Consider the following 69,822-nt stretch of genomic DNA (forward strand, 5'->3'; position numbering starts at 1 on the left):
TAAAAACTTTAGCAAATGTTTCTTTTATTTTCTCTCTCCGTGCTTTAGCTTCGTGATACCTGCCTATTGCCGTTGATATGCTATGACGACGTCCACATTCGCATTTCGTAGGCCGCAAATCGGATATATATATATATATATATATACACACAAAGCAACATATTTTACTACGAAATTTGATTGATTTATTGATTTGTTTTATTTTACTTCGCTTTTCTACCAGTTTTGGCTAATCGCAAAGACAAGGATGAGTGAAGATATAATGATATTGATTTACTTTACTTCACTTTCCTCCCACTTTTGGCTAATCGCGAAGATTAGGATGCATGATGATATAATAAAATTGATGAAGGGGCAGTCACAAAGAACACCCATGCCAGGCCGGAATTCGAACCCGGCACCCCTGGCATCGTAGCGCGCTGTGAATCACGGGGGCCGGATTTGCTACGATATGTTGTACATCTTGACTCGCTCAATCATTGATAGCTTTCCAAATGTTGATTGCTGTGTGGTAACGCGTTACGAAGCCAGAGATCCCAGGTCTGTATCCTGGGAAAGGCGTAGATGTAACAGTGTGTTTTTCGCATTATCCATTTCCTTAGGTCATCATTCATCCTCACAATTCCGATTAACACAAGAGGTAGAAGAGCGACGTAAAATAATCGAAAGAGGATGGAGATATTGTGTGCGTACGTGATATATGTTGGTTTCGAACTGAACTTGAAGAAACGTTCCTGCTGGGTACAAGGGAGGGGTGCGGAGGGGGTTGGTAGTTGTCATAACCGCCAATTTGGATCAGCATTTTGAAAGAAAAGAGAAAAAGAATTGATAATTTAAAAATACATCAACTACTCTCTGCTGACGGTCAAAACCAGCCCCTCCATCATTTACTTTGTATTTATCTTATTTTACATCGTTTTTATGTCTCTGCAGGCTAATAGTGGCGACGAGTTTGTTGAGTTTTTGCTTTAAGTCCACTTTATGCAGAGAAAGACTAATCGGGACTGGTCCTACAGTTCAAAATTGGATCCGAACCACTAGGTGACTCCACTGGGTATCGATCCCGGGACCCCTTGATTACAAGGCGACGACGTTATAACTTCGCCATCAAAGAGGCCCGATAGTGGATGAATCGATGGGATGGGGCGAGATAGTGCCTGCCAGAAATGTGAGAAACACAGACTTCAAGGGTCACACACATACGCAAATCCGCGGTTACAATCGAAATATCTTCCGTGATTCGTACTTTGCAGTATAGCAGATCGGAAAAATTTCTTTCTCATTCCATTTAAAATGTATTGCAAATGCGTTGTGACAATAAATGAGTTGGCAATATTTCCCCTCTCCTATCTCTGCAATTATGATTAAATGAAATTGATGTGAAGTACTCACGAACACCCACGAACAGGACAGGACTCGAACCTTTGGGCGCGACATTGTTCACTACACACATACAATGCCCTCGTTCATTGTCTGCGCAAAGGTACAAAAAATTCTTGATGTATCCTACACGTGCAGGAGAGATGCTGAAGGCCCAGAAGTGAAAAGGACCATTAAAGACTATTAAAATTCCTTAGTATTTTGATAATAGCAAAATAAAACATGTCCCGTCATTGTACTTACTTATTTCATGAAAGAAGGTAGAAGGGAGGAATTTCTACATCTTAACATCTACATTTACATCTTATATCATAACCCTCTTTTCAGTACTGTATTTTAATGAGAGTGCAAGTCTGTATGGTAGACTGCAAGGGAAGCCGCACGAGGTCATGTAACAATGCTCGAATAGAAACAATATTGTTCCTAGAAGAAACGAATATTAACATTTTGAATGCCATCAATTGAAAATCAAGTGGAGGGATATTTGCGGTTGAAATCATGAAGTGAAGTACCATGGTAACAAAACTGTTCTTCTTCTTCTTCTTATTATTATTATTAATAATAATAATAATAGTAATAATATATTTATTTAAGTGATGAGCACGATTTGAGAACCTGGTACATCACAAATGTCAAAACAAGTGATACAAGATTACAAAATTGAATATACAGTATAATTATAAAATAATACAATGGATGATAGAATCTTATTCATCATCATTAGTTCATATTGTAGCTTTCCACGAGTTCAGCTTTTTGGGACATGTTAGAATTGAGATATTCAAATAACAACAACAATAACAATAATAATAATAACAACAACAATGTCGGCAGGGGCCAAAACAAAGAATAGACTAGGGGGTCCAAATTTTATAAATCCCCCACTGTGCACGTGCGTTCGATCACAAGACCTTTTGATGCTAAGGTTACGTCTTGGAGTCAAATAAGCAGTCCGAAGCTGCAAAACGCAAAGCCGTTACTTGCTTGCTCACTGTCAGCGAGCAAGCGTAACAGACGTAGCTATTGGAAATTCTGTGTTGTGAAATATAGTGCTGACAGGGTCGGTTTCGTATCTGGAATCTTCAGCTTTTGAAACACGTGCGGCGACTGTGCTCCGGAGGTAGACGCGGTTGGCACCACGCCGCCCACTCGGGGCATGTTTCAATCATTTAGTCCAAATAATTAGGGAAGATTTTCCAGAGTGCCGGGCGCGATAAGCCGGTAATGAGATATCCCAAAGGGACGACATCCGAGCCGGGACAGGATCCCGGGCCTGACGCGCTGAGGTTGGTCCGGAGAGGGGGCTGGAGGAGGAGCACAAGGAAAAAGTCCAACCAATCAGAGTTTCGGCTTCAACCCTAAGTGTGTCGGTCAGTGTTTGTGTGTAAGTGCGTATGCAAACACGAGAAACTAACAAGTGAAACATCTTGTAGCTCGCTAAGCTGGACAGGGCCGACCGAGATAAGTGCTCTTCCATTATCTCCTCGGCAGGAAACTGTGAGCAAGGGGTGAGGCGGGGAAGACAAAATCTGTCTCAGTTGCGGCAAATCCGATGGCAGCTCAGTGTGCGGAGCCTCCTTTCTTCCAGGTAAGTGGCCTTTGGGACATGCTTCTGGAAATGATTTCCATCTTAAAATAAGGATATCAAAATATATACGATAGATTGTCTCCAATTGAATATTTTCTTCTCCAAATTTGTCAACATTTTTTAAACTTCTTTCCAGTATAGAAACTTTGCTTTGAGAATAGATCCATGGAACAAAATCATTTTGGACACTCTTTCTCCCCAAAGTTTTGAATGGGATTTAAGCTTTAACCATTTGCCATGCACCGGGTAGCCCTCTAATATATCAAAATTCCGATATATTTGAACCACTTTGTAAAATATCTTAAGCTCTTTAGTCAGTCTTGAAGTAATTTAAAATAAAATAAGTATATAAGTTCTATTATTATTATTATTATTATTATTACATTATAAAGAATATTATTTTAGCACTCTTATTTTTATTGTGACCGATTCTATTATTTATTCCCGTTACACCTTCTTGATAATGTAGCAGTTAACGATATCGCCTTGTAATCAAGGGTGACAGGAGGATTCCCTGTGGGGGCACATTTTAGTATTTGGGATATATTAAACTGTATATCAAATTCCAGTTATTCGATCTGCATCAAAACAACAAAAAGGAATATTTCGCCATTAACCATTAATTTTATTGGGAATCCAAAACAAAATGAGAGAGGTCAACCAGAATACTTAGGAAAGTGAGAGATGGAAGTTGAGGCACTGACTACATGCCGAATACAAATAGCAACTACAGTGCCCAATAGCCGTCAAAGTAGTGGAATTTAGCTGTTGGTATTATCGAAGGCAAAGCCTTAGCCTGTGCATTTCACCGTGACATGAAAACACATAGAGAGATGTGTGGAAATTGAGTCCATACATTCTTGATCTCGACAATACTCTTGCCGTATTGTTACAGTGGGATTCACTAGTATTGCTCGGCAAATTGTCCATGACTATTTCCTTGAATTTTTCTCTTACATCCTATGTGTTTTTAAGCGATGGATTTTTATGTATGCTGGTGCAGAAGTTGTCAACAGCTTGTTTTGAGATTTCTTTTAATTCTTGAAGCTCTTATTGGGTCAAATAAAGTGGACGAACATGGTGATGGACAATTTGAACGGTAATACTCATGGATCCCACTTTACCCGCTGATTAGAGGATGAGCGAGTCCTGGAGCCGCTCTGTGCAAGAACATTGTCGTAAAATTTTCCCACCTGAGATCATTCAGCCTGGAAATCGAACCCGGGTCTCCTGCGTGGCAGTCAGACTCCTTATCGATTGGGCCACCTCATCTATCGTTGTATTTACAATTGGACCGAGGTTGAATTTCTACACAAACTTATTAATTTTGCAAATTCTATAGAATGTGGATAGTCTCAATATTTGTTTTTAAAAACTTGCAACGCCAGTGTGAGATTTGCGTCATGTGACAACTCCGATTCAGAACCTTACGTTGATGATCACACTATCTAGATTTGGCAGCCTTCACACCCGTTATACGTCTTTTTGACAAGTTACCACCAAAGGTTCTTAAAATATAATGAATGTCTTCACTTCCGGAATTTCGTCTTTGTACCCGTATGGCATTAGGATAAATTTTTAGGCAGTGAAAACATTTTCCGTGTAAGTATTTATAATAAGTGAAAAAAGTTAGGAGAAATAAAAATAACACAAAAGATATGATGTTTACAATAATTCGTAACAACTATTTCTCTCTAATATATGCTAATGTATTATAAATATAATAAAAGCGACAAGTGCCGTAGTGGTAACGTCGTCGCCTTGTATTCATGGAGTCTTGAGTTAGATACCTGGTGGAGGCACAGTGGCACATGAAGGCACTGTAGGTCTAATCCCGATTAGCTGAAATGTGCATAAAATTGACTTTAAACCAAAACTCAAACTCAATAAAAACATGAAGAAATTTTATGGGTGTGCATTTAATAATTATAGCATCGAATCCCAACCTGTCCATCTTGACAGGTTGCCATTCGATATTGTTTGCTCCTCTTTGCCAAGGCTGCACTATGAAGCAAATGTTGGAGGCACATGGCACAGTGCTTCGGATCCCACTTTAAAATGTAGGTTCAGTCCCGATTAGCCTTCCTGTGCAAAAAGTGGACTTAAAAACAACAAATAAATCTTTCAATCATGAAGCAAATGTTTAGTATATTATTATTGTTTCATTATTGGTAAAATATTTCAATTTCATGAGCAAGATCTAGTCACTTATTTAAATTTGCTCCTAAATTGCGTACCAAAACTATAAGTCTGGTTGTCAAATTAAGTATACGTACCTGAACAATTTCATTTTATTCAGAAACATGAATATATCATTGTTCACTAAACAAAGCACGAAGGGTTTTACACAGTACTATTAGTTCCTGTTTCCACACTTGACAAAACTTTGAACATGACATTTTTCTAAATGTAGTGTGGCTGCTCACAGGCTAGTCTTTTTTTCTGGAGAGTCAAAGTTCATAGAGTCTCATGCACAAATTATATATTTACCCATATGCCAATTGGGAAATCCCAAAATATGAAAATTGAAAATGGGCGGGAAATTGGTTGCTAAGTCGGGAGGTCCAGACCAGTGGCGACCCGTGGCTTTTTTGGAGTGTAGGAAGAAGTTATGGTAAACTGAGGAAGGTTTCAAAAATGCGTTCAATTACAGTCGCATAAATCGCTCGTACTATTCATTGCATTTAGAATGTTACCTGCAGGCCCACACACAATGTAGGGTAACCATGATTTTTTTTAATGTGAACCTATAAAATCCAACGAAAATAGTATTGACGATATTTCAGATTTTGCAAGAATTTCGACTTTGTCCCCTCTCCCTGTCGTGTGGATTGAGGATAATAAAAAGTGCTGCTTAAACTCTGAAATTATGCTAAATGCTTCTAAATTGTGCTAGGATTTATTATTAATTACTTTTTTCGGATAACTGCAGTTTTAAGATAAATTATGCATACACTTTTCGAGTTTTGAACTTGCGTTACTTATTATTTATTCACTACACAAAATTGTGTAGAATAGCTCAACAAACGAAATGGGTTCAGCATAGAACTTGAAACGGTTTGAGAAAATGGTTTGTTTACCCCCAACCATCTATCGAATTACTGCCGCAAAATCTCCTCAGGAACAAAATCGACAGGATAAAGAAAATGTAGAGGGTGGATCGTCGCATGGTTGTAGAAAAAAGCGTGTCGCTGTGTATGCATGCTCCCTTTTATTTGAAAGAAGTCCGCTGGTGAAGTATAAATAAGATTTGGACGTAATTTTATTTCTATTTCCTGAAAACGTATTCCTTTGAATTCGATTTCCCTCTTCCAGGGAATCACGTTTGCTGATTATGCTAGATTTGACCATTATGCCAAAAGCAGGATGCCAACGAAGATCAAACTGTGCTACGTTTAGTACCATTTTGTTGGGGTTGGCACCACTGATTGTAGGAACCCCTCGATGGTTCCTCGCTGTCCCTTTAAAAACCGCAATCTTTCCCCCCCTCCTGCCCTTTTTCCACTCCTCACCCATCTGTCTGTAGGATGAACACCGATGTTTCTCGAGCGGCAGTCAAGCCTGTGTGTCCATCGTCTATCGTCTGCGGCTGGGAGGAACGGCACCAGTCAACTCTTGACAGTAGCTAACCTAGTCAATTGTACGTACATTGCGCTCATAATATTAAATTATTAAACTTGTAAAAAGTAGAGAACTGGAAGCAAATATACTGTAGGAAGTTCCTCACTTCCTACATGGAGGAATGGCCCCTTGTCCAGCCCCTGGGCCCTGTGGTAGTTACGCCTAAGTAGCTGGTTCAAGTGCAGTCTCAATACTAACTACAAATAAAATATGAGAAATTTAAATTAAAGTAAACTGTTACTACAGTGCCCAAAACTAAAACAAAAAGAGCTTTTCTTTTTTCTTATCTACGACCAGCAGGGTCATTATAATCCTTGTGGATAACTTCGTGGGCGACCGGCCACGCTTCGTTCACTAGAAGTGGCCACATGTGGCTGCTAGCGGTCAGATAGGAACTGTGTTACAAATAACGGAAGTTAACAAGATAAGGACAGAAGTGGTTGCTTTCGACACCCTATTTTCCTTGGTTATTGCTTTTGAATGGTGCGGTTGCAAGTGGTAGGGAAGCTGGCGGGGTGTGCAAAGGGGGAGAAAGCATACCCGTACTAAACGTTTGGTGCATCGCTCCTTGCATGCCATATCTTGCTTGTTCTTCCTGTTTACCAGTCAAGATCGGTACGATTCGGGTAGAAAACCAGTGCTCGAAATTAGCGGTCACAAGTCGTAAAATGCGGCTAGATATTTAGTTTAGCACCTAAATGAATTCCAGGTGGCCATTTTGGCGGCTATGAAATTCTGATTCTTATAAGAAACGTGGAAAGTTGGACTTGCACCTTCAATCTTTATAATTTATTTTGTTTCTACATCTTGGCTTAATCGCGACAATGAGGATGAATAATTAAGCGATGAGATCGAACCCGGGACGTCTGACTTTGCAGCACGTTACTCGTATATCCGCCACGGATGGTGATTTGAATGTTTTTAATGCTGGAGTATGGAATATTTGATGTTTTCAATTAATTGGGTAGTTACTCCGGCCAATAAATTTTATAATTCGCTAGATTAATTACAACTATGGATGTAAGTGAGAACATGATGCAATTCAAAAGATAACAATCACAACTAATGCTTTATCCTGGATTCGTTTCCAAGATCTCTAGCTTCGCAGAACCATCAAACACTGTCGAAGATTGTCCTGGCCAAAATATTTCATTTCGCAAAAAAATATTTCAGTGCGCGGGAAAAACTTAAAATTTTAAGTAAATTCAGATTGCATTAATTTTATTCCTTATTGTGTGTTCAAAAATATTAGCTGAAATGCAAGTTTTTCATTTACATTATTGTTTACATAAAACGTTTTGCTATTGAATCGCATTTGGCTTTCGTGCCTAAATGTTATGTATTAATCGCCAAACGGCGCCTAACTACCGAAGTTTAGTTTCGAATCCTGGAAGAAAGTATAAGATGAGGTGATACATTCTTGCCAGATGAAAAAGCAGGCATTTAGGCACGAAGAATTGTCGGCTGTATTATTTTGTACTTTATTTTACTTCTTGTAGCAAAAGCATTAATTTCCCAAACAAGAAATTAGCAGAAGTTTTTATAGCAAAACTAATTAAGCAAACCTCGACAAGCACGATATAGACACTGTAAATTCTGCGTTCCTGTTAACGGTTTTGTGTATAACTCTTTAGCAACTTAATCTAATCTGTATTTATTTTCATCGACGTGATTAACATATAAAACAACCAAAATGCAGAAACGCAAATAAACTGAAGGAAACAAACGTTTTTCTTATCCTATCACAAACCTTTGTTATTGTTTCGATTGGATTAATGTGTAGCCGAATGGTTTGCCTCTCGCCTTCGGTGCAAGATATTCCGGATTGGATCCCCGTGGGGCCCCAAAATATCGACTTAACAGTGTCAAAACTGAGAGAATCCCGGGTAAACCGTAATGATTGCTTACCCTACTATAATAGGATATGAAGTACACGAATGTACAGTGCTCAAAGTGGAAATTCTTAGCTGAAGAGATGCTTGAACTAGTTTGGGGATAGATTGGGAAATGCTTGCTTGCATGGACCAACATGGAGACAACGCAGTATGCTTTATGAAAATTTTCTTAACATGAGGGATAGCATCCCCTGTTCTCCCCACTTCGAGATAGGCCCGTATAGCGAGGGGTAGGCTAGGGGGGCTGAAGCATAGGGCGCCATTAAAACACACACACACACACACACGACAAAATCAGAATGGCTATGCAACGGATAAATCTACACTTGACAGGAGAACGAAAACAAACAAGGTGTTACTCGACCCTTTTCTTTTCTTCTTACACTTGTAGCACAGTAACACGCTGCTGGGATTTTCTGTTTCCCATAGTAGTAATAATAGTACTTTTTGAAGATGTTCTTCAGACATTAAGACATAACTGAAATATTTTTAAATATGTCATTTTTTTAAAATCAGAACTGCAAACTACGAATCTTTAAATATAACCTATATTACTGTATGTTTCATGAGTTTTCTTTGTTTCCTCATTTCAAAATTCGTAGGATGTAAATATCACAAACCATGGCATAGGAAGAAAATATCGAAGGACACACATGAAATGTCGGTGCTTGGTAGCGAACGGGGGGCGCCAAACCACAACCCTGCCTGGGGCGCCAAAATATCTAGCTGTGGGGGCAGCTTCGAACGCTGAGAAATTAACTAACATTTACAATTTCATGAGTAAGAAATCCCCACGAAGATTGAAATGTATTGTATTTTGGTTATTTAACGTCGCTTCCTATTTCTTTCGGTTATCTCATCGATGATAATGAAAGGTCATTCGATAAAATGTGGTAGAACCAGCACAATAGAATACTAGGCTCCCACCATGAGAAACTGTTATGATTCCTTGCCTTGCCAGGTTGGTTTGGTTTGAATATTTCAGTTACTATTACAGTTATAAATACTGAAAAAGTTACTACAAAGGAAACCTTAAGTTACTTTCACAGTTACTTGTTACTGTATAATTATTTATAAGTGAAACCGAAAGTGGGACTGTATATTTCTATGAAGACCAAAATCTTGCGATCCACTGTTCTATTCTAATTAAACACACAGTTTATGTAAAGGCAACTGCGACAATATGATCATGAACAATAGGAACAATATGAATATTAGGAATTATTGTTTAAACCAGAAAATTTAGAGTATTCATAGCCTTTTAATCAAGGGATCCAGAGTCCGATGCCTGGTGGAGGGAGGCACATAGTGGTTTGGATCCCACTTTAAACTGTAGGTCCAGTCCCGATTAAGCTATCTGTGCATAAAGTAAACTTCAAACCAACTTCAATCAATCAAAAAACAACATTAATTAAAGCAACATGTTAAAGGAATGCTGAAATATGCTTTTCCTACGATATTTTAATGTTGATGGACAACTTTACTCTTAACTCTTTAGTGATATCCCTCGCTGTAACATTTCATGTTACACACAAAGCCTGAATGGATTGCTGGTCACGCGTAGCACCGAGTAGCTGAATGGTTGGAGGTAGCGTTTTGAATTCCTTCACGTATGTAATACATTCATTCTGTGAATACGATTGTGTAAAGTATAACACAGACACAGAGTATAACAAGTCATCTACTAGCTCCAATACCATTTATTTACTTTGAATCCCTCTTTCTATTTTTGTATTATGTATTTCTCTTTTTTAGGGTAAATAAAAAAAAGTGAATTGTAATGAGAATTTAATTTCAGACCAGTAGTTCCATAAATTATATTAATATAGCGATGACACAGTTCTGGCCTTCTGAAATTTCACCAGCATATAACATTTCAGCTTTCTATGTTCAAATTTTAGAAAATAACATTTCAATAACGTACTTAAGATTATCTAAAATTTCGCCAGCTGGTTCTATTGAAATCAACGTAGGCAACTCGATTTCCAATTATTAGCCTTAAAAATAATAAAAACATGGCAACAATATACATTTCCAGTTTTCTAAAAATTTTCTAATAATATCATCTCTTTATCCCTCTGCTTAGCGTCAACTCCTTCTAATCAAGGGGTCCCGGGATCGATACCCTTTGGAGGCACGTAGTGGTTCGAATCCCACTTTAAGCTGTAGGTCCAGTCTCAATTAGCCTAACTCTGCATAAAGTGGACTTAAAACACCAAATCAACCCCATCCAATCCTTCTGCTTAGCTTCATAAAATAGCTATCTGTACAAATGTTAGTGGTTCTAACTAGGAACAAGTTTGATAATGACTGTATATCTTCATTTCACACCATGTTTTTATCTGTCATGCAATGCTAATAATAATAATAATAAATAATAATAATATACGTACTCCTCATAATAAAAGTTTAATATTATTAGCGTGAAAGGACCCTTCTTGAAATATATTTCTACATACATGCTGGCAACCTGAATTAGTCCGCAAATTCACATAGTCTGAAGACGTTCTATGCTTTTGTTTCTATGCTGCTGCGTTTCCTATCAGAATGTGTTGGTCCTCATTACAGCTTGAAGCTCTATCAGCTGCTTCGTGATGAAGGCAACTCTTATCAATTGCTTCACTCGCAGCGTGTAGTTTGCTTGCGACAACCCGTCACTCCACATATGAAAAATAACATTTTATTTCCAATTGTGGTTGGTCTGTAGCTTGTGTCCAGTGATATTTCTATATACGTGCACCCCATTTGGAGAACTACATATCACATAAAGGTAAGAATTTAGAAATATCTTTGACAATCGTCAGGGAGATGCAAACACTACAGGAGAAAAGTGAATGCATGAAAGGAACACAAGAAATTGCATTAAACTGTGGACTTAATAAACGTTAAAATGCATAATATACAATATATCCTTAATATATTAGGCCTATTACGTGGTTCAGTGAAATGATTTTTGAAGATATTACAAAATTTTGTTAATGCAAGAAAATAAATAAATCGTAATGCCATATTCTTCAGAGTGTAACATATACTTTCTGTATTACATTTTGCGCTTAAGGTTGGTAAATTTTGACTAGACTTGTTATCACAATACTTTAGTAAACTTAGCAAAAAATGAAATAGTAAGGGCTTCTAACGAAAGCTAGAAGTGTTAATGATTTGCTCAAATTAATGATGCAGAGTATATCGCATTCGCGAGAAGAAGCATTATAGTACATTAGGAAGTGAAACAGAAGAAACGCACTTGCTGTAGTGAAAATGCATCGAAAGAACAATTACATGCATGCTTGTGTGAGCTGATGCATTTAAATCGAGCAATATATATATATTTCATACATTTCTCGGTGTGTATATATACATATTTCCTGTACAGCAACAACGGTGTCGTTTTTTAATTTCACTGCATACACATTTATCATGTAGGCTAATTGAAGTACATTTTTAAATTTAATCAATGAAGGCATACGCAGTATGAATACGCATTGGGCTGTCATATTATAATTGAGCTGTAAGAAGTGAGGAACAGCTGTTGAAAGATGAAGTGCAGATCAAAAGAGTCTCTCGTCTTGAATTAAGTGTGGCAGGATAACTCAAGCATGAAGAGGCAAAGGGCAGAAAAAAACAGTACACTTTTTCTACTACAAGCAACACTAGACCACCAGGCAAGAAAACCCATTTTGTCGGGCTGAGTTCAACGTGTTAAAATTATATAAAAATAATAAATTATTGCAGAGTTTTGTAAATTTACAAGCACCTTGAAGAAAGGTAGATTACTTCAATAAAAGAGCTCTTACTCCAATACATAATGTGATAGGCTAATCGGGGCAGGACTTACAGTTTAAAGTGGGATCCGAACGACTATGCATTGTTTCTTACCCGAGGCCCGTTGATAATAAGGTGACGGCGTTGCAACTTCTACGTTAGTTACATTAGATTCAGATGTTTAGAACAACCGGAAGGCCCAGGGCCATTAACTTCAGCACATGATGTTAGTGTCAGGAGATGGCCATGTCCCCACCTCGAACTATGAAATATTATGTGAACCAATAAAAACCTACGAAATTAGGATTGATGATTTTCCAGACATTGCAAGAATTTCGCTTTCATCCTTGCATAAATGGACGGAGTCAGGCTCCAGAAATCTGCAATCTGCATATAACCATTGCAAGACTACCATACGTCCCGATGTAGTCCATTCATTTTAATCCCTGTCCCGATTTTGTTCGAACTGCAGTCGTGTTACGAAAATGTCACTTTTTGGTTAACTCACATTTAGGCATGTTATTTATTTTATTTGTAGTGATTTGCTATATTTTACTTCGCTTCTTGTGCCACTTCTGGCTAATTGGCGAAGATGGGAATGAGTGATGACATGATGAAATTGATGAATGGACACTCACAAACATCCATGCCCAGGCCGGGATTCGAACCCGAGACCCCTGGTGTCGTAGCGCGATGTGCTAAACCCTCCGCCACGGGGGCCGGCTTTTTTAATTTTAATAATCACTGCTAATACTTATTTAATGCATAAATATATTATTTTCAACTAAGAATTATCGTGGCTGTTCAATGGCGCTGGTGCAAGAAATTTAAAGGGAATTTGAAAAAAAATGTTAATTTGGGGAACAACACAGTACTTCTGAGAATTGAATGTACACAATAAACACCAAGCTGTACGCCGTGTGACAGCCTTTGTCTGTAAGCCACTGTTTTGCTGATTTTTTTTTATTATTATTTTAATTTGATTTATTTTACTTCGCTTATTGTGCCACTTTTGGCTAATTTGCGAAGATGGGGATGAGTGATGATATGATGAAATTGATGAATGGACACTCACAAATATCCATGCCCAGGCCTGGATTCGAACCCGGGACCCCTGGCGTCGTAGCGCGGTGTGCTAACCACTGTTTTGATCATTATCTGGTAGAGGAGGGTGGGGGGGGATCAGAGAGTTAAATTTTTCCTTTAATTTGGACCATAATATTGCAACTCTACAATTATACGTTTAACTCTATACTGCTGTCATTTTCAAACTGCGCTTCAAGGTCACGGCATCGTCTCCCCAAGCAGACGCCTGTTTCCCTCCAACGATCATAAGTTGCTGCCTTCTGCCTGTTCATTGGGTGCTGCACGGGGAATGCATAGGAGTGGGGGTGAGGAAGAGGGAAGCGCGGAGCTGGGTGGATGTCCTTGAACGGCACATTCGAACTGAAAAAAATATAGCTGCAATACTAGCATAGCATTTTAGATTGGATTGTAGATTTGATTTGGTGTTTTAAGTCCACTTTATGCACAGTAAGGCTAATCAGGACTTGGCCTACAGTTTAAAGTGGGATCCGAACCACACTGTGCCTCCTCCGGGTACCGAACCGGGACCCCTTGATTACAAGGCGACGACGCTACCACTGCGCCATCGGGGAGGCCCATAGCATTTTGAGATACATGTAATACTCAAACAGCATTTTGCCAACCACCATGGCGGAATTGTTAGCACAGCATGCTACGACGCCAGGGATCATTGGTTCGAATGCCGGCTTGGCCATGGGTGTTCTTTGTGAATGTTTCATCATATCACCTCATCCTCATCGTCGCGATTAACCAAATGTGGAAGAAACGTGACGAACTCAATGAATCCAACATCATTTCGGATCTTCTCTTTGTTTCACATTGTTGGATCTGCCTCCTCTCCCTAAAAAATCCTGGGTACGTGCCTGGTTAGTGTAAAACCCATTGTGAACTTTCGACACGGAGAAATGTTGTTTCAGTTTGTGTAAAGTATACATCTACAAGCCTGAGCTCTAAGGACGGTGAAGGTGCATACGTGGACAACTCGCTTGCATTTGTTGAGGCCACACGAGCGGTCCGTGCGGTGCGTGCTTCCCGTCTGCACACTGCAGCAGAGCAGGAGTGGGGGAGCCGCGTGTGTTAAGAAGGAAAACATAATGGAGAAGAAGCTCCTTTTCATGCAACAACCTTCTGTTTCTTCTCCCTGATTAGAATGCCACATTGCACTGTTATGGTTGAAGACCTGATTCGAACACCAGTTTGGTATCTTTGACATAGTTCGAGAGGAAGCCGACCGGACGAGTATCTGGTTTCGAGCTAGCACCTGTTTTTCTGAGAAGCGCTGTTGTCACATTTACCTGCAGTGTTCAGACATCCAACACGAACTGCGACGACTTTACACTACCAAGGTCTCCACATGTATATAAAACACAGCACAACACAATAACACAACCTAGCAAAGATAACCGTAGCCTCACGTTATGAAATCTCTAAAGAAACTGAATTGGCAACGTCTCATTTACTCCACGTGGACTTGACAAGTACTGTCAGTTCCCAAAACGGACGCTATTGGTGGGAAAGGTTGGATATAATGGGCTCCGTGTGGACTTGACAAACGGTTGTCAGAGGGAAACTGATCTTTTGGAACTTTCTTCGAAGTAAAGTGGCGTTCGAATCAGGAATTCAACCTAACTCACGAATCGGACAACAATAGGTTCCCACTGCACGAACTTCCTCGTTCATTCCCTCCTTTCCCCCGTCTTACAACGCTACAGCGACAGTACTGCTGCTCTCTCTGCAGTCCAGACGTGCATAAATAAGACAGCTCTCGTACATCCAAGTTGATCAGGCCTTTACTGTAAGAATTTATAATAATATATTCCAAAATTAAAACCACGAAAGCTGGTAAAACCGTAACTGCGCAATCATCTTACGTGCTTCCTCAGTAGTGTTGCTCACGGGACGGGACATGTCCCGTCTCGTCTCGTGTCTCGTCTCGTTTTCGAGACGAGACACGAGACGGGACAAGCCTTTTGAAATTCGAGACGGGACGAGACGGAATGCCTTTCTCGTCTCGTTTTCGAGACGAGACACGAGACGGGACGGGACGGCTTTTGAAAAGTCTCATTTCGTCTCGAATGTCTCGAAAAAATAAAAGCAAAATTTTTAATCAGTTGCAAATACTTGTTTGCTTGGAAAAAGGTATTTGAATTAGAAACGTTGAAGCGCGTGTTAAGTCAAAAGAAGACTATTCTAGAGAGAGTAATGAATGAATACCTAAACTTATTTTCTATACTCTTTCGAAACACAGGGTTACTCCCCATTTTTATTTTTCAATTCATTCTAGGTTAATAATTTTATGTTACGATAGTACTCCAGATACTAATACAATTCTGAATAACATCAAGTAAAAGGGCAGGTAGAGAAGGTGGAAGGAGGGGCCAAAAGATCGTGGAGTATCTGAGTCCGAGATTTATCTTGTAAACATAGTCTCAGCTCTATAGGTTGGAAAGATAAACGGACCGACGGATAGGGTTTATTATTATTATTTAATTCTTACATCAAAGGGTGTACAGAAGTGAATGTTATTAGGAAGTAGGAAAAACATTGTGGGAAACTTGGCAGTACAAATTGATAAGGAGTTGTTGGGAAAGTTATTAAGGAGTCCAAGATATTAGCAAGACTAAGAGAAGGAGTTAAGTCGGGACAAATAATCTTGCATTATCCCACTCCGAACAGCTGAGAGCTAAAGAGGAGGAGAATATACGGGTATTATGGAAAGAAGTAATTTGGTGATTTTAGTGTTTACAGGGAACCATGACACGTGATTATTTTCACGGGTTGCGAAATTTTTAGAATGTTATGGAAATTTCGGAAATGTCTTTGTTGAGAAAATTCTTGTTGTTTCCCTCAGACATTCTACAGGTGGTTGGATTCGATTTTTTTACGTCCGTTTGAAGATTATTTCCAATGCTTTTTTTATTTATTTATTTCTTATTTAAGGAGAATACTATTCCTTGGATTGTAATAACGAAATACTGAGCCTGATATAGATTAGATTTCAAATGAAGGAAGTGCACTAAGTTCTGTATAATCGTCGTAGAAGGAAACGTTGTTCTATGGGGACTCCCCGATGGTACAGTGGTAGCGTCGTCACCTTGTAATCAAGGGGTGCCGGGTTCGATACCCGGTGAAGGAACATAGTGATTTGAATCCCACTTTAAAGTGTGGGTCCAGTCCCGATTAGCCTTTCTGTAAATCAGATGAAGGAATGTTGTAGCTGTTCTTTTTATTCTGTGAATTTAGCCTTCAAGTTTATGAGCAAAATACATGTAGTATCTACTGTCTACATTTTCAATCGTTACTAAACAAATTTCACAAAGTAGTTTTATCAAACTTCAGAGGGAAGCTGATACCAATGTCAGGGTGGCGGGAGCCTGTTTACGGCCAGGGTGTATTCCGAGACTATTTTTCGCCGTTCCTCACTGACAGAGGTTTCGCTTTGAACAATGGACACAGTTGCTTCAGGGGGTAAACACCAAACATAGGGGCGAGGTTGACCTGCAGTAGCGGGTAAGTGCCATAAATCCAGGCCTAAAGTAGCAATGAAGGTTGATGCAAGGGAGGGGCAATAAAAATTCTGTAATTTGCTTTGCTTGCTAACAGGAAGTTTTGCAGGAAAAGCTGAAAAGGAAAACGGCAGACTTTGAATGAAAGAGGGACAGTGAACACAAGTGGTTTGTATTATTCGCCGACACACAAGCTTCCAGTTCGAAGGTGAGGCTATCAGCAGCGAAGTTATTAGAGGGTTGGAAGTAGTGACGACGCCAGAGGAGGCAGGGGGACGCCCCATGTCAGACACTTCGCCCTCCCCCCGGGCCCTCCAACTGAAGTTAAATAAATATCGAATAATAAGAGAGTTCATTTATAAGAGTATGGCGATTTTCTCCTTTTCAAAGCGTTGTATTCTGCATGATATCACTTTCTTGCTTATAATACCAACTTGATTAACAAATATTAATTTGTTTAGTGTATATATAGCTATGTGTATGTGACTTTCGTTCAAGATTCGAGCGCCGACCTGGGCATAGGTGATTTCTCATTCATTTATGTCCTGTAATAGCCGAGATTAACCAAAGTTTTAACCAGTCTTAAGAACTGGGAAAGTGTTGAATGTGGATGGTTTTAAAACATCACGAATATTTTCAGGACCACAAGACATCATCTGTAGTACGCGCAAATTATTCTAATCGTGGTCGTTAGTGCCAACGCTAATTATTAAAAGACATTCATTCAAAGTTGATTCAAGATTTGGTTGGTTGGTTCATTTTGTGTTTTAAGTCCACTTTATGCACAGAAAAGCCAATCGGGATTGGACCTACAGTTTAAAGTGCCTCCACTGGGTATCGAACCCAGGACCAAAGGTGATCGAAGAAAACCCGACACTACATGTCAGTTGTGGATTCATCGCGGTTTCTTACTATTCAGGGACTTGAATTTCGAGATGATGAGTCTGAGGAAACAGTAAAAAAGGGAATTTCTTCGATACTCTTGAAGCTAATGAGGGGATAATATTTGGAAATGTATTGAGCGTGAACCTTAAAATGCAAATTACACTTAAAATTCGATTCAAAACATATCGCGGGCAGGTAAAAGAATGCTTATTAGGATTTGCCACTGTTCAATCATTGGATGCAGGTTCGCTCTTTCTCGTACATATCAAAATCGATGAACAACTTCCCACGAACTCCATATGTGCCTGTAATTGTGTGGCACAGACATACGTTGGAGTGATAGAGTAAGAGTAAGTAATGCCAGGGTCAGAATATTTCTTGAATTATGAGATAACTGTAACCTTTGTCTGATTTTTTTATCCTGTGATAACATTTCCCTGAAAGGTGAAACACAAATTTTGCCCAAAACTCTTCAGCATTACGAAGATGGTTGTCCTTATTAACTTTGAAAAGGCTTGCTCGAAACAGGATGCTGGATGCAAACTGCCTCATTTGGCTGTTCTTGCCATTGAGAAGAAATGTCACGTCCTGGACGTACCAAAGGTGGGCAATGTTTTCTCCAATGCACATAGAGCAGAATTCTCCTACAGGAGAAGTGCCTCACATTGTTTCGAATACTTAAAGAAGATTCATTTCTTCCAACGTCACGTTAATTTTGCAAGAAAATTAAACTCTTCGAAGCATTTTTTCGTCATTTATATTATTATCTTATAACTAAAATATTTATATCAGTAGTTTCATCTCAAGAAAGACGATGAATTATAAAATTATGAATGTCTTCCATAACTGAAATAGGCCACTAGAGACAACGCAACTTACCAATAAAAAAGAATTAATGTCTTTATTAAAACGAATCATGTGGAGATAAACTCGTAATCAAGAAGTAAATTTAGGCAGTAAACGTCCACTCTAAATAAAAGACAAACACAAAACACCATACATGAATATAATAATAATAATAATAATAATAATAATTATTATTATTATTATTATAATTATTATTATAAGTATTATTATATATGTATATATATGTGTAGTGTTTTTGGGCGTTTTAATGTGACTGCCTCCTTACAATATTTTGTTGCCAGCCTTCCGCCCCCCCCCCCCAGTCACATTTCCCTGTCGCCGTCACTGGTTGGAAGTAAATTTATTAGGACGAGGAAAGTAACATTAGCTGTTGACAGTGTTGCACCAAAGGACGTGATGTGTGCTACTGTTTGTATAAATGATAGGAAATTTAAGCAAAAAATTATAATTGTTGAGATTGAGACTTGAGAGTTGTTTCCTTCATTTGATCGTAGGAAGAGGTTTTCTGAGACAGAGTGGGATTATTTTACACATACATGAGAAAGGGTGGTTGTTTAAAGATAGAAACGTATTTTGCACATTTTTTAAAAGTTCAGATAAAACGAGAATTTAGCCTTACTCTTATGAAAACAAATAACGCAGTACAGGGAAAGAATAACTCTTCACATTTCTCGCACCTGGTGGGATGCAACCCACATGCACAAGAGTATTGCAGGAAGTCAATGAACGAGGATGAAGAGGGATATGTGAAATTTGAATTAGCTGCGTGTGAATTAGTGGGTTCTAATATTCTTAAGGTTGATATTGGGTTTTAAGTCCACTTGATTCACAAATAGGCTAAATCGCGAACCGACCTACAGTTTAAAGTGCGATCCGATCCACTTTGTGCCTCCATTGGGTATCGAACGCGGGGACCCTTGATTACAAGAACTCGACGTTATTACTACGTAATCGGGGAGGCACCCAATTTACACAAATATGTTGATTCCAATTACACGTTATATGTATAATCTGATAATGATGCACTTTTGGCGCATCTAAACATATTTTTTTCAACTATAGCATGTCTAAAAGAATCATTGGAGTTGGGATTTTTATAACTTCAGGAGGCACGGCTCTGTAAATGTGCGATATAAAATATATGCAGGTTTGCCTTCCATGTGGTGGTTTTGTCACGTTTCTTCGCTTCGTACAACATACACTTTTGCAGGAACGGCTTCTTGCATCCTCCTGGGGCCTTGCTCTAGCTAAACAAAAATATATTTCTTTAGCATAATCGAGGGTTACTTTTTCATGCCGAACAAGGATTTTATTGCGATCATACGGCTTTGAATGACAGTATCAATGAAGATTTATGTACACTACTACTTATAATAATGAGAATAAAATATTAATCAGGAATTTTATTTTTCGTCAAGTGGACTTAACATCCTTTTTTGTTATTTAGCAAATATTCAATTCATCACCTTTTTTGACATTAAACTTCTTGCCAGGACAGTTGTTCTTATGCAAATTTAGGCGATCTTAACTACACGTAAGCTAGATATTAGCTAATATTCGTTGAGTTGGTGTTTTAAGTCCACTTTATGCACAGTAAGGCTAATTGGGACTGGACCTACAGTTTAAAGTGGGATCCGAACCACTTGTGCCTCCACCGGGTATCGAACCCGGGACCCCTTCATTACAAGGTGGCGACGCTACCACTGCGCCATCGGGGAGGCCCTGCTAATATTCGTGCTGTTATATTACTATTCTTCTACAATCTTTGTAACATTTCATGTAATAACAATAATAGAATTGATTAATTTACATATTCAAGTGAATAGACCTATGAATTATATCAATGTATTAATTTAAACATTTGCTTAATTGTTGTCGTTAATGTTATTATTATAATTTTTTCTGAAACACTTGGCTCGGACACCCTCCCCCGACATATATTTCTAGATGCGTGCCTGCCGAAGGATAAATTAGATCAAGTTGTGGTTGTATCTGACTTAGAGGCTAAAGAGAAAACAAAGAAGTATGTGCGTCATAAGCTGAGCATAAGAAATAGCACAATATCACAAAGAAACACTTTTTGAAACTTATGTCATAGAAGATGTTTAACAATATTAAAAACAATAAATGCTTTCTATTTGTAATATACTAAGTATTGAAATTTTAATAATAATTATTAAATAAATAAATTTTAGTCTTTTGTGTTCGTACTACACATTTAAAAACTTTTTTTGTTGCTCCCGAGCGCCAAGCTTAGAATTTAAAGAAGAAATGTACATTTTCATAGTGCACGGAAGTTCGACATTCAGAAAGAAAGAAGGTCTAGTGGAAAACATTTCAAAACTTCCAAAAGGTATAGCAGTAATGAAAAGAGCACTCTTGTATGGAAGCCAGAAAAACCACAAGGTAGATTTCATAAGATACCTAGCAATAAGTAACCAACAAACTGCATTTTTAATATTAATGTCCTCATGATTAACGAACCTTATTTATTCTCACCACGCAATGGGTAAAATATTTGGAGCTTTATCCCACTTTACGGAAAAATATTTCGTGTTTCTGCTACTTCTGACTTTTGTTGGCATGATTTCCCGGATCACTTTTACGAGACGAGACGAGACAAAACGAGACGGGACGAGACGAGACGAGACAGAACCCTTCGAGACGGGACACGAGACGGGACAAACGAATATTTTCGAGACGAGACACGAGACGAGACAGCATTTCCACGAGACGGGACGGGACAGACCAAAGTCTCGTCTCGTCTCGTCTCGTGGGCAACACTTCCTCAGAGGACCTGATATAATTAAAAGTCTGCGAATTTGTGTAAAATTGCAGAGGGTAATGGCAAATTTACCCTTTTTCCTAATGTGACACGGATTAAAAATTTTGAATTACTTTTTTACACTTCTACTGAACCAGGCACCATGTTAATTTTCCGAAACAAAAAATTTCATTCACCAGATGCTCGTCAAAAGAAAATGAAGAAATTCCTAGTATATGAAGGTATTCATGTCAAGTATTGATGTTTATAATAAATAGTGGTAACAGTGCTAAACAAAGTTCCTTCAATATACCACTAGCCTTTAAAATAGTATTTTCCAAGAAATATGATAGAAAACTTGAAAAGCATATTACAATAAATTACAATTCAAGATTTTAGTTAGATTCAGATTTATGTAAATTTCTGTAATTGTTTTGAAATAATCTCAGTAGAAATGTTATTCTTTCCATGCATTATTAAAGGAAGGAACCAGAGTTGAGTGAAAGTTTTTCACACTAGCCATTGTTCATATTTATTTAACGGAATCCTGAGACTCGTTAATCAAATCTTCTAATCGCCATCACATTTCCTAGCATGGATGTTTGTGAGTGTCCATTCATCAATTTCATCATATCATCACTCATCCCCATCTTCGCAAATTATCCAATAGTGGCACAAAAAGTGAAGTAAAATAAAGCAAATCAAATCAAATCAAATCAAATCAAATCAAATCAAATCAAATCAAATTAAAATCTAATCAAAATCTAATCGCCATCACTCATCTAGAAACCATGTATAAATAACACATTCTCCTTAACATCAGGGACGGCGCTACAGGGAGGCTGAAGCCCCCCCCAAAAAAAAGGTGTCATCCCCCTCCTGTAGCCCCTCTAGATTTTTGCAGTACAGTAGACAAATTTCGACCAAAAACTTAAAAAGTAGAAGTTTACGGTTTCCATTCTAAAACTTCCATTCGGGCAAGTACAATGATCAAGTGCATTTTCTAGTTCAGTTAGATCCCAAATTTACTTTATTACGATGTGTTCTAAAATCGTAGGGAAAGGGGGGGGGGGGTTCTGCAGATATGCCTGGATAACAGTGGCCACTGATCATTTGATACTAAGTAATTGACCAATCATGAGTCGCCAATCTTGCTACGAAATCTGCCTTGTAGGTGAACGTATTCAGTGGGTGTGACATTGTTTTTGGATTGTTGGCATATACAGCTTAATGCATACTTTGTACTGTATGTATGTAATACTATATGTATTATTAGTCTCTATAAATCGTATCACTATACTTTGGAATAGGCCTAACAGGTGTTACAAATTAATTTTGTTAAGTAGGACGACGTTCAAAATCTAAAGAAGAGGGTTTTTTTTCTGTGTATTAGTTCCTCATTGGATTACTGACAATGGCATGATGTTCTCTCATTAGTTTCATTATTATATCTATCCTTAAAAAAAAGTAAAGTGTTTCCCTGTGCATAGCACCACGCCTTGAAAGCGTATAGGGGGTGTGGGGGTAACGCCCCACACTTTCTTGATCCGGTCGTGAGTGGGGGTGATGTGATCAGCATCACGCCTTTCCCCCAGGTACCCATGTTATTCGACGCTGGATGGGCGCCGGGGTCGCTTCCATCGTTAGAAAAGTTCCCGGATTTGAACCGGCCGGGGATCGAACCCGGGACCTTTAGCATGGTAGTCAGACGCGTGGCAAATATTCGAGAGGAAGAAATACGATGTTAGAGAAACAGAGGAGTACACAAACTAACTAATTCTTAAATGCTAAGAATTGGAAAGATTAAAATTGGGCTCCCAGCCCCGATAGTCTAGCGATAAAACTGCTACTTTGATATCAAGGGGTCCTGGGTTCGATCCCCCGTAGAAGTAACATTCCATTAAGTGGTTCGGATTCCACTAGAAGCTGTAGCTCTCATTCCGATTAGCTTATATGCATATAGTGGACCTTAATACATATCCAGCCAACTAAACACAGTGCTAAAATCAGCACGGTTGCGCAATTTTATTGCTCGCAGTCCTAGTACTACTCGTACATGTTAATTTTCATTTGTGAGGTTAGAAAATAATTTCTGCAGTACCGTCATAGTGGCCAATTTTGATCCTGTGCAGGAGAATCAATCTTCAAAGCACATTTAAAACTATTGATCCAATTCTGATCAGTATTTATGCATAATATATACTGAAATAAAATTATAATCTTCAACAGTTATTTTCACTAATCCAAATGCCCAGTGCAAGATTTGCAACTAGGCCTATATTAATTGATTTTATGTCAATATATTTGTCTCCTAGTAGGGGTGAATTTGTAGTGGAAATATGATTGTTCCTTGAGAGCAGCATCTCCTAAGTATAGTTCCCGCATCGTTTCCATATTTAGCCCCAAGTTCTGAATTTCAGTCGTTGAACAAGAAATCATAAGATATTTCCTCACGGCAGAGACTATTATATCATTAACACACTTTCGATTCAAGGTTGGTATTGTTTATTTGATGCCTACTTTATTAAGTTAGTGTCGCTTTTCTGAAGCACGAAAAGCTACAATCTTTCGCCGCTCCCTACTGTTGTGATTTGGACAGTTTAGAGTTATGGCACACTATGAGGCAGAAAGGAACTCAAAATAAAGACCGTTCAGCAGCTTGGTGTTATTGAAATGTGCTATACTCTCATCAGCAGCTGATCAAGTGTTACCTTCGTAATCGATTGTTTTGGTGTTTTAAGTCCACTTTTTGCACAGTAAGGCTAAACGGGACTGGACCTAGTTTAAAGTGAAATCCGAACCACTACGTGCCTCCACCGGAAATCAAACCTTCGTAATCGAATTGGTAACGAGAGGTTGAGTGCTCTCTCTATTCTGTCCTTTGAGAAGGAGCTTGCAAAATTTTTGGATTTAAACAAGGTTGTAGCTGTTCGTAAAAACAGACGTATGTATCTTATCGCAGTTTCTTGCTATGGTTCATTTTCTCATTTTAGCAAAAAAATACTCGCACTCTTTGCATAGAAATAGGGTTATAAGTAGGGAACGGAACTTTATGTGCTAAAAAACTCAGAAATATTTATTTTTTATGTCTCATAAATGTTGAAAATATGTGATAAAAACAGGAAAATATGTGACAAAAATAAAAACATTTGGTAACAAAAATGCTTACCTCTTAGTGAGCTATTTTTTGGAAGAGTTGCAGTGAATCACCATAGTTTTTCCAAATTCTCCATTGTAAATCTGTGACGATTATCTCTAAAAAGCATCTTATATTGTGAGAAAGATCGCTCCACGTCACAAGAAACAATTCTTGCATATTTGAAGCACGAGATGCCACTAACGCTGAAGTTTTCCAAAGCTTCCTCTTCCTCTACTTCACCTTCCAAAACATGTGCAATTTGGCACAAATTTTGAACACCTTGGTTTTTCCCAAAAATTTCTGTACATTTAGACATTAGCACTTGTGCGTTAGATCCAGCGGGGGTAATATCCCCCCCCCCCCAATAGGATCGTAGGCGAGGCGCCAGAAGTTTGCCAGCGAGCGTGTTCAAAGACAAAACAAACCTAACACTCTCGATATGAAAGAGGTGCTGAGAATCAACATTTTTCCTTCGAGGATTTCGAGGCAGCTGAAGTCAATGAGCGATTTTATGTATTTAAAATGAAAATTCGCAAAATATGTATTTACATACGGAAAACTGGAAAATATGTGTTTTTATGTAAAATAAAATTTGCTGTGTTGACATATAAGGCTATGATCAGAATTTTGACAAAAACGAGCGTCTCTATCTTATCGCAGAAAAAACATTTATTTACCTAAAGTTCCGTTCCCTAGTTATAAGTATATTCAGCGAGTTGATATACTGTTCATATGAATAGTAAATCTGTGGTATTATTTCACTCAATAAGGAAAAGAAAACAATATAATTATTGCATTTTGTTTGACATACAAGTTTCGTATCTGAAAGTACTTTTGTATATGATGGTACAAAATGCAACATCTCAGTGATTTATCTTTGGATTTGACTGTACAATATGTCATTGGTAAAATTATACCGCAGCAAATATTAAGTAAATACATTTTAGTTAGCCCCCAGAGATTTCGACTACGAAATCTGTAGCCCCCCCCCCCCCAACTTATTTCAGGCTGGCGCCGTCGTTGCTTAACATACAAACTGTATTAGCTACAACTTTCCTCAGTCAGTCTCTCGTAGAATTTCACTGTTTTTAAATGTATTCGGAAAGTTAATTTTTAAAACGTGAAACTGACAATTAAAGTTAGTAAGGAATGATATCGAGAAGGAACGAGATGTGACTTGGCAGTGCCTCGGTCACGTCTCCATAAATGTGTCGCGCTCTCGATCTCGTCTTGATTTATAAACATCAGTCTCGTTCTAGTCTCGGTCTGGAAGAGCAAGTCTCGGTCTCATATTGAGTCTCGAAATATAAACGTACAAACGATATATACATAACGTGTCACCACACTAACTTTCACAGCTTAGGATGCCATTAAGGCAGAAAACGTTTCTTAATAATGATAACGTTTATTTGCTTGACGCCTCGTTTCGAAGCTACAAGCCCTGGAAAAACTGGATTTTGTCCTGAATCTTGATGTAACCATGCAACACTGGTTCACAATTGCCTCAAGTTACTCCCATGCTATAAACAAATATTTAACTTATTTATGAATTATCAGGTAGATTCCAGCTTGGTATGTCTGAAGAAGTCGCATAGCAAAGTAAATTAGTTAAATTTGCGGTCTGGTCATGGGTGAGCTTTCTGAAGCTCTCTTCATTAGTTTCATCATATTATCACTCATTTCCATCTTCGCGATTAGCTAAAAAGTTGCAGAAAAGCGAAGTAGAATAAACTAAATCAACCAGGGGTGCCCATCCCCCCAAGGCCAATGGCGCAATCCCCCCAAATCTCGTCATGTGTCCCCCCAAAATCATGTGGTAATCCACATGAAGTATTTAATTACGATAGCATGTCCCGGGTTCGATCCCCGGCCAGTTCAAATCCGGGAACTTTTCTAACGTTGGAAGCTGCTCCGGCGCCCACCCAGCGTCGAATGACATGGGTACCTGGGGGAAACCCTGGGGGGTAAAGGCGGTCAGGCGCGTGATGCTGATCACATCACCCCCACTCACGACCGGATCAAGAAAGTGTGGGGCGTTACACCCACACCCCCTATACGCCTTCATGGCGTGGTGCTAAGCAAAGGGGAGTACTTTTTTACTTTTAGCGTGTCTACTGAAAGTAACGTTTCTTTAAGCTTTATTGAACACGATACTTGATCTGCCTATCCTCCCTAAACAGAGGTTTCCATCCCCCAGCTAGACCGTGGATGCATTACCCCTCAAAATATTTTGGTGAATACGTATAATAATTATTATTTTTTAATACAATAGCCTCTTAAACTGTTCATATTTGTTAATGGTTCGAATTTTCGAAAGAACGGAAAGCTAGCAATATCAAGTGTCATATAAATATACAGTGTTTGTGGTTGGAGAACAAGATTTCAATAACCCACAATTTGGGTATTTAACACAAAGTCTTATACAACTTAAGATCGAAAATTACAGAACCCTAGCTAGAAATTCCTAAGGCCGGGACGAGAATATAATAAGGTGCCTCCTTCAAAGAACTCACCTCTCTGCTTGGGGTATTTAAATTTCATTAGTAATTCATAGCAATAATTACATGGATTTCATCTTAAGTGCAAATTTCACTTGCTAAAGCAAAATTACCCTGCAACAATAAGTTAGAAATGCGAATTTGGCACTATTTATTTTCCTGTTTTATTGAGTAATGTGCAAGGCGTTACTATGAAGTACACAGTTAGTACAACTATTGCAGCATAACCTTACAGGGAATCTATAATAGAATAATATTGCTAATACAACCATATCATCAAACTGACTCACCTGCTTTAAATTAAGCAGTATACCGACACTAAACATTATATTTTAAGAAATTATATTATTAATAAATATCGAGAATATTGTTTATGTCTTGTAATGGAGCTACAGTATAAGTCTTCACAATCGTTTCATGAAAATGCCAGACACACATTTTTGTAACGCAAGAATGCGAACGAAGCGAGCAAGAAATTTTTTATATCCATTTCTTTGCAGGCTTGCAAGAATATTAATTTAATGGGACTTCAAAACTTTCATAGGATCCCTCGATATTTACTCTTTTCCAGCTTCTCTTTTCCCATGTTCGGCGCCGAAACGTTCGCATACCATATCGCTAATTACACTGTTCTACAAAAAAAAACTTTCTGGAGGAAAAAGTTCTGATTCTTATTGCACATTTTGCGCTCATTTCAAATCTGTATTTAGATTTTCTATGTCAGGGATAGTTTACAAGTAATCGTGATTTTAATTTTATCTAAATTCTTGCAATTTTAAAGTGAGTGAACTCATGGAATAATTTAATCATCCTTTCTCGAAACCTAGTATATTATGTTTAAAAGTTATAAATGTGATATGTGACACAATATTCGCACACAGAATTGTTATATATTACTTATTTTCAAAAAATATAATACATGTTTTGCAATTTATATTGCAATCCTTGAACATAGATATTACTCCCTCCAAGAGAAAAAAAATTTCAAACCACATTTTCCGCTACAATCTCAGACGTAATATTAATACACAATAAAGTTGGATATCCCCCCCCCCCAATTTAATGCTCAGCCTGCCTAACTAAAATTTCCACGATAATCTAAGATTTAACACTGATATTCAATAGTCGGATATTGCCCCCCTCCCCCAACGTTTAATCCTCAATCCCCCACCAGAATTCACGTGTCGATTTAAGACCCAATATGTAAGAGTTGGATATCCCCCCTTCCTTAATAATAATATTACCCGTTACAATCTCCCTGAATTTGTTATTTATGTACCAGCAATGGATAGTTAATAACGTAATTGAACTTGTGCCAAATGCTGTACTGTTCACATCAAATTTCCATCACAAAAAATCGTCCCCCCAATAAAAATAAGTTGCTTGGACATAACGTGAGTCCACAAACCCACCTGTGGGCATCGCTACCTCTAAATACTTAATTTATTCATCTAATGGATTAAATATGGTGTACCTAAGGTGTAAACGTCTTTACATTTATTTTGGAAATAATATAGATATGTTGAATTTTATATTACATTAAGGAAAAAATCCCCCCCCCCCCAAATTTCAATGGCGCAGTCTGCTCCCTGTGGGCACCCCTGAAATCAACGTAAGTAGAACAGAGAATGTAAATAGGGTGACCATAAAATATTGACCCCAAAACGGGACATTCCAAGAAAGTCACTTTAGCCCCTCCTGAAAATTTGGTTAGGCCTAATTATAAAATTATTGTTATTAACGTATTATTATTATTTATTAAAGTATGGATCTCATAAATGATACATACAATAAAATGAAATGTGATCTCCCGTTGTCAAAAGGTATTAATTTTTATAGGTATAACTGTTCCTTTCTGAACAACCTTTGATGTTTGTGCTATGCTGAAATTGAGGAATGTCCGACGTATTTATTATATGTATTTATATTTCAACCAACCTTTCATAAAACTCCCCGAAAAATTAACCCCACATGTCTGACACAACGCAATATTTGTTTTTGGAGTTTGTGTCAAGATGCAGGATTTACATTCTTGTAGCAAGTCCATATTGAAACTTCATGTACGCTTCTTGGCCATGCTTATTCACTGCTGTACAAATAACGGAACGCACAAAACAATACAACTTATTTTTTCTATAATGGAATGTCTCAAATTTATACTTAGTTTTCAAGCTAAGTCCTAGACTTTTATAAAACGGGACAAATAGTGGATTTTAATAATATCGACGGGACGACCGGGACACGACTCTTAAACGGGACTGTTCCGGTCAAAATGGGACTATAGACGTATGGTCACCCTAAATGTAAGCGAGTCGAAATTGATCACTAGGTGGCAGTTATGTTACTGCATTGTGCAATATAAATTGTTTATACTTGATTCATTCCCCATTTTTACGCAAATTCAGGAATTATTATATCCCACAGCATATTCGATATATTAAAAAAATGGAAAGACATTAAAAGCAAATGAATCGTACAATAAAAGTTCATGCTTGCGAGTCATACAACATGGAACAAAACGCATTTGTCATAAACCCCACATGCGTATTGAACTATGCTAATTGTTCTTTACAATGGTGCAATCTCATTCGTTGAAAACCTCTTACCCAGGCAGAGCGAAATGAAAGAACGATAGATCACGCAGTTTTACGCGAGGCAGTCTGTGGCATGGAACAGCAGCATTGGAGTTACGAGGTAGGCAAGTTGAGAATTTTCGACCAAGAAATCGAATGACCGAAATAATATTTTAGTGTGCATAATTATGGTGATATATTGTTTCTGCTGAGTTCAAGGGAAAGATGATTGATTTATTTGGTATATTTGACTTTTCAACCACTTTTGGGTAGTCGCGAAGATGAGGATGAGGATGAAATTGATGAAGGGACACTCACAAAGAACACCTATGCCCAGGTCGGGATTTCAATCCGGGACCACTGAAAGAAAATGATATTAACTAACACTGCTAGAAGTTACTGCAAAATTTACAATTTTAACAGTCTGCCTGTCCATTTATAAAACCGGGACGCAAATATTTTTATTTAAATTGGAATATTTTATTGCGTATAAAGATCGATAATGATTATAAAATTGCATTTCAGCGCATCATAAATATATATTTTTTAAAACGGATTAGTTAAATTTACTTTAATTAGGTTAACCATGTGTAATGGCTGTTAATAGTACTTGAAAAACGGTTATGGTCATTTTTACGACACTTTGATGGCAGCGGAAATTGACGTTCCTAGACATTCATTTCTCCAAACATCTTTTTAAAGTTTATAAAAGTGTGAAAAAGAATGGAAGGACTTTTCGCTGACGACTGTTGTAGTAGGGTCTATATGCACAGCAGTCAGCTCGTATGTTTAAAACCTACTTTATGATCACAAGCTAATCTGGACTGGATCTACAGTTTAAAGTGGGACACTGTACCATGTGCCTCCACCAGGAATCAAACCCCGAACCTATTGATTACAAGGCGACAGCGTTAGTGTTACATGCGGATGCTCTAATGGTATCAGGTTTCGTAGTAGATGAGGGCGAGTCAAACATTTTTGCAGAGAGCCTGGTGCTGCTTGCCACGTACGTATTTCTGACTATTCTAAATAAAGAATTTGCCTGGAGTTCCTGAGAAAAACCTCGGAGAAAACATCGTTCATGCATGGTGGTTGGTCGCGTCGTATGCTGCGACCCCGGGATTACGAATCCGTTCGTTGAATCACTCGGATATCTAGTTCGGGTTTTTTCATAGCAAAGGTGAGTTACGATAGCTTTTCTAATTATAACTTCTCTAAAGCAAATCAAATATTAAGAGAGCGTTTTCTCAAGCATGATGAAGATCAGGATATAGATCAGCAAGAAGATGGTTTTGATGAATAGATGAAGCAAGATTTTTTTATTATCGTTACTCTGCTACTCTCACATAACTATCTATGAAGACTTGACTATAGACTTTGCCTATTCCTTTTAAATTGCCTATATAATATGTACCTTGACAACCTGTTGATGCTCTGTTTCTATTTCTCTTTGCTAATTCTAATAATCCTAGATCTGGTTTTACGATTTTTTATTTAATTTCATCTTAATCTCCATTTAAACTTTTTATATTTTTATTTTTATTTTTATTTTTATTTCTATTTCTATTTCATTAAGAGAAAAGGTTATAAGAAGCTATATTGTAGATAAATTACCTTCGTGTTGTGTTTACCAATTCCAGAAGGATTCACTTAGTCCAATGCAAATTGTATGACATGGCAATTTCAATCGAAAATTGAAGGATGGCACATTTTACTTTGTAACTCAAAAACTACCAAAATATCACTTACCATGTTTTACACCCGAGCCCTTCAAATGTCAACTAAAGTCGGTTGAGAGAGAGAGAGAGAGAGAGAGAGAAAGAGAGAGAGAGAGAGAGAGAGAGAGAGAGAGAGAGAGAGAAGGGAAGGACATGATACAGATAAATCATTACTCGATCGGTCGGAAAAATCACTGTTACCGGTCCAACATATCTATAAATAACCTTTAATTTAGTGCCCAATTCTATAATTTTCTTATTATTGATATATATATAAACGTAACTCGTATACCATAATTTGTAAAGTAAATATCTAAATACACATTTTCTTTTTCAAAACAAATTCCATTGCGGTCACCTGGTTACATGCGATGGAAGATACGTTGATCAAATGTTAAGGGAACGCATCAGTTTTCTGTCTTTTGTGGCAAGTGAAATTGTCTCCTTCCGAGAGCGAATACGAGATGTTCAATACATGCCACATAAACGTTAGATTTCCAAAAGTGGAGATATATTTTATCTAAAAATTGAACTTTCCTTTGAGGTTATATGGTCTGCAGCAACACGGGAAAAATAATATTTTTTCCCCCCTTTCAATACGGATGTTTCCTGCAAACCATTTTCTGTATTGAAACGTTGCTAGCCAGGTGCAGGATATTTACCAAAGTCTTGCCACTTGTGACGTATGTTATACGTGCGAAAACTCTTAGACTGCATACTAAATAGTCACCAAACCTTTGTTCGACGCTGATAGCACAGCCATAATACTTTTGCTGTGTCCGGTTCGCTTTTTATACAGGTCACGTGAAAGAAAATTATTCTTCTGTCCTTATGTTAACAGTATACCTAAACCGTCATCCATTTATACGAATTGCATTATTACCCTCTAACTTACAGTAAGCCGCCAGTTACGAATAACATAGCATGGACGTGAGCAGATTTTTTTTTCAGGGGAAGGGGCAAGCAAGACAGTGTTTTCTAAAATAAAGAAACAAACACTGTTATAATAATTTACGCAATTTACTGTGACAGGAATGAAATTACATGTGTGAAATATACAATTTTAGACTGATATTCATCTTCTGGGAGGAGGGAGTACATCCATGGGCATAGGTCACAGCTATCAGTAGCTAAAATGTGAGCAGTGGGGTGTAAATGAGAGTTGGTGGATTCGACTCCTTTTGGAGTGATTTCCACATTTCCCCTTGTTAGATTATTTTTTAGATCTGGGCAAAAGACGGTGATACACTCCATTCACATTGGGGATGAAATTCCAAAGTTCCGATAAGGATTCTTGATATTCTACTTTGAGCCAACATCTTTCTTGTAAGTAAAGTCGGAAAGGAGCAACAAGGAAAGTCCATTCTACACGTCACCCAATGTACAACCAACTATCTACCCTTAGACTTACGGTCGTATTGGCCATAAATTTATTACTTATATGAAATATTATAGCAAGTTTCTTTCCCCCTCTAAAACTAATTGCATATATATTCAGCTTTGATGAATCATTCCCTCATAATGACCTCCCCCCATTCTTTTTAATTTTGCTTTTAACAACAAAACATTTCGCTCCAGCTGTTATAACATCCAAGTACAAATTGAGTTCTTACTATGAGGGGTGTGATATCAATTTCATCGAAGAAACACAATTTATGTATTAATTAGCCTTATACACAATAACAACTGATTGTTATTATTTCTTGTTTGCAGTAAGTTTGCACTTATGCTTGCATGATTGCTTTTACATTTTTTATAACTACACGAAGCAACATTTTGCCATAACACACATTAAATGTACAATGTTATATGCTAGTATTGCTTATGCAAAATATAGGTAGTGAAAACGGCAGTAATAGAATCAGGATACATATGAATAATTTCGTAGAGTAATTTATACAAATGACTAACTATATAAAACAGTATAACAAAAAATGTCGCATTATTGTTTCAAAATCGTCTGTTCCGAGTAGCAATCAAAACCGATAGTTAGGGCCACATATTTTTGGTGAATAAAATATCAAAATTTCTGTACAAAACTGGGCACATTTCGGGATCAAAAGCGGTATAGAAAATGGCATTTTGATGTTAAAATTGTGAATAAAACCCAGGGGCGGCGCCAGAAATTTTCGACCGGGTGGGCAGAAGCTCCTTATTGATAGATTAGGGTGGGCAGTATAAATGTAAGACCATATATAGTATATACGTATGTGTATGTAAGACGTATTTATCCCCCTGTCTCTTACACTCCCGATTTTCCTCGTACTTCTTTTCCCTTTCCTTTTCTTGTTTTCCTCTTTATCTTTTCTAATCTATTGTCGCATCTTGTTCCATTTCCTTTCGCTTTGTCTCTGATGGACACAATTATTTCAAGGAAGTGTTTACCTATGCGAAGCCATACATTCTAATCACATTCTTTCATGCATGTTAATACAGTGAAATAAATGTGAATCTGGTTTAAGCTTGTGTTGCAAATACAAGGCACATACTTGATTTTATGTATTTGGCGACAATGATAGAAAGTGCGATGGTAGACAATCGTGAAGTTTCTCGTAATTTAAATGCATGTTCCTGAGCATAGTTTTTTCATCGTATGAGTTTTTGACTGAAAGAGTTTTCTTACGCCTTGGGGGTCACTTTTCTTAGCTTACAAAGTTTGTACAACTGAGAAATCTATCCAAATGTGTTTAGTAGCGGCGATTGGGTGCCAACATTTGAGGGGCAAGGACAATATACTTTTTCTTGGTACAAAAGGCTTAGCATAAAGAGGCCACAGTGCGGGGGCAAAAAGTAGCAAAATGTTGCGAGGGAACTGCATCCCTCACTTCCCGGTCCTCCTAATCGCCGCCACTGAATGTTTGGATTAAAATGAACGTCTTATTAGGAATGATTTAAAACACACAAAATAAATTCTTTGTTCATTGTCCATGAAGTATTCCTAGGCTAATGAAAGGCTATTTTGACAAAATATCACTCATAAGTAATAAACAAGTAAGATTGGAAAATCTGTTCAGAATTGAAGAGCTAAGTTGCTATTCGTTTTCTGAACTGTCATGTTACTAATGCAGGAGAAGCAATATACGTATGGTTACATGAACATATTTTTTGAGGTAACAAAATCATTTAGGACACAAGGAATTAATCGAAGTTGATCACCATGCCAGTAAAAAATCATCTATTTTTCATAGATGACTTGGGTTGTATGGAGTGACCATTTCGAAAACATTAGAATGTCAACCTCTATCCCGTGCAGCATACCCTGGAAATTTTATTCTTTTAGGGCAACGAGTCCCTGGCGCTTGGAACCATTGTCAAAGTACTAATTTATGAGGGATTGTATTTTGAGTGTCAGCATGTGTTTGTTTTCGCCCCTTCGTTACCTTCATCTAATCACCATTGAACCTTATAGTCATCATTATCAAAATTAGCAGAAAAATGACTTTAAATAAAACAAATCAACCACAACTTACTCTTCCAAAAATGGAGTTTCATTAGTCCATAGCTCTTAGAAAGTTGAGGAGGTAGTTTCAATTGCACAGCGTTTCATTAGTGGATCAAGGCAGTTAATTCCGTGAACAATGACGTTGTTTTCCGAAAGTCTCAAATATTTGTCTCAGGCAATCACCCTCTTAAAATGGACGCATCTTCTGTGGTGATAAAATGTTACGTTTGGTGCGAGTTCTTTCTGTATATTTTTCCCCAATGGCATAACGCTGTCGCATTATAATGAAGAGGTCCTGTGTTGGACTCCCCCTCCTCTGGTGGAAGCACAATGCACACGAGTTCGAACTACACGTTAAACTGTAGGTTTCGTCCCGATTAGCCTATCTGAGCATAAATGTGGGCTTAAAAACAAACTAACAAAATTGTCTGCTGGATATTTCGTGACATAACTTTTTTCTTAACTTCAACTGCATCTAGAGATTCTGTTGATATTTCCGGTTGATTAATGTGGCAACATTTATGTGTGGGACGAGAATTTCTAAATAGGATAAGCCACTTATTTCGCATGCCATAGTGATATTTGAAGATATAAGGTTTATAAAAATTGTAATGAAATAAAAAGGGACACTTCTGGAATTTCAATGCAGAGCTAATTAAAACTATATTATACTCTCTAGCATACTTAAACCCGAAGGTTTATGGCTGGAGCAACGCAAGCCTTCCATCTGTAACTATTCGGGGCAAAATCAATCCAATCTTTCCCATCCCATCCTTGACGATTTATTTTAGGTCCATCTCAACGTTATCCCTCCATACTCGTCTTGGCCTTCCAACTGGTCTCTTACCATCAGGTTTCCCAAGAAGAATCCTGTAAACTATTCTTTCCTCTGCCATTCGTGTCACATGGCCTGCCCATCTAAGTCTTCTTGATTAAATTATTCTAATAATAATTAAGTCGAAATAATGTATTGTGTTGCCGGAGGAAGTAACGCTAAGATGATGTTTTTATTTGTTTATTTGTAGATTATTTTAACCATACCCAGGCCGCGATTTATATACTTATGTGGGGGCCCGGAGCTGTAGTCCTCAAGTTCAACCTAAATTCTGATCTAATCTTGATCATACCCTGCATAATTTTAAGCCTCCTCAAAAAAACACAACATTAGCTCCATACTCCAAGGCGGTTCTAGGAAGAACCTTGTCGTTTTGTTTTCCGAGCAAACTGCATTTCGTTAACGTAGAATTTTCATACGTCCGTATATCGTCAATAAATTATGTACAATAAAGCTATTCTCATTACTCCAACTTTTTACATAGCTCAAGCTTCTGAGACATTTTTTTAAGATCTCCGCCATTTTCTAGCTTTTCGAGGATACATTGCAACCCTTCGTCAAGATGAATGTAGGTTGATTTTCTACGCTTCTGCGGAATACAATCCAAGTCCTGTCTCCTAAAAGCGTGAAAACTAGATGAGGCATCTGCTTTTAGTACACTTACAAGCTGCAAGATGTGTGGTGTACTCTGGATATGATGTTGTTCAACTTGTTATGCAAACCCCCCACTGGGTTGTTTGTTCGGTGCCTTTGGCCATTGCAATTCCAAATTTCCGTTGGAATGTTTGGATTATCCAGCCATTGTTCTACGAAATAATCGTTGAACTCTCTGATTTTCTGCCCGGGCAGTCCTACATGACGAGGAGCCAACCTTCATCAATACGGCTTCTGGGTACTAATGCTAGTGCACTACTAGTTAGTTGCCCTGCCTAGTGACGTCACTCACTCGACCGTGGCAACTTGCTCCGCACCTGCAGAGAGATTTACCCGATAAATAACATCGTGGCAAAATGAACGATAATAAGCACGGTGGCAACTCGCACGCAATCACTCTAGTAATTACTTTCACTTTCTAATGACAAAATTGGCTTTTTATGGGTTGATAATATGTGAACATTTCTAGCATAGATATAATCACAAGTAAAATATACATGTTATGAACACACTTATTTATCGAATCATTCATATAGCTATCTCCAAGTATATGTACTTATTGAATTTGATTGGGTGGGCACAGGAATTTTTGGGTGGGCGCTTGCCCACCCCTGTCGCCGTCCCTGATAAAACGTTAAATTTGAGTTAAAAACTACACATTACACAAAATAAACATTTCCCTTCCAATAGCACATTTATGTACTTCTCAAATATTTACAGCAGAATTAAACAATTTTCCGTGAATTGCATAACTTGCATAATAATTCAGACTTCAGAAATTTTCACGTCGGTAAATAAACTAAATTTTGTATTATAGGGTTTATTTCGCAGTTTGCAGATCATTTCGTGACAAAAAATGGTAGGAAAATTGACCTCATACCTTTCAGAAATATGAAAAATGAACATTTTTTCCCCTTCACATTTCGTGTTTCGGCCAAAAACGAATATATCCATGTCTCTACTGGTAGTTATATTACACAAAGGCTAATCGGTAGTGGATTACACTTTGGAATATCTATGGCTACCGAAAATGAGGAAACAGGTCACTTTATTCCAACAGTAAATTTGCTTTCATATATATTCATTTATTGTTATTGTTGTTACTGTTGAAATGAATATTGAGGGTTGCGGAAGCGGGGTGCTGACCTGAATATACGGAGTGTGCAAGAAGGCCATCAACACCCCACTGGCGCCCCCTGTGTGTCACGGGAAGCATTTTGGGATGGTTGGGGCCCGACTAGCATATTCTGTCCGACTGACCTCTCTGCGAATAAGGTGAACTCAAACCGACTTGGTCAAACTTTCCCCCAAAATTTCCCAACAATGTTTTTCCACGAGCATGTGTTCACATGAAAAGAAACAACCGCCTAACCAAGATAAAAGTGGCCTGAATGTGATCATGTATCAGTATGACGAGGCCTGTTAATTTTCACTCACGTGTTGGAGAACAGTTGCAAAACTTTCCTGAACATCGAGTCTCAATTACAAATTGTAGCGTGCTTGAGTGGTGAGTCACCCTTTGCCTGGCACCGACCTCCTCACCTTATTCTCTTTGTTTGGCATGCGTTCCAGCAAGACTTGGCAGGAAGGATTGAAATAGCGAATGATTCCTTACTTTTTTCCAGATAGTGCTCATAGAGTTGGGGAGTAATGCCTGAATCACACGAGGCTAGATCTCCTGCTGGATTTTACAGTTGGGCTTGGACATGTTGTGTGATACTGGCTCGTCAGCTAGTTTTCGCCTTACACGATACTTGATTTGCCGTATTTGGCGTTACACTTTTGATCCTACAAGGCATTGTGCAGAGCAGACAAGCTAACATGATGGACGAGCGATTTGAAGAAAGTCGTAGGAGAATAGCTACTTCTGTTATTAAAAAATAAAATTAAAATACTAAAAAAAGTATGGGCTAGAAATTGGCTCGAAAGAAATATGGTAACCAATGTGTACTTAACAAGCTTTTTAATGAACTCAGTAAGCATATTCATGCGTGCGATTTGCAGGATTCATTCATAAAAAAAAATTAATAGTCAATAGGTCCACCTTTAAGTTTCAAGCACATTTGCACACGCTTTCTCATGCTGCGGACCAATTTCTGGCATTCTTGGAACGTAATCTCATTTCATACTTCTATAGGATTAAGGTCCGGACTTCGTGCTGGCCAAGGCAACAATGGGATTTCACTCGCTTGAATCCAAGCCTTGTTGCTGCTGACGTGTGGCAAGTCGCGTTGTCCTGCTGGAAGACGAAGTATCCGTTGTGGAGCTTCTGGGCAGACGGGATAATGTTATCTTTCATTGTTTCGATGTATTCTCGTGAATCATGGAGCGAGGAATGAATCTCAATATCCCAGTCCCTGCAGCAGACATGCATCCCCAGATCATGACTGATTGACCCCCCACCCTGAACAGCTTGCATGAGACATTCGGGGAGTAGTTTCTCGGTTGCTGTTTCTCACTTCTCTGGAGCTGTATAGCACGAATCTCGATTCATCACTGAAAAGGACCTTACCCCAATGTTCCATTGACCAGTTTCTTTTATTTTTGCACCACTTCACACGATTTCTCCTATGTACATTGTTGAGCAATGACTTCTTGAGAGGAACGTAAGACGCAAGTCCACATTCCCCCAGACGACGCGAAATGGTCATCTTTGAGACCCTTTTATTAGTGGAATCTTCAAATTCCCTCATTATCGCTGGAAGAGGGGCTTTACGGTTATTCTTTGCCACTCTCGCGATAATCCGGTCCTCGCGTACAGACGTTACCCTGGGGCGGCCGCAGCGTGGTTTATCAACCACTGTACCTTGCTGCTTGAATTTGTTTATTGTGTTCGCCACGCAGGTTTTACTCACATTCAATGCGACTGCAATTTCTCTATGAGACCTATTGCATCTGTACATTTGCCATTTCACGGCCACGGGCACAGATTTTTCCCCCATTATCACGTAGCTTGCGATTCAAACAGCCTGTTTATTATCAAGCATAACGAAATCAGGTTTGGACTTGCACAATACTGCTACTTGATATATGTCTTTTTTCTTTCTGGGTCTATTGACACACATTTCAACTAATGACTGACAAAATTTGTTCACTCCAGCGCAATCGCTTAGGAAGATATTGTTATCTGAAGATCTCTCAGTTTTCACTGTATTTTTTTTATTTTGCGAATTTTAGAAAAAAAATATAAAACACGAGAAAATCTTTTTGGATTTTTTTTTGCGCCAAAACCTTCGTTCATGTTCTACAATACTGGAACAAATTCAGTACTGTCATAACGACGTCGGTTACGTGTTATACACATTTATCTGTACTTCAAAATGCTTGATTTTTCAGTTAAGAAATTTGATTTTCCACTTTCGTATCTCAAGAACTACAAGACGTATACCAATATTTTTTCGGCAATATATGCCTCACACACTATATTACTTCCATACAATTTCACTCCATATTTGTACCAAAAACTTTCGGTCAGGATTCATTTATATGAAAAAAGTTGGTGGTCTTTTGGTTTTGGTAGGGACTGTAATATATTAAAATACGTGTATATTAGATCAAAATATGCTGGCTCTAACTTAATGATTTAAGTAAGTTAATGATAGTTACTTGTTAATTTAACCACTGGATTTCTCTTCGGGGGGAGCTGAAATTGTAAAGGTGGATATTACATACATTGTAGCTCCGTTAGCAATTCTACAAAATATATCGTAATTACCATTCTTAACCTTCGTTTTGAAAGTTGTTCAAAAATCAAAATCGATAATCGGAGGTCATTTTAAGGGGAGTTTGCATTTATAGCTTTGTTTTCCCCCCAAGTAATTTACTGCTTTCATTTTAAAATTTTGATTTTCGCAAAATTTCAACAGGAGCTATAGACCCCATCAGCTCTCCCCCCTCGTACGCCAGTGACTTTAACGCCGTCTTCCTTGCTGTCTCCATATTCGATTCTCATACTTACTCGATTGTTTATAATATTATCATCAGGATATTGAAATGCTATTTCTTATAGATATTGATTCTGATCTAATTATCTGAAAACTACTGTTATTTTACGAACAGAATCAACTGTCGAGAAATGTGTACCATTATATGCATCAATGTTACATAGGCGGATTTGATACCCGATGGAGGTACATAGTGGTTCATTTTTATGAGTCCACTTTATGTACAGAAAAGCTAATCGGGACTGAACCTACAGTTTAAAGTGGGATCCAAACCAATCTACCTCTATCTCTGCCGGGTATTGAACCCAAGACCCCTTAATTAACATAGTGGTTCCGATCCAACCAGTATATTTTGTAAAATATGCAAATTAAATAATTATAATTGTAACTAGGAATTATGTAATTATTGATGTCTCAAGTAAAATTTTCTCCTCTATGATTCTGGCCAATGGCTTTTTCCCCATGAAGTGCTCTCGATTTTTTCCCAGTCTTCCGGAAATTGGCACGTATGAATGTTGGATGGATTTCTTATAGTTGTTTCTTTGAATTTGTTTTTGAGTTCACTTCATGTACTGAAAGGTTAATCGTAACTAGACCTACAGTTTCAAGTGGGATCCGAACCACTCTGTGCTTCCACCGGGTATCGAACCAGGTACCCCTTGATTTACGCCTTGTAAGGCGGCTAAGTTACCACAACGCCATCGCGGAGGATTTTTGATATGTTACTTCTATTTTTTCTGCGAATTTTGAGTAACCAAGCTGCAGGAAGTCGAAAACAAATCACTTGTAATTGGAGGGTGTCCCCTTCGTAAGAACCTGACGACCATGTTCCAGAGTGGCCTCTGTCGGTGGAAGAGTTGGAACTGTAATATTTTCAAAATTTTGTTATTTATCATTGCATATCTTCCACATTTGGCTAATCACGACGATGAGTAATGATACGATGCTATTGACAAAGGAACACTCACAAGAACATCCATACACAGGCCGAGATTCGAACTCATGACTCTGGCGTCTCAGTGCGCTGTGCTAACCACTCCGCCAGGGAGGTCATCAACTGTAATTCTGAACAGTACAAGATGACCTAAGGTCACTTTGTTTCCTTTGCGGGTGAGATCATTTCCAGCATGCATTTGGGTTAATGCCCGACCCTGTTCGCGGGTGACGGGTGGGTAACATGAACCACTTGACTACAAAGGCCTTCGACCCTGCGTAACTTTATAGGTCGGAGAATGGGTCCCGACAAAGGCAGGCTTCCGTGATTTGGAGTCTTATTACGTCACAATGCAAAGAAATCAAACTTCAACCAGTTATCCTTGTCTAACGAACTCTCTGGCATTCCTGAACCTGAAGGTTCACATGTGCTTTCAATCTCTCCCTATTCTGCGCAAGATAAACCGATCCACTCTTGGTCTTATCAATATCCTTTGGGTCCATCTCAATATTGTCACCTTGGATCCTGTAAATATTTATATTCTATGGTGTGCAGTAATTTTGATTGATTGATTTAGTTTATTTTACTTCGCGTTTTGTGCGTCTTGGTTAATTTGCGAAGATGGGGATGAGTGAAGAAATGATGAAATTGATGAATGGACATTCACAAACAACCAAGCTTGAGCGGGATTCGAACCCGGGACCCTTGGCGGTGTGTAGTAATATTTGTCTAAAAATATATTATTCATGATCAAAACAAGGCATTGCGGGTGATCACTCTCAAGGGTATGCGTTATCAGGATTTTTTGTAATGGGAATTAGGTCATTGGTGAAACTGGAGTAGTATAGAAAAATAACATAACATATATTCACTTTCTTCGATCTCAGTTTTTAATTTGGTTATTGTCACAGTTATGGATATTATTACAATAATAAATATCATAAAATAATAAAAATAAACCCATTTTATTGCAATTTATTATTATTATTATATCCTTGGAGAGAATTTTGTACTCAACCTGCCAGACGAGTGAACATCTAGCACAACTATTTTTCATTATCTTTTTACATTTCATACTGAAGTGCATAGCTAATCTATTTTGTTATTAACTGTTGAAGCTCTTTTCCACTCTTACGGCGGCCGGTCCTAGCTCTGGCAAGGGAAGTGGGGAGCGGGGATTACGCTGCAGACCAACCAGACAGCAGCAGTGGCGCCGAGAGACACGACGCGGCGGAATAAAGTACTACGCGAACCTCGTTCTACTGGCTGCTGCATTTCTTATCGCGCTAGGTTTACGCATCCCCGCTCCCCACTTCCCTTTTCAGCTTATAGGGCGCCCACCGTAAGACTGGAAAAGAACTATAACATACCTCGTTCGAGAAAATCTTTAAAAGTTAGAGATAAATTTTAGTCATAAAGATTATGTTATTGACCTCTTACATAAAACTCTAATTTATGGAATTTTGAAAACTGTAAACCATTTGTTCTTTGGATTAAATGGTAGAACAGAAAAAAAAAAACCTACACTCAATTTTTCCGACCTCTGTTGTTACTTTTGTTATTTTGTGCGAATACTAACTAACTGAACTTTATTTATGTTATTAGTATTAAAAGTAGCAAGCTTTCTGCTCCTACAATGCCAATTTTTCATTGGGGGGGATCGATGGACCGGTTTGATTCCCTCTCTCAACGCCCATGTTCTCAAAATTTACTTCTTCCTGATCTGAACTGATTCCTAAAGCGATTCCATTGGTTAAGCACGACAAATAAAATGCATACAGTCAGGGCCGTAGTCTTTACTCATTAGACTTCTGCTATAATTTGTATAGGCTATAATACTTATCAGTCTCGAGTCTCGAAATGTATATAGAGCATGTCGCCACACAAACTTTCACAGCGTTTGTAGGTTATTAAGGAAAAAACAAAAGTATTTTTGTTCTCTTAAATTTTCTGCATTTAGTCACTATTATAGATTTCAATGTAGTAGAGCTTGTTCTGTAATTTGAATCTAATCCATTTTCGTTTATCATTTTCTCTCTGACAATATTAGTGTAGAAGATATTCCGTGAAAACATACCTCGATATGAAGTAATCTGGTGCGTCTTGATAAATTCATAAGTAGGAAGTTGATGACAAGTCATATTTTGTTCCGACCCTTTAAAACAATGCTAAACCTGATATCAGTTCGTTGCCCTTCAGTTAGAACAAGAAAACTTTGTTTTTATTTTGCATTTTTCGGCCTTTTTTGCTTTTAGATCATTTTTCAGTATTTTTTTGACGTTTTTGATGTGTTTTTCTTCATTTTTGAGTTTTTTTTCTTTTCCACTGCTTAAATGCAATTGTTGGCATAGCTTACATATTTAAATTTCCTGACAGTCTTTTTAGCAAGTTTGCCATTAATCGAAAATATGGTGAATGCAAAAGCACAATATTATTTTAAACTGAAATGTTTGGCAATGAAGTAAATAATTAATTGCGGTAAAATTTAATTTTCTTCCACCAAACTTAAAATACTTTGTAACTGCCTAATATGAAGTTCCCTTTCTGGCCACTATTATCGCTTTCATCTGTGGTTTTAAAGTAAAATTAGTCACAATATTTTATAAATATATTAATCTGACGTACGCGAAACACAACTGTATTTTTAGATGCTGGTCGACTACTGTATCTTGAAAAGTCTACTCTGAAAGGAGGTGAATGACTTATACAGAAAAACCTTGTGGTATATTTTATGTAACTTTGAAGTAAAAATAGAAAACTGCAATAGCACTTATTTGCTCTTCCTCCTTTGCTTCAGGAGTTGGAACCACCAAACAACGGGTTTTATCCGATTATTCAACTACTCTTGTAATTTATTTTAAAAATGAAAAATTATTTTAGGTCATTTTTTACAATTTTAGGTCATTTTTTAATAATGTTAAGGTCATCCTATAGGTCAGCTTTGACATTTTTTAGGTCATCAACTTCCGAGCCCTATTCATAAGGAACATGATAAACTTAATATTGGTATTAATTGGTGCAGGTATTCTAAATCTGCTCAATGTCTTGATTCAGCAGACAGAACCACTCATCTTGTTTGACTAACCGAAAGTTACTTTCCGAAGTTTTATATAGACACAAACATTGTTTTTATTACACAATTAACAATAATAAATGGTTTATCCATGTGCTCTCTTTCAGATATTAGAAGAAATGTTAATGCTTCCAGATACTTTTGAGGCAAAACAGGAAGAAACATTGGTACTGGACAATTGGAGTGAGTGGTCAGTGAGTCCACAAACAAGTCCAAACGATCTATTTAACACAGGTATGTAGTTAAGTGTTAACCCTTGTAGAGGGGGATATTATTTGATTTTTGTTATTAGCGTTGTGCTTTTCTGCCGCTTTTGGCTAATCGCGAAGATGAAGATAAGTGATTATATGATGAAGGTGATGAAGGGACACTCATAAAGAACACCCATGCCCAGGCCGGAATTCAAACCTAGGACACCTGGTGTCGTTGCTCTATGCTAAAAGGGGATACGAAAATACGAGTAAATTGCAATTTATAAATATCTCAAATGCAGTTTGTTAAATATATTGTAAAAAATATCTCAAGAATAATAAATTCATTACATGAGCTTCTCCGGTAATCTTGTGCTCAATATCAAAAACTTCAGTTCATAGTGTCTGCTTGGCTTTTAAGTCTAGAATAGCTTATTTGCATACAAGAAATTATTATCTGTTGTTAGACATATCGAATTAATAGCTACGTTAAAAATTATATCTTCTGTTCGTTTTTCCTATACTAATGAATGATAAAATTAAAAAATTGCGCTCTTTTTCAAATTTTTCTTTATATTTGTTGCATTTTTTTGGTTTGGCAAATATCAACTGTTAATATCTACCGTGCCTATTATTGTCAAAGTGTAATGTGATCAGTGGCGTACGCAAGGGGGGTTTACCGGGTTTAAACCCCCCTTGAGCTTTTGAAATATAAAAAATGCTGTGGAAAAAATTAAAATGACCAATTTATCACAGTCAAAGATCTGCGAAAATACTACTACTACTACTACTACTACTACTACTACTACTACTACTACTACTACTAATAATAATAATAATAATAATAATAATAATTTGAATTATTATTCCCGTGCAGAAAAGCACAACATTACAAACACACGCGTCTTTAATAGTGAATGCCTTGAAAATAAACGCGAATTATTGAAAATAAAACATGAGGGCAACTATGATTTAAAAGAGAAAGAAAAGTTGTTTTGTATCTGAGCTGCAACAATGTTCAATAAACATGTACTTTCTTTTCTGTGAACAGAGAATTAACTAAAGAAAATTCTTGGTTCGTTTTAAGCGGCTAATGCAGACAAAGGCTAGGCGACAAGAATACGCAGTCACCTGTCCGCCTTCTCATTGTTTACACGGCACATTTGAATTTCTGAATTCGAACGACAATAAGCGTAATTATTGTAAAATGTTTTGTTGGTAAGAACAGCGAGACAATCCAGATGTGAATTATTGTGCATCATGCATGTGCATGATGGATTTTGAGAGCGGTATTGGCACATTTCTCATAAATCTTTACAGTGTCGTTTGGGATGCGTTGATATGTCTAAACAATCTAAGCGACCGTGAAGTTAAATTTTGCAATTTTTTGGCAAAAAAACATGCAGCGACTCGCGAGAATTGTGAAAATTCCTTGCTTCATCGCAGTGTGTCGACGTTATTGCGAACATTCTTCCCGGTACTGACTTCGCATCTTGTAAAGTATCATGTGATGCTGAATCTACATCCACATCACTAAATAATGTTGGAGAAGTGCTTTGTGAATCACCTAGAAGTGATAAATGTGTTGGAATGCCTTTATACTTACTTTTGAACGCAAGAATGGATTTAATGAAATTTAGTAGCATGTACTCCACATCGCGCCCCATCATCATCCTGGGTGAGTTCCATAGGTAAAGGTAATATAAATTTTCCCGTGCATATAGCACCGTACCATGAAGGAACATATAGGGGTGGGGCCCCACACATTCTCGATCTCGGCCATTTTGGAGGTGATGTGATCAGCACCACGCTCTGGCAGCCTTTACCTAACATGGTTGCTTTCAGGTGGAATTCCGGGAATCGAACGACGGAACGAGGATCTCCCGTGTGGTTGTCATGTCAGACGCCTTAACGACTAGACCACCGCGGCCCCTTGGATGAGTTCCATACTTTGATTATTTCAATTTATTTTAATATATTTGGTTGTTTTTATGGAATTTCTTCACACTTTAAATGTCTCACCTATCATACACAAAAAACCGTTGACTAGACAATTATTTTTTAACAGCGAAACAAAAATTGTTCCTAGAATTTGTTAAAAATCGAATGACTATGACTAGTAAATAATTTTGTTCTACTGCTTTAATTAGTAACAGCAGCTGCATTAGTAGTATTATTAGTAGTAATTAAACTAATTAATTAATTATTAGAATTATTAATTAATTAATTATGAACATTATTCATTAATTAAAGTAAAATAAAACAATGGTGATGAAATCCTGCGTACGCTACTGAATGTGATTGCAATTCTAGGTTGCAAAAATTGTATAGTATATGTGTCTTGGTAGGCAAGCGAATGAGTATGATTCCATTTCACTTCCATTATGACATATGCAAGTTCGAATCAGTACTACAAATTACTTAAAAGCACTTAAGAACCCTTACGATTGTATAGTGGTTATTGCCGGTGTATAAAATAATAATCGGTTTAAAGTTAGATATTTCCTTTTGAAATTGTAGGTACTCGTCAATTGAAATATATGCATTGAATACATGTAGTATTCGAAGCGGGAGGTACAATAAATTACGCAATGCGCCCCTTTTCGGTCTATTCCCAAGGCACGACACTATCGCTAGTGTTGCCCACGAGACGAGACTTTGGCCTGTCTCGTCTCGTGGAAATGCTGTGAAATGCTGTCTCGTCTCGAAAATATTCGTTTGTCAAAGGGACACCTGGATATGTCCAAGAGATAGCAAAAGATACCAGATAGATTACATACTCGTACAAGAAAGATTTCGAAATTGTTTGAAAAATGCGAAGACATTACCAGGAGCTGACATTAATTCAGACCACATCTTGCTAATAGCAGAAATCAATCTTAGATTGAAGAAGATAACAAAAAATCAGGTGAGCAAGAAACTCTACTTAGAGAAGGTAAGGGAAGAAGAAGAAAGACAAAAATTTGCAAAAAATTTCCAAGAAAACTATACTAAGTTTAAAGCTAGTTGTAACACTAAGAGTGGGATGGAATAAAAAGTTGCTTACAGAAGGCAATGGATGAAACAATAGGCTACAGGGAAAGGAAAAGTGCAAAGAAACCATGGAATACTGAAAGTGTGCTGGAAAAAATGGAGGAACGGAGAAAATGGAAGAATGTAAATACAGAAGACGGAAGAAAAAAATACAGGATACTGAATAACCAGCTAAGAAGAGAAACTGACAGGCCAAAGAACAATGGATGAAACAAAAATGTGAAGAAATTGATGAACCTGTAAAAAGGGGAAGGTATGACTTGATGTATCGTGAAGTAAACTGCTTGGGCTTCCAAAAGAAGAAACGGAAAACAATGTGGATGATAGAAGACGAGGGAGGATGTGAAATCACAGCCAAAAAGGAATATCGAATGTGTGGAGAAAGTACGTTGAAGAGCTCTACCAGAAAGAGAATCGCCCAGACAGTCTGAATGTAGAAAATAAAGAAGACGTGCCTGATGATGAGAAAGGATACTATATCCTGAATGAAGAATTTGAGCAAGCACTTAAAGAAATGAGGAATGGAAAACCAACCGGCACTGATGAAATTCCTTTTGAACTTATCAAATGCCTGGGAGATGGAAAAAGAGAAATACTGCACTTATGCAATGAAATCTATGAGAAAGGGGATTGGCCACAAGATTTCACAGAGACTGTTTTGGTACCTCTGCAGAAGAAAAGCAATGCCAGAAAATGTTCTGAGTACAGGAAAATCAGCTTGATATCTCACTCGGCAAAAATTCTTCTAAGAATTCTGAACAGATGCCTATACTCGAAGGTCAGTGGCGAGTTAGAGGAAGAACAGTTTGGTTTAAGGAAAGGAAGAGGCACAAGGGATGCAATTCGTTTACCGAGGACCATTGGGGAAAGATATTTAGAGAAAGGAAAGGAGGTGTTTGTAGTATTTGTAGTCCTGGAGAAAGCCTTTGATAGAGTTAATTTGGTTAAATTTTCAGAAATTCTAAAGAAAATTGGTGTAGATTGGAAAGAGAGAAGATTTCTAAGCAACTTATACATGAATCAACGAGTTAAATGAGAACAGGAGACGAAATGACAGAAGGATGTGAAATTGGAAGAGGAGTACGACAAGGATGTTGCCTATCGCTAGTGTTGCCCACGAGACGAGACTTTGGCCTGTCTCGTCTCGTGGAAATGCTGTGAAATGCTGTCTCGTCTCGAAAATATTCGTTTGTCAAAGGGACACATGATCAATCTCGTCTCGTCTCGAATTTTTAAAAGCCTGTCCCGTCTCGTCCCGTGGGCAACACTACCTATCGCCTACTTTGTTCAATATCTATTTAGAAGATATAGTGAAAAATTGTTTCCAGGGCACAGGAGGTGTCAACTTGGGAGGAAGGAGAATAAACTGCATAAGATTTGCTGATGGCATTAAATAACCATAAATAGTATGTTAGAAGAGTTAAACAACAGCTGTGAGCAGTATGGGATGAAGATTAATTTAAACAAGACAAAGGCAATGGTCATAGGACGGAAACCAAGGAATATTAATGTCAGAGCAAACAGTGAAAGAATCCAGCAAGTGGATAGCTTCAAGTACCTCGGATGCACTATAAGCAGTGACATGAACTGCAACCAAGAAATGAAAATGAGAATCTCAATAGCAAAAGAAGCTTTCAATAGAAGAAGAATGTTTTTTGTGCACCCATGGACATAGGTCTAAGGAAGAGATTAGTGAAATGTTTTGTGTGGAGTGTAGCACTATATGATGCAGAAACCTGGACGTTGAAAAGAAATGAAGAAAAACGACTCGAAGCTTTTGAAATGTAGACATGGCGAAAAATGGAGCATGTAAAATGGACGGACAAGGTAAGAAACGAAGCCGTACTGAAAATAGTTGGTGAAAACATATATAATGGAGACCATCAAGAAGAGGAAAAGAAACTGGTTAGGACACTGTCTAAGAAGGAACTGCCTCGTAAGGGATGCCTTGGAGGGATTGGTTGAAGGAGGAAAAGTCCGTCGAAGAAAGAGATATCAGCTTATGGATGATATTAAATTAACTGGGTCGTATGCTATTACAAAGCGTAAGGCAGAGAATAGGGATAGCTAGAGATTGCAGCGAAAACCTGCCAATTAGGCAGAAAACAATGAATGAATGAATATATATATATATATATATATACAGTATATAGCTGCACGTAGATACACAGTGTTCTTCAAGTTGGTTTGTTATTGTGTTCATCATGAGAACTACTCAATACATTGTGATATGCTCATCTGTAAAAAGGTGGCGGTACGGCGTACCGTTGCATACCACCAGAAAATAAAGCACCGTGTGTACATAAGCACACTGGACAAAAATTAGACCCCACCGTGCTAACACGTAAGATATGTTTTGCACCGCCAGAGGCCACTATGCCACTCCATTCAGCTGATAAGCTTGCCGTATGGTAGGTGCCTTATAGTAGTGCTTCTCAATTGCCGGACCCTGACATCAATTATGCCTGGCCGAAAGAAGTTCTCCTGGAAGAGTTTTTCTCCAACAAACATCATTAATATCAAATTTATAATATAGTTATCAGTTTTCAGAGTATAATAATGTAGTCATCACACCTGCACACGCACAAAAAGCACGACTTCAATGGGCTAAAGAATTGGACAGGAGGACTGGAAACTGATCATATGGTGTGGTGAGTCCAGTTTCTCCATTTACAGTAATTTACATTTACGTTCTGCTTCTGAACGAATAGGTGCCGCCATCCGTCCAACATATCGCTGATAATGCAACTGTGGACAACAATTTTCACCTGTTGAGTGCATCGGGCGAAAATTGTCAGCGACTAGTACAACAAGCATGCCGAGGAGCTCTCCCATCTTCCCTGGCCGGTAAAGTCTCCCGATATGAAGCCTATTGAAAAATCTCTGGTGTGGTGGGTCAAGCTGAGGTAGACATCCGCGGAACCTCGCAGAACTTTGGGTACAGTTGATGATAGAGTGGCTTCAAATCGATGTGACCATATCCACAGACTTGTAGAGTTCATGTCATGGCAAATTGCTGTTCCCATTTGCTCAAAGGGAGGGCAAATTACATATTAAGAAAGGTTTCCTGTAGGAGTCTAATTTTTTGTCCGGTGTGTGCTTATAGTATATATGAATGGCTTATTGCAGAAAGGGACCTGAGTCACTTTTGCACAATTCCGAGAAAAACAAGAAAAATCGTATAATATTGATAGTGTAAGAAAGAAATGTACCGTTGTTGGCTCAAATATTCAGCATAATGAATAGTTAATTTTGCAACTCTCAATGCACCCGCCTGCAGTATGCTGCTAGAGACAGTGGAGATGAAAAAGTTGTGACTCCGGTACCTTTCTGCAATAAAAGTGGAAACTGTGAGAAATAAGACGAGAAATATCCTCTTCATTTTGTTAGTCTGTTCTTCACAGACACCACACGTGTTTACCTGTGGTCTCACAAAACGAAACGCAAAATTTTCCTTAAAATACTTGTAGTAGAAACTGTATTTTATTCTGGACGTAGGGTATTTTTCTTTATACAGTTCATACATCTTTTGAATTGACAGGTTTTCATGTAGGTATTTGATGTCTGCATAATCTCCACGTTTAGTTGGAAAAGACGCGATATGTCCATGCACTGCCTGTATATCCTCAGCCTTAATCATATTCCCACTTTTGCTCTGTCCGCACATATCATGAGGTATTTTGCCCTCTAAGAGTAACTTCCGCAAACGCCTTATTCTTTTCTCTTGACACATCATAAAGTCTCACAACAAACTTGTATTTTGCTACTTGCCAGTAGTACGTGGTACTTAAACGACTTTTCGTATAACGCAGTATCTTCTTTGCGTGGACGATGTGTCTTAACATTTTCAACATGGATCATTCTCTGCAAATGTATATCCTGTTCATCTTTACTTTGCATTCTATACAATATGTCAAAAATTGCACGTTGTTAGTCTTCGTTAAATTGCTCATAACATTTTTTTGGGCACTTTTTTTTTCCAGATGTCGAATTCCTTTCCTACGTTTTCTTGGACTGTCAACGCTCACGTCGCTAACACTACTCTCGTCCTGCATATCTGTAATAAAAGCAACATAACATCTCACAACAGTTGCCACCGCTCTGCACTAACACATATCACCCTCTACAGACCACGGCTACAGACGCACCATTCTTACGGAAATCGCTCGTCACTTGTTTCAGAGTTGCCAATTTTATTTTCCACACAGTTATTTCTCTTTCTCTGTGGAAAGGGACCAGTGTCCGTCGCTACAGAGTAGCTAAGTTTATTGCAGAAAAGGACCCGAGTCAGTGACTCAGGTACCTTTCTGCATTAAAGTACACTTTTGACTGTGCATTTTCTTGGCTATAGCCTCGTGTGACTGACGTCCTTCCTGCACTAAAAGATGCGCCTGTAACTAGGAAAATAAAAAATACCATTAACTCCGATTCCTCAAAAATGTGACTCAGGTCCCTTTCTGCAATAAGCCATTCATATATATATATATATATATATATATATATATATATATATATATATATATATATATATATATATATATATATATATACCGTGCGTCCATTTCGATCTGCAGCCGAGAGATCGGGAGAAACGTGGCGGGCGGCGCTGACGGAGGTGCCGACATTTGCGGCCTGTAATGCCCGCATATTTTTATGGACAGCAGACATTTATATAAATATTGCAAAACTAGCACTAACCTGTGTTATAAGAGTTGTTCAAAGTGATGTCCACCTACATTCACACATTCCTGGCATCGTTTGATGAAATTTTGATTCACACGCAAAAGTTCTTCTTCCGTAATTCTTCCTAGTTCTGCCCTTATATTGTCTTTTAGTTCGTCGATGCTATGAAGGTTATTTCGGTAGACTCTATTTTTCAAGGTTCCCCACAAATAATAGTCACATACGGTAAGATCTGGCGAACGTGAAGGCCATAAACCTCTTGAAATTATTCTGTCATCAAACACCTCCCTTATAGCGTCCAAAGAACCAGCGGCGGTATGGGCTGTGGCCGAATCTTGTTGAAAATACCCATATTGTCTCTCATTATCTGATAACAACTGAAAAAACGGCGCGAGTATTTGTGTGCGGTACCTCTCTGAATTTATTGTGTCTTCAAAAAATATAGGCCCTATTATTCTTTTGGCACTTACAGCACACCACACACCAATTTTTGCATCGTGTAACGGAACTTCGTGTATTATTCGGGGATTTTCAGTGCTCCAGTATCTATTGTTCTGTGAACAAACATGACCACGCAAGGGAAACCATGCCTCATCCGAAAAAATTATTAACTGTGGATCAACAATACCATCTACAATATTCTGCAAAACCCAATTACAGAAATTTACTCTACTTACGTTGTCAGGGGGCCGTAATTCTTGCACTATAGAAACTCTGTACGGTTTTAATTTTAGTAGCTTAGTGGCTGTATGTGCTGATGATTTTGACACGCCCATCTCCTGTGAAACACGGCGTAGAGGTTTGTTTGGAGAACGTTCTAACGCTGCACCAATTTCATCGTAAGTGTCATACATAAAAATTCTTTGTTCTAACGTGAACCTTGCGGCTGGCATTCCAATCGTCTGACTGACACAACACACATACACACTGCAATAACACAAACAAGTAACGGCAAGTAACCAAGGATAACACTCTTACGCACAGTACGAAATTAACACGCTCTTGGTTTACATCTGCCTGCCACTATATTCACAGCTCTGTAGTCGCGAAGGAACAAAAAACTTGAGCTAGGAGATTTCGGATTGCAAGGAAGCTCACGAACACCATTAGCTTTTAACGGTTCGTCTGCAGCGTAATCTTGATACAGTGTTGCACATTCGAAACCTCCAAACGATCCCCATCGACACAAAACTCTTTCAAGGATATAAACTTAAGCAGGACGTTACTGGTCAAAACTATGATTAAAATGTTTTACAGAGTATTATCTGTGGCTCTTAATATAATTTCTAAAGCGTATTTATTTGTGTATATAAGGGTGGAACTTGGAAGAATTACAGAAGAACTTTTGCGTGTTATAACACAGCTTAGTGCTCGTTTTGCAAGATGTCCACAAAAATAAGCGGGCATTACAGGCCTCAAATGTCGGCATCTCCGTCAGCGCCGCTCGCCACGTTTCTCCCGATCTCTCGGCTGCAGATCGAAATGGACGCACTGTATATGGAGATTGAACTTTGTACTCCCCAAATCAAAACGTTCCTGCGCCACTGCGTTTGTGTAATTTTTTTACACTGTCCGGGGAATCTCTGGAGCAAGCGAACGAAAACAAATCCTCTGCGCAAGTAGGACTCGAGAGGACGTGAAAGTGGAAGTGAGTGCATGGAGGGGAAAACGCGGCTGCAGCTACCAACCGTTCGCTGCTGCTTTGCTCCGCCCGCTCGCTTTCTCCCCTTCTTTACCGTTATGCGCGACCTTGCTCCACAGATTCCCTAGACAGAGTGTAGGCAAGTATTAATGTTCTCTTAATATTTTCCAGGTTTCTCAAGCTTCTCCCTCCTAGAAGACGTCGGATCGGATCCATACTTGGACTATCTCTTCGCGCAAGGAGTCGGGGACGGAGCAGGCATCGGTGGTGCGCTACCGGAAAGAACAGCCTACTGCAACGAGAGATGCGCAACCTTCCTGGAAGAAAGTGCCCAGAAGCTGCAATATCAACCAGATGACACCATGGTCGTTCTGGGCGTCAACCTGTGCTCGCTGTCCGGCGAGGGACCGCAATATCACAGCCAATCGGAAGAGAAACGGACCAACGCCCCTCACCTGGCTGTCCACGACTACACGAACAAAGTGGAGGAAACGAGAAAGGACAAGGTGAAAGACGAAGAAAAGACTTTCCAGTGCACCTACAGCGGATGCAACAAAGTGTACGCCAAGGCATCCCACCTGAAGGCGCACCTGAGACGACACACCGGAGAAAAACCGTTCGTCTGCAACTGGAGCGGCTGCGAGTGGCGCTTCTCTCGCTCTGACGAACTTTCGAGACACACGCGTTCCCATTCTGGGGTGAAGCCTTACGCGTGTCAGTTGTGCGACAAACGTTTCTCCCGCAGCGACCATTTGGCGAAGCATGTGAAAGTTCATCGCCGAAATCACTGGATGAACTGCATCACGACCATGACTCTGGACAAGTCAGGTAGGCGTAACGGCCGTCCTGAACAACATTCACGACATCAACACAGGCCTTCTACCTATACCAAAAGGATCAATGCCTGACCCAGACAGCTAAACCTGTGGAAGATGCAACAGTTTAACAGAATAGAACTACTTAACCTTTTACATTATTCCACCATTATAACGTCATCATCTACAATGCGACTCTCACTTTAAAAAATAGTGAAATTGTTGGTAACGTTGAAAAGTTTTCAGCCCTTCATTATGTACACAAGACTGTGTGGTACTATATTTCATGGTAAAAGCAAATCCGTGCTCTGTTAACAAGCTTTATATGGTAGCTCGCTTTTATATATTTTAATAATTACATATTCTCGTTCGCCTTTCGATACCGTTCTGAACAATGCAATTAATATCAGGAATGAGAATTCTTCAATTACTAAGAGTGAGTCAGATTATGTGTGTATCAAAATTATATTTTGTTAAATTCTTGTACATATTAAAGTAGTTAACATAATAATAAAATATTTTATATTTAATTGTTTTTTTCTCTACATGTGTTGCACATCTTAACTTAGATATTTTACTTTCTTATTTCCTATATGATGGTAATTGATCATAAACTGATGAAACATAAGCGTCCATGATTTGCCCTAGATTCATGCTCAGGTCTTCTGGTATTTGTGTAGTGTTGCATTCTGTAACAATCGTGGCTATGAATGTGTCGCTTTCTTCAGGTGGTTGAATATCTTTGAAGATATGACTAAACGTATATTTGCTGTGTGTGGAACACAAACTAAAGCTTCAGGTTGTCGAAAACATGTTTGGTAATCTGGCCACATCGAAGTCCATGGTTTCGTTCTTCTCTACTGGAGTTTTAGGCGACATTACTTTGTATTGTCCGATTGTTTACTCTTTGGAAGATTCTATCCCATTGATGAAGGTTTGATACAATACCAGAATTGGAATTTGACGTTGCTTTGGGTTTGACATAGCCTAAGGGCTTTTAATCACGACATTAATATATGTTACCACTCAAATTAACCCTTTGAAGACAAAGGAAGGGAATTAACAAAAAGTGGAATTTTGAACGCATATGCAGACAAGTACATACAAATGAAACAGCCATACATTTACACTTCTTAAAATATGTTCTGTATGCCAAATTTGTTCTTCCCTACTACAATTGTCACCAGAGAAAAAGATGGACTGGTGTCTATAGACTGTACCTTTAATTATTATATCGCTAATAAATCATTCACAGATATTTTAAATGTTGGCCTGTGGGTGGAAAAGCAGACAATTTACATCGCTGATAGAATTTAAACTTGGTGTCACATGTAAATTGAAATGTGTTCTTATTGAATTCACTTTTAGATTACAACTCTATCTAGAAATGGGGTTGGTTAGTAGTTTTTAAAACTGACATTCTCACGGGATTCACATACATTGTCTCTTCGATCTCCTCAAGAAAAGAGAAGAAAACAAAGAAACAAAACGATCAAAAATGGTTACAATATAGTACTATGATACATTATAATTACTCTAAGATCTGCCTTCTTGGCGGACGTTTACGTAGAAATAAAGCAAATTTTCAGTCCACAAAGTTTTCGAAGACGAAAATGGGACCAAATTCTTTGAGACATGTCGAGAAGAGAAGAAAAACGAGATAGATCTGCGGACGTGACATGTACGATTTACACTTATGAATATCTACCTGGTTTTTCATAGAGAGCTCATATATTTTGTTCATAGTAATTACCAAGGGGATTCATTAGTGTTAATTGTGAATATGTGCAATACTCTAAAGAAAACAGCTTAGAAATGAGGAGTCAAGCATAGGAAACGAAACGAGAACAAGATGATTTTTTGTAAGTTGAGACGAATATCTGCTAAGTTTGTCTCGTATCGATACCATTCGTAGTTGAAATTAATTTTTAGACATTAAAATGAAGATTTGTATGTTTCCTTGAAACTTTCATGTTACAAACATCTCATTTTCCATTTCATCAAATTTCAAATATGACTATAAGGAGGTCTAGAGCTTTATCTGTTCTAGAATAGTAGATATTCTAGAACCTGTTAAATGACATCTTGAAAAATAACCAAATTGAAACAAAAAAATATGAATAGCTCTTTTTAAAATTAGAATTACAAAGTGCACTTCATGGAGTATGTATGCTGTTCTAAAATAGAATGGCCCACGTTTATGTGTATTTGGAGGCTTGGACTTTGTACTCCCCCAAATCAAAAACGTACCTGCGCCACTGAACAACTGTAATAACATTCGTGAGCTACAAATAAATTTTGCCCTTAAATATGTTTCGTGGCTCACGACATGACAGCCAAGTTATGCAAGAACTAATAACAAATATCAAGAAGCATACATACAGCTGCTAAACAAGTACAAGCAAGAACTTTCAAATGGATGTAGCATGTACGTCACGTGATTCACACATGATATTTCTCAAAACAAGAGTTCATCTGTTGAGCTAGGCGTCCTTTACGCAAGACGAAGAATTTCGAAACAAACCATCTAAGCTATTCTTTACTTGATCCAACATTTCCACTAGCGAACTACAGTGTAGCCGAGTCACTTCATTAATAATAAATTTAAAAAAATCTCCTATTGCATAGTTTCCAATATAGCGACTTTTCAAAGATATGTACTACATTCATACCCGCTGCACAGGTGTTTGTATGCAAGATAAAAATTTCTGAAAATTTGCTTTTTTATTCATATCAAAATGTGAGCACATGCTCACAACTAGAGCAGGTACTTACTACTCACTGAGAAATAGAGACAATTTTGTTCTATTCCGGTACCGACATTTAACCGATCCCGTATACATCTAAAATATAATACATCTCCATAAAAATTCCAACAAGAGATTTTTCAGTTTTTTTTGTTTGTTTTTTTACTAGGTTTGGTACAAGAAGAAAGCCAATGAAAACCGGATCACCGGAAGCTGTTACATAAGCAAATTTTCAAAATGGTCTTCGTTGGCAGCAAAAATTATGAAAATATGCTGCAACTTCCTTAGTCTATACGTAGATTGATTTATTTGGATTATTTTACTTCGCTTTTCTACCACTTGTGGCTAATTGAGAAGATGGACATGAGTGATGATATAGAATTATTGAAGATACACCCACAAAGAATATCCACGCTCTGATCGGGATTCGAACCCGAAACTCCTGGTATCATAGCATATCCTAACCAATCCCCCAACGGAGGTCGGCTATAAGTAGATGTAAACGATTAATTTAAATTACTTAAAATTCAGTTTGAAGTAGCAGGTAGGGATATTACCGAGAGAAGTCTCCAGATCAGGCCTTTCGAGTCTTGTTGATACGAGACCGAGAGTGGGATATGAGGGTAGCAGAACCCAGTGGCGTCTCCTGACCCTGAACTTCAGGCTTTGGCAAAGAAGAAATGTTAACCCCTCCCCCCACCCCTCATTTCTGTGAACCAATATTACAAATTTTCTCCGTACCTTTGTCGTGTAATTTTATAAATATTTAGAAAAACATTAAATTACATAAATTATTGTAAATGAAGTAAATACTTCATTTAAAGTATTAATATATTTGAAGGGTAAGGAGAAAATTAATATGTTCAATACTTCGCCATACAATTAATTTTTAAAGCACGAGTTTGCAACCAGAGGGGTTGGTGGAACTCCTATCACCCCTAGAAAAACACCGTGGACATAAGAATGACCCGTTCATTGAAAAATCGCTAAAATGCACATGCACATTCCCGGTTTTTCCCCTTCCCCTTCATTTATCCTTCCAAAAAGTAAATTTTGAAAAATCAACTGCTCATTACTTACAGTTACTTGAATTCCAGCTCTATTCTTCTTTCTTTAGAGAGAAATGAGCTGATCACCGCCTCATAAAATTTGGATTTATCCCCTTCTCCCAGCACAGAAAGTAATTCTATCTGGATGGAGATAAGACTTAAATTCGACATCCGGTTCTGAGTTTGAGTAGATCGACAGAATGTGTGGATTCTCTTCAGTGATGAGAACGATCTCTCGACAGATGACGTCGTGGAAGGAATTGTTGCGATCAACACTGCTAATTTATATATTTCCGTAAACCCACCCACTAGATTCGTGTCCAGTAGATAATTTACAATCTCAATTGGTGTTTTCTCTGATCCTTCAGTGGAAGCATACCAAACATAAAGTTCATTCTGCAGTTTGGTTAAATTAAACAGACTGCCATAAATTTCCTGCAATTTATGTACGAGATGGCAAGGAAAGATCTCTCTTTTATTCAAGTAGGCTAGCGCCGTTTTGTGGAATTTAGTAAATCAAAATATTGCAATTTTTCAAATGATGCGAATATAATTGTTATCTGGTTGCTGATATTATCAATGATTTCAAAGTAAAGCTTCCGGCAGTGGCCTTTCTGTGGTTCGTTGTTCAGTCGCCTCCTTTTCATTTCAACAACCTTTTCCTCTTCTACTGCACCAGTTATAGAATTCCATAGTGTTTCGAAATTCTCACTTTCCTTTTTCAGCTGTTGTTGAAATTCAGTTATTTCATTACTGCAATACAAAATATCAACACTTTTAGACTGCAATATAGTGAATAATACGTCTGAAAAGACAAGCAAGTTGGATAAATCCTTTATTAAAAATATATTTTCGAAATCCTTCAGGAAGCTAGAAAATCCTCTTGAAGTCACTGCAGTCAAATGATCGAAGTCTCCACTTTCACTAACATGTTCAAAAAACATAAGCAGCGCTTCTCTGTTGTCATTGACTGTCCACACTATACTAGAGGTAAAATTCCATCTGCTAGGAGCTAATGACAGGAGCTTTCTGGACATGAAAGCAGAAAGTTTGTGTAACCTCTTTGGAGAATGAGAGAAAAACGTAGACAGTGATTTAAGACCACAAAAGAACACCTTAAGCTCTTTGTTACATTCTAACGATTGTTGCAGTACCAAGTTCATGACATGAACATAACAATGCGTAAAAAAAGCTTTCGGATAATTTTCCAAAACTTTACTTTGAAGGCCATTCAAATGACCACTCATTTCAGAATATCCATCGTATGTCTGGGCAATTAATATATCCCCACACTTATATGTATCCATTATTTCAGTCACGTGACTAAAAAGAGCTCCTGCAGTTTTATCGGCGCTCATGTCATGAAATCCAAGAAATCTTTCAATGACTTTTTTTCTGTGAGGCCGAAAAAAAAACGTAACACTGTTAACACCTGGGATTTTTTGCTAATGTCTGATGATCGACCATGATAGCCACAAAGTCTGTGTTTTGAATTTCATTGTAGATTTCATCTCTCAGAACATCCGAAACTGAATTTATTAAATCATTTTGAATGCCTGCCGAAGTACCGCGAAAAACTGCAGAATTTAATAAATGTTCTTTTAATGAGGGATCAAACTCGGCACTTGCAATAAGGAATTCCATGTAATTGCCCTTATTTAGAGATGCTACATTTTCATCATGGCCTCGGAATGGCAGTTCTTGCTTTCCTAAATAGCAGACGGCGTTAATCAACCTCTTTAATATTTCCCTGTTCTTTTTTACTTTTTCATTGTGTAGCTCTATTTCAGCTTTTCGTTGAGTATCCAAAAGAACGTTAATTCTAGTAGAGGTGGCAACAAAACCACTAAATTTAAAGAAACTATAAAGATGCAATTCAGGCTCGCTGTGTTTTCTCACTGCAGTATTGAGATGATTCAAATCGGCATACCCTTGAAAATTCCCAACACCTTTTTTAGTCTAGAATAATAAACATGTTCAACAGTAAAATTTATTCACCACATCACACTCGCAAAGCCAGTCTGAAATTTCATAGAGTTATTTTCGAAAATGGATCTCAAAACCTTTTCCAGCACCACTTTTTCCTTTAACACTTCTTGACATCGTGAGATTCGGACGTGGTCGACCATTTTCAATCACTTGTTTCTTCTCTGAATACGAAAGCGAAGAAAATGAATTATTTAAATACTTTTGCACAACACTTTCACTATTATCCACCTTAAAATAATCACATCACTTCACACCACACGTTTAAAAAGTAATGCACAACAATCACGCAAAACAACGCGGAACGCGGGGTGAATGAAAGCCAAATCGTTGGGAACAAATACAACGCCTTGAGAAGCTAACCATGGTGGTGGGTGGCAGGGTGCGCATGCGCGGTCATCCTATGTTTTGGCAGTGGTAAGACGTTGTATATCCTCTCCAACGCCTTGGCAGTGCGGGACCGATCTGCCTGCCTGACAACCACTGCGCACTGCGCCGCGTTCGAAAACTACCGGGCGCTCGAGACTGACAATTGAAGAAAAACGCTCAAAATCGTAATTTATAAAAGTACAGATACTTTCTTCATTTCATTTTCCTTTGGCCGTTGACACACGACTTACACACCCAGAGAAATCGCCACTGGCAGAACCCCCTTTTTGCACTTCAATCTCTTGAATGAAGTAGGAAAATATAACAACTATTTCGCTTCATTTTCATATTCACAATTGAATTCACGATGCTTTTTCAACGGTTGTAGCCCCCTCTTAAAAAATTCCTAGGTGCGACTACAACCACAATAATCGCTTCCCCACTTAAAATTAAGCAATGATGCTGCAAATTCTTTAGTAATAGTGAGAAAATAACGATAATAAAACTATCTTTTGACGGTTGGGCACAATATTACGTAGATAGAAAGTGGGAAATGGGAAGGAAAGCTGAGCTTTCACCGGCAATCAAATGCAGATTGGTTGGATCCAATACTACTTAAGAAATATATATGCAAGTAGGTGTTATGCATTTCCATCCTTGTTGTATAGTGAATTATCCTGATATTTGCTAATTTTTAGTTACTAGACAATGTTTCTGTACACATTGAGATGCTTGTCCACAGGGTTCTTGTTGTCTGTCAACAAATAATCAGCAGTGCCTGTGCCACGGTAATCGAACCCTGGATGGCCTAATCCAGTAGCAATTCGTCGTTTAATCTCGTAAGCATGCAAACCAGAATGTGACCGATAGATATCTTGAACACACTCGGCATTTTTTGTTCTGAATAAAAATGAACACATTGCAGACACAAATTTTATTGAACAATAAAACAAACTGTACAATTTGAATTATTGAATCAAGTAATGGAAGGGACAATATCACCTATAAGAAAGGCCTTTGACCGTATTAAACTACGCAGACGTGCAAGAAAAATAAAACATCACACACCATCTTACTTGATGGCATAGTGCATTTTTATTTCCTCTAAGTAGCACATCGGTCATCGCAGAGAGCTATAATATTGTGTTCCCTAACAGCAGCAATATGTCTTCGGGAGGTCTGAGCCAGCGTACACGACACCCTTCATGTACTATTAGACGTTTCGATAAGGAACTGCTACCATCGCCGGTCGAGGAACACATCGGGCCCGTTTGTCTCCACGTGATTGCCGTGCGTGGTAGTTGGATGGCCACGTTCCCTGCTAATTGCTCGCCTGGTAGCTTCTGCTTAATGTAAATATGGCCCCTAGAGTGCAGGATTTCTGTCAGCTCCAATTCATTTCACTTTTTCTAGTCGAAGGCTTGCAGCCTAGGCGCCTGCGCTGCGATGGATTACCGAAAGGATGAAAGTCTAAAGGTCGAATCGAACCGAGCCACATTAGGTTTAGAATGGCGCATCTGCTCCAGGCCCTCATTTGTATACATTAAAAAAAGATCAACTGTGTTACAGTTGTCGTTACTTGAACATTAATTGTAATTTACTTTTAGAGTTACTTTATTCTAGAGAAGGGCCTCCCCGATGGCGTAATGACGCCAGAGGTCCTGGTTTTGAGTTCCGGTTAAGACATGGAACATGTTTGTCCTTAATGAGAAAATCGAGAATTAAGTAGAAACTGACATGTGAAAACAGACAGGGGAAACTACCCCTTACGTTTTTCTTAAAGTAGTGGTAACGTCGTCGCGTTGTAATCAATGGGTCCCAGGTTCGATACCCGGTGGAGGCACATAGTGGTTTGGATCCCATTTTAAACTGTAAGTTCAGTCCCGATTAGCCTTACTGTGCATAAAGTGGAATTAAAACACCAAGTCAATCAATCAATTTCATCTAATCGTCATTCACTTTCATCGTCTCCATTAGCCAAAAGTGACAGAAAAGCAACGTTAATGACAAAAATAAAAATACTAAAATTTTGATTATACCTTTTTACTGTTGAAAGAGAGAAAAGTAATTTCGTTTCGTTATCTTAAAGTTTGAAGTTTGAAGTCCACTTTATGTACAGTCTCCATTAGTCTATCCAAACATAAATTAGATTTAAAAACTCACTTTATGTGCATATAGATGATCAAATGCACATTAACATTCAGCTTTTCATTTACATGCACTATAAAGCTTGTCCGAACTAATTCAAATACGAATTAAGCTTAAAGAAAATCCTTTTTCTGAATGCAAAAATACACCAATCACAGTGGTCCAGTTGCACGGAAAACCTGGTCAAAATCCCAAAATTGAAAGTTGTAAAATAAGTTTGGTACCCTTATAATTCCATTCTATTGAAAACTATCTGATGTAACACAATAATGACCGCCCTCAGTTAGCTAGCAACCTTTAAAGTGTGAGGATGATGTGATTTTTGTAAGTTTGTTGAAGTAAGGACTTTTCCCCGTAGTTAGTTTTGTGTCTTTATGAGCATTTATCGGATGCCAATTGCGGTTTAAAACTTATTTTTTGTTACTTTTAAGCTTTAGTTATAAGGAGATACCTTTTGTCACCAGGTTTAATCAAGCGTTGAATTGTTTATGTGCTGGAACTCAAGTTAGTGCTAAATTCCACAGATTTTTTTCTTTTTCGATGCTTCTCGTTGAGTAACAAAACGAGTGAAACAAGCTCAAGTTAAGATCTTATGTTAACACAATGTTTCTAGTTTCAGGATCCACAATTATTTTTTTGCACTTTCTTGCCTCTTTTCATAAAAAGATGTAAAATGTTATTGGATACGTGATACATTTTTCCAGAAAAATTACTTATCATATTTAACAGATTGATAAAGCGTGCAGCAAAACTACTACTCGTATAATCAAGTTCTGGAAGAAAAGAAGTGCTATCTTGCAGAGAAATATTTTTTATAGAAAAAAAAGTTGTTAAAGCCTTAAATGCACATTTTACAATTGACAGAAAAGTGTGCAATGCGCTTACTTAGACCACATCTATGCAAAAGTACTCAGAAAAATATGAAGGTCATTGATTATAGCATGAATAGGACACAATCGGGTTTAGTGTCTCCATGTCACTTACATGCGTGGATACGGGCTCCGTTACTTTGTAAGCCGAAACCGATGATGAGGATGAGACGTTACTCTGTAACCCCAAAATTGATTTTTGTTTTTCGACGGTAAATGGAATGGTACAAAAATTATTTTTAGCATTTTTGAGTAGTACAAAAATAGTACAACATTTGACAAATGAGGTTTTGATGGTACAAAAAGATGGGATTACAAAGTAACGGAGCCGTGGATACGCTTCACGGAACCGCATGAAAATCATAGCATGACAGGTGCGTTGAAAGGCAAACAAACAGTTGACGAAGAAAGAATGCAGAAGATACAAGCCGAGCTGAAGAAGGAATTATGTATCATTATGGATGAACCATTGTTATTATGGATTCCATTGTTAGAATATATTCTATGTAAGTGATATATATACATATATATACATATATATATATATATATATATATATATATATATATATATATATATCCCTCTCTCTCTCTCTAAGCACACAAACACACCATATACCAGTCTATACAGTGGGACTCTGTAACTTTGTAAGTGGATAATGTTTTGAAGCTCATACATAATCTTCCAACACCCCTGAATTAAATCAAGAGGCCAGTTGGAAGGTGGTATTTTTTTTGTTAGAAATATTTTTCGGTTTCAGCATACGTTCTCAAGTATAGCATTAGCGATCAAATATCATTACTAAAATACAGAAGAATCTATATTAAATTCATTCTCTTGATCAGTTCCAAAACAAAAATTAATTATGAAATTATGTGCACAGTAATGGGCCTCAGAGATATTGTTGTGTTTATTCCTATGGCCTTGTTTTCAATAGGTTTTCTGGTGGGAGTGTGAAATCTCACTTTAATCTGTAGGCCTAGTCACAGCAGCTGTTCTGATCGTAAAGTGGCCTTGAACTTTTTTTTATCAGGATACAAACTTAAATCGGAATTTTTCGTCAACTATTAACAAAATGATGTCCCATATTTTAAAGAAATGTTTTGTACAAAGCTTATTTTGAAGTTAAATGACTAGTAAAACGGAAATGTGGTTCGACTCCCGTAAATTGTCGAGATAGCACCCTGCATCTCTTTAGCAGACACAAAGACACACATACGTAAGCACCGAATGAGAGGTATAGGTATGTTAGATGGTATAAAACCATGCTATTTCTATACAGTTTCTAGAGTCTCCAATGGACATTCCTTAAGTACAACAACGATATTAAATATAAATTTTATTTAAATATAAATGTATGAGTCACGGTAGATCAGTCGACCTACGTGGCGGAGTGGTTAGCACAACGCACTATATGCCAGGGGTCCGCATTTTAGTTCGGTTCGGACACGGATATTTGTGTTTGTTGAAATGAGAATACACAAAACAGAAAAAATTGACATACGTGAAAATTGAGAAAATGTAAATAACGGAGGATATTATTTTTTTAAAAAAGTCGTTAGGTTGCCTGACTACCATGCGAGAGACCCGTATTCGATACTCGGTGGGGGAGAACCGGGATTTTTTCCACCTGTTGAAGCGGCTCCAGCGCCCATCCAGCGTCGTATAAAGTGGGTACCTGAAGGAAACTCTGGGGGGTAATGGCGGGCAGGGGCATGGTACTGATCACATCACCCCCACCTTCGGCAGTGATCAAGAAAGTGTGAGGTCCTAACTCCAACCCCCCTCCCCCATACGCCTTCATGACATTGCAGCACAGGAGAGCACTTTATTTTATGACAAATATAAATATACAAAGATTTATATTATGTACCAGTAACATAAGTAAAATACCTAGGTACATGTTAGTCTTCACAAAATATTTTATTACAGTTAATGATCGATTTGTGTAATTTGGTTGCAAGAACATTTTGAGCAGAAAGTAACTGTAAAAGTAACTGTAAAAGTAACTTACAGTTACTTTTGAAGTACAAGTAACTATAACTGAGTTACTTTTTAAAATGAGTAACTGTAACTGTTACTTTTTAAGCAAGTAACTGTCACTGTAACTAGTTACCATTTTAAAAGTAACTTTCCGAACACTGACAAATATATATTTATGTGTGTATATTAAGATCGTCCTCCCTCAAACCAATAATGCAACAAACCATCTGGAATAACTTGGCTAAAAAGTTATAACTAAACTTATATATAGGTGTGTAGGGCGGGGGGGGGAGTGGATCTCCACATACATAAATCCGAGCCTGGGCCCCACTATTTTATCAAAATAATTTCCTTGTTATTTCCAAAATTTCTAGGTATTTTAAAATAGTTTGCCACACAACTTTGTACGAGTAACAAGTCTCATTATTTATTTTATAGTTGTTTTGCTAAGGAATATATTGATTACTAATTTCCCGTTGCTGCTTAATGAGAGGGAGGAGGCTCGTATTGCTGTGCATGTGTTATATTTTTACCAGCATTTACTCGGTGGTTCAAACGGTAAGGCATCTGATTGCAATGCAGGAGACCCGAGTGGGAACATGGGAATTCTTTCTGGGGTTCACTCAGCCTCCAATCATTGAGTACTCGGCAGCAACACTGGGAGGAGTACAGGCAGTCAGAGTGCGATGCTGATCACATAACCATGGTATGTGGCGATCGAGTGGTGGCGATAAGGGCAGCGCAGACATTGCTGTGCGGGAGTCCCCGAGTTAAAGGTTGATTGATTTGCTTTATTTTACTTAACTTTTTGTGCCACTTTTGGCTAATTTGCGAAGATGGGGATGAGTGATGATATGATGAAATTGATGAATGGACGCTCACAAACATCCATGCCCAGGCTAGGATTCAAACCCGGACCCCTGGCGTCGTAGCACGATGTGCTAACCACTCCGCCACGGGGGGGGGGGGGGGGGCGGGGCGGCAAAGTAAGAGACGAAACTTGAAAAAGAAAAAAATAAGATGAGAAAGAATTTCTGGAGAATTCTCGCTACAGTCTGTGATTGCTGAGTCGGCTCCGGACAGATTGGAGCCAGCAAGGAAAGTAGTTCCCAAGAGAACTACAGTAGCGAGAACGCCGGCGCACAAAAAGGGCGATCAGTGCTGAATGTAATTTGTCGCCAGGGGCGGATTAACGTCCTCCTCTCAGTAGTCTGGAGGCGGATGATCTCTTTTATTTGTCGCCCTCTAGGCTGATTGAACGTCGTCTTCGGGGGAGATCGCTTCATTTTAGACGTCGAGAGGGGCGATTGCTATTTAATCTTTATGTTATTTAACGGTTAGTTTTAGACATCAAGGGAGGGGCGATCGTTTAATTTTAGATTCCAGGAGATATCGCCGTTTTAGTCTTTAGGTGGGGGAGTGATAATCCATTATTCTTATGTTATTTGATAACTCAGTTTTAGTTTCGGACGTCTCGGCAAGGGCGTTAGTCATAGTCAACCATGTTTGCCATTCGAATTCTTGCAGCTACTTTACTCAGGGAAGATTTGCCACTACGCTATCCTATGCTATAGCCTACGGGCCCGCACAAAAATGAGACGCTGAAGAGGCAGAAGTGAAGAACACCATCGACTGTTAAAATTCCTTAATATTGTGATACCTAATAGTAAAATAAGAAAAACATGTCAAGTCCTTTCACTTATTTATTTCATGAAAGTTCAAAGAATCATTTTAAGCAGATGCGTCTATATTTCAAAGTTTAAAAGTGTTATTAATACAGAGCATGCAATTAGTGGAAGTACCATTATAAAAAAAACTGTTAATAATAATAATAATAATCCGGAAACAAAGAATAGACTAGGAGCCCAAATTTTATAAATCCCCTTCTGACTTTACTACATAGATTTTGCTTTCCTTAGTCGTATTTCCAGATTCTAGACTTCAGCAGATTTCAAAACTTGAATGTTGAAGGGTATGTTCACATTGGATCCGGTTTCGGTAGAACTTTTACACTGGTGTAGGAAAATGGCAGAACGATTGATTGATTGATTTGGTTTATTTGACTTCGCTTTTCTGCCACTTTTGAATAATTGCGAAAATTCATTCATTGAGGAGAGAAAATGGCAGAACGAACACCATGTAAATAAATGCGAGTGGTCACACTGGTGCCGAGCTACTCTGGCTGCATAGCCGTGTTTCACAGACCACCGAATGGAGCCAAATTATTTGGGGTCGAGGCGAATTCACAAACAGTGTATGGCTCGACTTCTTGCGTTGTCTGGGTGACAATAGTGAACAATAAAAGGTTTATTGATTTGATTTACGAAGGTGAACCACTTTAACTGTAGGTATATTCCTGATTAGCCTATCTGAGCATATGAGTGTGCTAAAAAGCAAACGGAAACATTTGCTGAATATTTTGTGACATAACTTTTTCCTTTATTTCAGCTCTATCTACAGATTCTGTTGACATCTCGGTTTAATTCTCTGATGCCTCTGGCACCCTTGGATCAAGCTATCTTTTCACACCTCCTCTCTTTTTAATTCCATACAACTTAATCACAAGAGAAATCACATAATTTCATAACTGGTAGGGACATTTTATATGTAGTATAAAATTGTTACTTTAGATACCATATCGTCATTTGAAGATGACAGATAAATAAAAATTGTGAGGAGATAAATAAAGAGACACATCAAATTTCAAATTACCCATGTCTTTCCTGGTATTCCAGTGGAGACCCAACTAAGAAGGTCGAAATTATTTCTTGCTTAGTTGGAGAAAGCAAGGTGAAGAAGACGTTTTTATTTGTTCATTTGTAGATTACCTCTATCATACCCAGGCTGGGACAATGACGGATACAGAAGTTACAATTGGGAAGGGCGAATTTCTGTCGAATGTCTCACCTCACCGAGAATCATCTCTAGCCTACAGCTTGACTGTCTTATACGTAAAAACAAACAATATATCGTACTGTAAACAGGAACCAAAATATCTTACATGTTATATAGATTGGAGCATTGTTTTGCGAAAATAGGGATCCAAGGCTAGAATAGGTGATTATTATTGTAAGTAGTTATCTATTGCTACAGTTAACTGAACGATCAGATATGAGGAATGAAGTGAATGAGCAAACAAAACAAAACCCTATTCTCTCAGGGGGTCTCTGGTTCGATTTCCCTTTGAAGAACATTGCACAGCGGTTAGGATCCAAATTTAATATGTAGGTCCAGTACCGATTAGCCTATCTGAGCATAAAGTAGAATTAAATGAAATTTCAAAAAATATTATCGAACCTATTAAACTTGGTGATAAAAGACAGAAAATTTTAATTCTTAAAAACAATAGGGGAAAATATTATGTCCAAAAATGTGGCTGTTGGGAGGGGCGACAGCCCCTATCGCCCTCCCCGTGGATCCGCGCCTGGGCTGGGATAAATGTGTGTGGAGGCCCAGGTCTGATATCAAGAGCCCCCCATACTTTCTGCACACAGTTTCAGTTATAACTTTTAAGGTAAGTTATGTCAGATGGTTAGTTATATATGTATTTTATACTTTTACCACATTCCTTGCATCTACGTTTTTCATCATGTAGCATTTTTCCAAACATTTTTTCACCAATGATGGCCCGGGGCTGCAAGCCCCCCCCCTTTCCCAAGCTTCCCTAAATCCTGATCTAATCATGATTACACCCGGATAATTTTGCGCCTCCCATAAAGTCTCCTGAGTCTATTTCTATATAGGGTGTTCATTAGATCACAAATTTTGATTCAAGACCTCGGGTATTTCCTTTCGCTTTCCAATGTCAAAGTTAACAAAGTTGAAAGAAAAGGTAAAATTAATTTCATTCAACAGATTTGCTCAACTTTCGTAAACTTACTCGAGACAAATATTTTTCGAAATGACAATAACTTTTAAACATTTCTAATATGGACAATATTCACAAGTCTCTTACCATCTGGTTTCCCAACAAGAATCCTGTAAACTCTTCCTTCCTCTCCCATTCGTGCAACATGGCCTGCCCACCTAAGTCTTCTTGATTTAATTATTCTAATAATATCTGGACATGAATACAAATTATGTAGTTCTAAATTATGTAACCTTCTCTTCTCCACTCACCTGTCACCTCATCCCTTTTAGGCC

The 69,822-nt window shown here is 38.0% G+C and overlaps 1 protein-coding gene across 2 annotated transcripts; it reads left to right on the forward strand.

The window, feature by feature from the left end:
• The first annotated feature begins 2,868 nt into the window (after nucleotides 1-2,868).
• On the forward strand, nucleotides 2,869-54,903 carry LOC145984435 (uncharacterized). 2 transcript variants are annotated; one of them, XM_083118099.1, is made up of 3 exons: nucleotides 2,869-2,968; nucleotides 44,272-44,398; nucleotides 53,885-54,903. In XM_083118099.1, exons 1-3 carry the CDS (start codon nucleotides 2,933-2,935, stop codon nucleotides 54,619-54,621), a joined length of 900 nt encoding a protein of 299 aa, XP_082974225.1. In that variant the 5' UTR covers nucleotides 2,869-2,932; the 3' UTR covers nucleotides 54,622-54,903. The 2 variants fall into 2 exon arrangements, with proteins under 2 accessions (XP_082974225.1, XP_082974226.1); XM_083118100.1 differs by lacking the exon at nucleotides 2,869-2,968 and adding an exon at nucleotides 29,647-29,685.
• Nucleotides 54,904-69,822: the final 14,919 nt, after the last annotated feature.

The sequence above is a fragment of the Lepisma saccharinum genome, chromosome 2 (assembly GCF_977018435.1).
Source record: "Lepisma saccharinum chromosome 2, izLepSacc3.1, whole genome shotgun sequence".
NCBI classification, from domain to species: domain Eukaryota; kingdom Metazoa; phylum Arthropoda; class Insecta; order Zygentoma; family Lepismatidae; genus Lepisma; species Lepisma saccharinum.

Coding starts and splice junctions, on each gene's coding strand:
- LOC145984435 (XM_083118099.1), top strand. CDS start 2,933: ATGGCAGCTCAGTGTGCGGAGCCTCCTTTCTTCCAG. Junction 2,969..44,271: donor CGGAGCCTCCTTTCTTCCAG/GTAAGTGGCCTT, acceptor GCTCTCTTTCAG/ATATTAGAAGAAATGTTAAT. Junction 44,399..53,884: donor AAACGATCTATTTAACACAG/GTATGTAGTTAA, acceptor AATATTTTCCAG/GTTTCTCAAGCTTCTCCCTC.